We start from the raw sequence: 72,089 nt of genomic DNA, 5'->3' as shown, positions 1-72,089 counted from the left end.
TTTCCCCGGGACGAGGAGAGAGCCCCGGGGCGACGTCAGCCGTCTCGTCACCGCTGTCGCTGCTGTCCCTTCTTTTGTATTTTCCTCTCATTTTGAACAACTAAAGCGAAGCTGAAAAAGAAGCGGCGGCACGGACCGTGTCTCTCTCGCTAACTCTCGGCTCTGAGGAATGACAAGTCGGAGCAGCGCCTGCCTGAGTGACTGACAGCTCTGCGTGACAACCGGGAGGGACACGCCCCCTGCCTGGGGCCTGTGCTCCACGCCCAGTTCACAGGTGAGCGGTGGAAAACAGTGAGAAGCCAGGATCACGCTTCAGTTCACATGAAATCCACTGTGACTTATTACATTGGTGTCATGTTAACATTTAAAGTACACACACTGCAATCTACATATAGTGATTTTAAGCGTCAAAATGAAAGTAATTTCTATTCAGTTCAATGATATTTGTGTAACACGAAAGTGTATTGCATTTACTGTACTTTGATTATTAAGAAAAGTTAATTCAGAAAAGCAGAGCAGGTTTACTTTTCTTTTATGAAAGTACCTAGTTTATTCTTTAATGGAAAATAATCTCGTTAATTCAGAAAAAACTTTCTGAATCATCAAGATAATTAAGTCATTGATTAAGAAAAACAGAGCAGATCCAGCTTCAGCTCCGACAGGGTACGTAGTTGTTACAATGAAAACAATTCGAGTGATAATTATGGATGGATGTTATTAATGAGAGAGGTCAAAATTCATGTAATACAACTTCTACTTATAATAATAATAATAATCTAAACACCAATTCTTGCTTTGAAAAAACGGGGTAAAGCATCGGTGCATCACATGGACGGGGGCTGTCCCATGCCTGCTCCAAACATCTATGTGTTTTCAGAAGAGACAAGTCTTCAAGAGGTTTTCGGAGCTAGAGGGGGACACTCCTAGCCTGGATGCCAGACGAATTTAGCCCCGCCCACAACATTTTTGGTCGGGCAGTTCGGTCTGGAGTCGCTCCGTTGAGGAAAAATCATGCCCGACCGGGCCAATCAGATTGTCAGGGCGGGCTTTATACGATGATTGACAGATGATCAACGGTAACGTAATCAACCACGTCATCACAGTGCCCCTGGGTTGAATTCGTTTTCAACAAACATGCCTGCCGCTGGCGAGCTGAGATGTGTAGATGCTGCCATTGAGTCTGTTTTAGAAGACATCGACAGCGCATTCAGTTTGAAAGAGGAACACAGAACGTGGAGGCGACGCCAAAGCACCGCGCTAATCCCTATCGCCCCGGCGCTTGGCTGTTCACAACGGACACTGAAGCGACTCTGAACCGCCGGGCAGCGCTAATAATATCACCCGTTGATCCAGTAGATCGCTGCACGGCTTTGTGCCAGTCACACCGGAGGCTGAAGCACCGCGCTGCGTCAAGGCTGCCTCGCGGTGCTTCAGCCTCCGGTGTGACCGGCACAAAGTTTTAACATGGGAGTGGATGGGAGCCAGCTGTTATTTAAGGCTTGGCGCTGCGCTGAAGCGTCCGGTGCGTTGCTTAGCATACGTCACATACTACGTTGCTCTGATTGGTTGTAGGTCTATCCAATTGAGCGAAGAGGAATTTTACTTCCTGGTCAGTTGAAACACGCCCCATAATCACAGCCCAATGGAGCGGTCTCAGACTCACATTCTGACTAGAATTGTGAGTCTGACAACGTCAGGCTAGGACACTCCTGCTCTGTCAATATTTGACAGCTCCTTCCAGCTGTGTAGGGATGGCAGTGTCAGACATGTTTCAGCGAACCAAGTCATTGGATCGCTGCGCAGACTTGGTGTAAACGTCTCATCAAAGTTGTATAGAAATAGCTATGGACATTTTTTCTCATATATATGCCATTAACTTTTTTCTAATTCAAGAAAATAACAATATTTACCGCCGACGGATACAGCCCCACTGACCAAGAGCACGAAAGCCCCCGCACCAGCGAAGCCGTGAGACACCGCGGACGAGGACCCCCCCCTAAAAAAAAACCATCGAGGCGTGCCGCACAACGAGCCTCCGGCGGCGTGGAGAGGAGGGCGACAGGGTGACTACTCCACCAGCCGCGGCACGTGCCTAGCGATTTAACCACAAACACCAAAATAGTAACGCAAAGTGACTTGGACAAGTAACTTTAATGTGATTACTGGTTTGGAAATAGAAACGCGTTAGATTATTCGTTACTGAAAAAAGTGGTCAGATTAGAGTAACGCGCTAATGGCATCACTGGCCAGGACTTACCAAATGGACACTACACTGTGGCAGCGAGTGGCAGAAGCTGCTTCCATTTATAATTGTTAGATAATTATAAGATCCTGGTGGGAAAGAAGCCTGGGAGCATTTCTCACTACTGACCAATGAGAAAACGGTGTTGCATGTGTAAATTGAAGGTTTCTGGTTCCGCCATAGTAAAACTGGGCTATAAAGTTATAAATATCTCATTGTGACCTGTAGCATTTCTTTTGGGTTTTCAATGTTAATAGTATAACATCACAAGGGCAACAAATAATTGAGATTAAGAGGAATTTATAGGAAACATATTCATTTAAAGCGAAAGAAAATCAATTTGGCTCAAAATGATGGGGCCAAAAAGAACAATTTCTGGTGGGACTGAGCCGGCAGTCCCGGCTATGGTCCTCCTTCCCATGGGAGATGACTCTGTAAAGTTATATCTAGGTCTCTTGTATGTTTGGTTGTCTCAAGTATTGTTGTAATGCCTTACAACAACATGATACTGTAGCTCGTTTCAAAATTTAAATAGTTTTTAGAGAATAGTGAGCTCAAAAGAGTTACAGGAAAGACCAAATTCAGAGATGAGTATTAATGTGTCATGAGCATCAAGCCATGGATAGGATTTTATAAACTTGAGCCTGTGATTTTAAGAAGATTTGCTTTTGGAAAGAAGAAGAGAAATCCAACCTGCCCACTGTGGCCTCAAACCGTGAGTGTGGTTAAACAGAGTGAGGTCTGACATTGAGCTAGGAAACATTGAGCTATGCTGTAACTACAGCACTACTGTTAAGCCTAACTACTCTTCAACCTTTGTGTAGATAAACTGAGAGAGGGGATATTATATATATATATCGACAAACATTCACTGTTTTGTGCGATAACGGTGGAATGGGTTACGGTTACATAATTTGAGGAGATAAAAGCATTCCTAACAATCCCTTATACCGCAGTCATCATTACGAATTTGTCTATTTTAACATAGAATCATTTGACTCTGGCTATTTTGGGTTTATGGCCCTCCCATAAACTGCACTCTATAACATTAGGATGAATTTAGAGCCGTTGCTTTACTTTTCCCTATATTTTCGTCTCCACCAACTCCTACGGAAAATATATGGCTCTCTGGCTGCTAAATGCTTCACAGTGTTCAGCTTTACTGTTTTGTGCCAGGCAGGTGGACTCAATGAGTTCATCAGAGCTAAGGGAGATTTGTTGGGCTGTGGAAGTTCAGTAGTGCAGGGAAACCCAAAGGGGCTATGGTTCATTCTCCAACGTCAAACAAGCAATTTAAGAATCCTCTGACTCTGTCTTATTGCCACCCCTGACTGCATGTCCCAAGGGGACAACTTTAATAAAGCACCAACTGAAAAAAGCAACCACATTCTAGTGAAGCCTGCAGGGCAAGAGATATTTGTCTTTTTAAGTAGTCAACAAACACGGTGCTGTCAAACCTCAAAATTATATGTTGCTCGCACAGGTGAGACACAAATTGGCTGAGAAAATCCTGTGAGTTCCAGAATTAAGACTGACAATGGGGTCCCAAAGAGGGAGGAATTTTGTGTGGAGGCTCCTAAAAATGGTTTAGTCTGTCTGACTGGTCCGTGTACTACTCTTAGGCTGCTGAGGTTCAGTTCATATCAAACTATTTTAGGCCTGATCTTCCTCTTGCGAACACCTGCCATGGAGAGCACCTGACAAATTAGTACCCTCTCTCTATTTGTGATGGGTTCGAAGACGCGTTTCAAGAGACTAGCTGATGCACCGCAGATGCCTGACATATATCTAGCCAGTTAACTATCTGGAGCTGTTGCGGTGTAAACATTTTTGGGGGCCCCTTAAGTGACTGGCAATGAGAGGGGAAGCAAGCTGCAGCTAACAGCTTCGGGGTAACCTGGACAACATGCATTTCCCACCCAAATGGGTGGTGTGGCCTAGGGGCAGAGTGGTCGTCCTCCAGCAAGAATGTTGGCGGTTCAATCCTCACTCTTCCCCATCCGCATGCTGAAGTGTCCTTGGGCAAGATACTGAACCCCTACCTGGCCTCTCATAGATGTCGAATGCACTACTTGTAAGTCGCTTTGGATAAAAGCGTCTGCCAAATGACATGTAAGGCAATGCAATGAAGGTGATCCTAAAGAGATTATAATCAGATTTAGAATATACCTCCCTTTCCTGATTTAACGCGGTTTAATTTAGAAATAAATGATAAAGGATATTTATCTTATCTTCCTCCCACAGTCCCCAGACATGCAGAGAATCAAAATTACCAGCATGAGTAAATGTGAATGCTTTCTTGTCTCTGTATGTCTGCCCTATATTCTATACACCCGCCACTCTCACAATGTCAACGCAGATTGGCTCCACCTCCCACCCACAGGTTAAGCTGTATAGATAATGGATGGATGGATGAAAAGATGAATAGAAGAATGATAAAATAAATCATGGTGGATGGAAAAAGGGGAAATTATGTACACATGGATTGTTAATATTGTTGCCATGACACGGTTCTTAGACATCATGAATGAGTTGACACATTTGAATATGTCTCCACTGTCCCTGATCAGTCTTTCAAGACAAACAGTTGCAATCTGATGACTTGGAAAGGGGCCAGATGCCAGTTAATTCTCCAGCTGAGTCATGTCTCTCTCCCAGAAAGCAACATCAGGGTACCAAAAAACTCAGGAAGAACTGCTTTCAAAAGGCTGGTGAGCTCAGTTAAAGACAGATGAGGAATGATTCATAAATAATATCTGCTGCTTTTAATGGATTTACAATTGACATTGCATAGCACCATCAGTGTCACAGATTAAACAGCATCAATGCTACAGTGCCATATAACATACAGTATCTCTCAACAACTAAAGCTAAACCTAACAATTTGAGAACCTTGGCCCTTGGTTTCACAAACTCTAGCAGGTCCCTCAGCGGTAGACGAGGACGTGCCACAAGGTCGAGCTTATGGAGTAGTGTTTAGTACAGGCAATGACAAGCAATCAATTTACTTTAAGGTGTCATGGACAGTTTAGTTTCAGAGTGATACTTAGGCTTTTTGGCCTGTTCAAACGAGACGATTTCATTTAGAGCGAGACCTACTCTGAGAACTATCAACATTTGTCAATCCCTGTAAGGTGGAGCATGTTTTGATATGATATGATCATTTGATGAAGTGACAACAACAGATGCATGAGTGCAGCCGTAAAATGTGCATAAGAGTTATGGCTCAAGATGCGAACGTAGGGCGTGAAGTGATTTATTGTGTAGAGCCAAGAGTTACTCCCGTTCTGCAGAGGCCCAAACCTATCATCTCATGTCAGCCTCCCAAGGCTAGGAATGTCACCTCAGGCTGTCACGCAGGTGTCTGTGAAACCCTGAGAGACATTACCAGCCTAACACACGTGAGCAAAAGGCAAGAAATGGATTTTTATGTGGTCTATGTACACAGTTAGATTGATTGAGATGAAATGCAGTCACTCTGTGCAAAAACACTGCAACAAAAGCTAATCTGACATATGGGCATGTCAGTACTATGTGTACAAATATGCATGAGACACAACATAACACCATCTGAGAAAAGTAAAAGCAAATTAAATACCTGAAGTCCCATCAGACATGGAAAACAATCAATCAATCAATCAATCAAATTTTATTTGTATAGCCCATATTCACAAATCACAATTAGTCTCATAGGGCTTTAGCATGGTGTGACATCCTCTGTCCTTAACCCTCAACAAGAGTAAGGAAAAACTATTAAAAAAAACTTTTAACAGGGTAAAAATACGTAGAAACCTCAGAGAGAGCCACATGTGAGGGATCCCTCTCCCAGGAGTGACAGAAGTACAATAGATGCCAATTGTAGAGGAAAACATCATCAAGATTAAAGTTTTTAGCAGCAATGATGAGGGTAAACATTTTGAAAGATAACTTCAATATTATATATCAAGCAGTCCTGCTGAAATCAGGACCATAGACAATCAAGTCTATGGTCAGCAGCCAGCAAGATCATGACCCACCATCAAGATCAGATCCACTATAGTCCACAGTCATTGTCCACCAGTTAGGATTTATCATCAGCTGCCACCTCGGTCGTGGCCCAACACCATTTGTCTGATGCCAATGCGAAACAGGATCCGCCATTCCCGCTACGATCAGCCGGCACGACATAGAATCCACCACACTGGATCCACCACCGCGTCCACCGACGAGGATCCATAAATCACAATCCATGATGATGTGGCCACAGCTGCGGCCCTGGATCTGTGGGCGATAAGACACAGGGACTCCGGGGAAGGGGTCAAGTCAGAAACATGTATTGATGTTTCTGCAGACATTTCACAGAAAGGCCTGTGTAGCATCTAAAGTTCGGATATAATGGACGGTAAGATTAAAAGTGAACTTCATATTCTCCTGGAATTGAGTGGAAGCGTCAAGTTTCTACTCTACAACCAGAGCCAAGGTACCACATCTCAGCTCAACACCTCCGGGATTGTACAAGAGGCCCAGCGAGGGTCTTCAATGCAAGACTTAGAAACGTGTTTAATAATTACGTACGGAGAGACAACTCCTTAAAGACCTGTTCCGTCGACAAAGGCAGAACACTTATCATGATTAACATAGCTCAGCATTGAGTCTGCCGTCTTTGATGGGCTGACAGAGACGATCATGTACATTATCCCTGCAATAGATCTGGTAACATAGCGTGACAGTGGAGACAGACCTGAATGGATTTGATGTCGTGAAAATGAAAGTCTTTCGGTACTCTTTGTTCCAGAATTAGAATAGCAATCGGCTGAGTGTTGACAAGTCCGCCCACCTCAAAGAAATCGAGAAATAAAAGTATAAAGGAAGTTGTTTTATTATTTGAACCAAATCGTACACGTTCAAAGATGTCTTCTTGTAAGTCGCTTTGGATAAAATGTCAGCTAAATGTAATGTAATGTTTTGTCACCACAAATATGTCAGATCTTTTCTAAACATCCATCAAAGGTTTCCTGACACATAGTAAACGAAATGGAAAGACATATATTTAAATGTAATGTGTCCTTTGCGCTTCTCTCTCTTGCTCATCCCACCACCGATCAGTTCACAGTAACTGTTCAAAGTTTCAATTTGGTCATTCCACCCAAAGCAGACCAACAAATCATTTTTCATGACCCTCATGACAAACCAGGAGTTAGAAATAAATAAAATAAGCAGCAAGTGCATCACCTGAAATTTGAATGTAGAAAAACATAGTTTAGAATATAAATCATTGAAAAAGAAACAAATATTTACATTATTAATTCATATTTACATTAAACTCGGTTACTTGAGTTAATGTATCGATTTGATTTTCGTCAGTGGAGGTGATCGTGTGTAAGCTTGCCTGCTGTGTAGGAGGAAGAAGGCTGTGCTACAGACTGTCCAGGAGTGTTACATGTGAGTCAAAGGGCATATACTGGTCAAGGAGCTTACAGTGGTGGAGGCCAAGGTAATACCATCCGTCAACTTAACAAGCAACTATCTTATCAGATAATGTCTTTGTGGTGTGTTGAGCTAAGTATAATACAGTTGGGTTAAATATAAAACAGTTTTGTCAAAATTTACAAAGAAGAAATGACAGCTCATCTAGGCCTTTATGTCTTTAAGACAGTATTCCTGAAATTTGACCACCTGATTAGTTTAATCTGGCCTCATAGATGGTTCATTCAATCCCAATAACATGTTTCAGTCTCTTCAAATGTAATCTTTGAATGGTGTTAAAAGCAGCACTAACTTTTGGGTGTATGACTTTAAAGACAAGACCGTAAATAAAGGGGAGTAAGGCTACTTTCGATTGAATTCAACATTTTGAGGGTTGATTATTAAGCTGGAGTGGCTCCAAATCGCAATTTACATAATTTCAAGGCACCTAACATAGTAAGGACCTTCCAACATCGAAAAAATAATAACAGGAAGAAACCTAATGAACTGAGCTAAATGTGGGCGGCCATCTGCTTCAATGGGTTTGGGAGAGGAGAGAGACAATAAGGTGTGTTGTCAGTCGTGCACAGACTGGTTCTCATGATGAAAATAATAACCGCGATACTTACAGCAGTAATTGTAATTGTGTCATTATAAGTAGACCGGATTTGAGCGTGGTTTTCTTTAGATTTAGTTATTCTTCTTGCTGCCAACAATAACAATCAACGTAATGAAAAGTTATTAAATCAATATGAAGTACTTTTTAATACTTTAATGCTCCTGTTTATCTCTTCTGGTAATAGTGTTATTTATTTAGTGTTAATGAACAGCATAGGTGCTTTAAACGTGACTCCTAGAGTCAACACGACAGCTGTCACTCAGTGCTACACCGTGCATCATGTTACAGTGACTACCTGTTTCAAAATCCATGAACTCAGGGTTAGGGTTATCATAACTGGGTGTTACGAATACTATAGTTAGCTAAATATTGGTGTGATTGACATTTTGTAAAATCTGAAATTAGAAAGACCAACCACTGCTCTAGTAGCCTACAGTCCATCGCCATTGACAACAATACTACAAAACGTAAAGTGTAAGCTTCACAAACAATTGAAGAAAGACACCAAATCAGCATAGAGACTTTATAAACTGTATTTAAAAAAGTAAAGCACAGCACCATTATTTGAGCAGGTTTTACATGTAAAACATCTTTTATTTATTTTACATCCTCACAATCTAACTCAGGGAGAAACAGGTGTCCGGCTTTTGCAACCTGTAACAATGGTGACTTTCACCGCCTGGCCTCAGGTCTGCCTGGGAATCCTCACATCTCTCCTCAAACCATTGTCTGTCGCAGACTCTCAGGTCCCTCTGCTGGTCTAAAGCTCTGAATGGCCTGTTGTGATGGATGTGTGCTAGTCCTTCTTAAATGTCTATGAGACACTCGGACCTCGCAGCTTGCCTGCTTGTAATATATATGATATCTGAATTAAGTATTTATGCTTTGGGATGATGGAACACCCTCATTGGACGGTTTTTCATTTCTTTCCACAGCAGCCCCCTTTTCCGCCTTTCACATGAACAATACATCCTTTGTGAAAGAGTCATTTCATGTATGTTTGGGGCTGTACGCCTGTTATCTTCACCCTTCTACCTTCTTTTAATTTTAATCTTCACGTAGAGCTCGGTAGATGTTACCCCGGGTTTGAGATACTGTATTTATAGAGCTTGCCTTGTGTTGCCTAAAGGCAGCTCTATCTTCTGCTCTTCTGCCCTTCTGCACTTCTACACTTCTACACTTCTACACAAAAAATGTTATATAACCTGAACAGCTTTTATTTGGGTTATTATTTGGGATTCAGTTTGGCTGATCAGGACCGTGAAACCACGTCTCCAATGGCTGCTACAACCAAATCTACAGCCTCTCTTGCATCATTTCCCCATCAGGCTGCAATCGAAGCGAGGAGTGGTGCTTTGAGGGCGAGTGGTGAACAGTTTTTGTCAAGCTCTCTGGCGCCATCGAGTGTTTCTGAATATTCCTACAAGGTCGTTATTTGCTCAGGCTGTAGTCATTAGGTTTTACCACCAGGGATCAGTAGTGTATATGATTTTGAAAAGTGTCTGTTCCTGTATTGTTTGGGCGACTCATGGAAGTTCTGTTGATCTTCTTTTATTTACTCTTTATTCTCAATCTGTCTGCTTTGCTAATATGACGTTTAACGTGTCAAGGCTGATGTCGATAGTCTTTCAACTGGTGTAGCAACAGTTTAAGTAGTGGGTTTGCCTCTAGACACACACACACACACACAATGAAACCCAGGTTCTGAATGATAATAGACAAACGAAACATTGTGTGCACCACTATGTCTTGATATAATATGAAACAGGTTTTACAGCGTGTGTGCAGAGTGTTAATTCATGCTTTACTTTGTCAGTAACTTGACAAGTCCTCACTTGTTTAGAGGTGCAGGCTGTGTTCATGAAATGAGTTTTTGTGTTGCTGAGGAATACTTTCACTGCAGCCCAGGGCAATGTTTTAGAGTCACGGGTGGTTGTAACGCACCTTTCTTCTCGGGTTACTGAAGACGATTCAACAACGCACTGCTTCCTCATATCTGACTTAACTATCCAACCCCTTTCACGTTCTCAATTAATAAATAACTAATGAGACTGTTTGACTGTTCTGAGCCACAAGGACATTTAAAGTTCAAAGCGTGTGTCCAGTACAAACCTAACCTTCTGTTACACTCACATAATAGCGATAAACCATCCACCATTCAAATATGAGTCACTCTTTCACGTGAACTTATTTTCACATGCATAATAACCGCAAACATTTTTGATGAACTACTTAGGCTTTTTAACTTCAAAGCTTCAAGCTGCCCCCTGAGCTAATCTGGCCTATGACTCATCTGCTGGTAGAATGCTGAAGCTTCATTAAAATCAGTTTTCGCCCTTCGGTGTTCCTCTGTAATAATAGGATAGTGGGACAAGTCCGTGCAGCATGTGAGCAACCTGTCTGCCTGCCCTGTGCATGTGGTAACCTGGCCTGGGCAGTTCTGTGGGAAGCTGATGTTTAACCAAGATAAATTGTGAAAACACCTGGCACAGTTACCCTTACCCTTATTCAGAAACCAAAAAGGGAAGTTCCATAACTTCCTGAATATGGCTGCCACCCTGGGGGATGTCTTAAAGGATTCAAGATATTACATTTTATTTTTGAACTATGAAACCTAAAGCTATTACTGTTTTGTGTCTTGTCATTTCAGGCCATGTGTTTCTATTTTATAAAAGTGCAGTGTTTTTGCTTGCACTGCAGGACTGCTGCATCCTCTGTTTCAAAGGAGGAGATGAGTTTAGCTTGAAGACACGTGTTGATCCTGCTGCTGCAGATTCTGCTTGAGGTGGTTTCGACACAGAGGACCTCAAACACTGATCAGAAACAAACCAAGACCGTAAGATGGGGGATATGCCATTTGTTCGATTCAGTAAAAAAATTCTGCAAAAATATCCTGAAAACCAAAAGGTTACTTAAGTAAAAGTATAAACTCTACATCATATTTTATCAAGATTGTCACTTAACTAGAATGTGAAGCAGTCTAATGAATTAAAGGAGTAAAAAGGACAAAACGTTTGCCTGTCAAATGTAATGAAGTTAAAGTATAAAATAGAAAAAAAATATAAATAATCTGTTAATGTGTTCTTCCTTTATTCTCCACCACGCCTCAGAGCAGAGGGTATGACTCACTTTGTTACTATTACTGTCATTATTAGGTTAGCTTGTAAAATCGTATTCAGCACACCAGTTTAATCTTAAGGGTCTGGTGTGTTGGTTTTAGGAGGATGCTAGAGAAAGGGTGATAGGATATTCATAACATTGTTGTCTGTAAACTGCATCCTGTAAGTCATGAAGCATCACCATGTTTATACAGTAGCCCAGAATGGACAAACTAAACACTGGCTCTAGAGGCTCTATAGATAGCCATTGCTGTTTTTACGTTATTTTAAGGCCACCATTGATACTCCTACACACTGGGATTGGGATGGTGAGGCGAGTGGGGTTACAGCTGTTCACAAGGTACAATTTCCCCACTAGATGCCACTAAATCCTACACACTGAAAGTATTGGTAGACTTTTGTGGCCATTTTCAAGTTGTAATTGTGTGTGTCCCCCCCCCCCCCCCCAAATTTCCCCACTGTGGGACTATTAAAGGATTCTATCTATCTATCTATTTCCAAACATGAAGGAATCTGAATATTTTAAGCAAAGCTCAATATATCCCAGCCCAATACAAAAACACCAATAACTATGACTTCACCCACAAAGGTAATGTTGAAATGGAGGGAAAGCTGAACACTGCATTCAATCTGAAGGTAGATGTCTTTAATTAAGTGGCTAGGGAGTGTGCTTGACCTTGGCCTGGTGAGCAGGGAGACAGATGAATTGATGCTCTTTCTCCTGAATTTTCAAGTTTTTAGTAGCAGGTGAACTATACACCGCCCCTGAATTGTAATCTTTCTTTGAATTGTCTTCATTTTCGTTCTGTTTCCATCACTATGTTCTGCTCCTTGTTGTGCTACATATAAAGCCAACACTGTTCATGAAAGATGGAAGGACCTTCAATCGAAGATGAGATTTTAATATCTCTCTGTGCACAGGTCATTTCATTGCTTGTGAGATAAATATTAACAGAGACAATTGTCTCCGGGGACTTGGTGTGTTTCAAATTTCTTTCAGCTGTTATGATTGTATCTTTACATTTTGTTAAGCAGTAAGTGAGGGCTAACTATTCATTTCACTGTCTCATTATTTGAATGAACTTATGAACTTCCAAGCTTAGCCTCTCAGTGTCACAAGTGAGCACTAACACTATAGCTGCTGGATTTTCTTTTGTCTTCCCTCTGTTTGACCAGTTATTTAACAGCAGCAGCTGTGCAAGCACTTGCTCTCCTCTGAGTGTTTCTGTGAGGCCAGCTGAGGTCAAGTCTGGATCCTCTGCACAGGTGGAGGGCCAACCAGCACTGTCAGCTCACGGTTCGACATGACAACATGCACATGATTGCTAAGCCTATACTGTGTATGCACTAAAGAGAGAGAGAGAGAGAGAGAGAGAGAGAGAGAGAGAGAGAGAGAGAGAGAGAAAATGAGGGAAAGTAAGGCACATGTTGAGTCAGTCGGTAAAAGATTAAAGTGAAGCCATAGCCCCCAGAGTAGATTGGTTTGCCCTGCAGGTTGAAGCGTGTTTGTAGGTCCTGTAAGGCCTGGCATGTACTCACAGGCCAACCATGAGGGCCTGGCATGCAAACACACACACACACACACACACACACACACACACACACAAACAAACACTGTAAGTTTGAGCAACACTTATCTGGGTACTTAATGCATTCCATAGACCCTTACCTCAACCATCACAATTAAATATCTGACCTTACTTTACCTAACCTGACCAAATCTGACCTAAACTGAACTTATCTGACCTGTGTAGAAGAAGCTATAAAGCCTTCAAGATTGTTGGAGTCTGTTCTCTATTGGCCATGTGTAGGAAATGAAACAAGCTCCATGTATAGCAACAACGACATTTAATAACCATTTTATCAAAATGTCCTATATACACATTCAGCAGACATGGCATTAAAGTGGAGTCTGATTTCCTTATCCTCCCCTGTCTTACATTTGTTTAAATCATCTTCCCTCCACTGTGTTCTTCATGGCCGTTGACTGTGTGTGTCTGCTGCTTGGGGCTGAGCAGGAAAAACTGGTGCCCACCGAAAGGGAGTTTTTAAAACATTAAAGCTTCCCTCTCTTAAGCCAAAACTGAGCGACACTACAAGCCCCTGAAGTGATTGGTGAAACTGCACAGTTGGTGCAGGTTTGTCACTATGAGACAACTGTCACATTGCACCTAATAATTTGACCTTTATGTAATATATATGATATATATACTCATAAATCCCCGGCTGAGCGCCGCGGTGTTGGAGTTTACCCCGGTAGACGAGAGGGTCGCCTCCCTGCGCCTAAGGGTTGTAGGGGGGAAAACTCTGACTGTTGTTTGTGCGTATGCACCAAACAGCAGCTCAGAGTACTCGGCCTTCTTGGAGACCCTGAATGGAGTCCTGCATGGGGCTCCAGTAGGGGACTCCGTAGTTCTGCTGGGTGACTTCAACGCCCACGTGGGCAACGATGGAGATACCTGGAGAGGCGTGGTGGGGAGGAACGGCCTCCCTGATCTGAACCCGAGTGGTCGTTTGTTATTGGACTTCTGTGCTAGTCATGGATTATCCATAACAAACACCATGTTCGAACATAAGGGTGCTCATAAGTGTACCTGGTACCAGAGTACCCTAGGCCGAAGATCAATGATCGATTTTGTGATCGTGTCATCTGATCTGAGGCCGCATGTTTTGGACACTCGGGTAAAGAGAGGGGCGGAACTGTCAACCGACCACCATCTGGTTGTGAGTTGGATCAGGGAATGGGGGAAATTTCCGGATAGACCTGGTAAGCCCAAACGAGTAGTGCGGGTGAACTGGGAACGTCTGGAGGAGGCCCCCATCCTAGGTATCTTCAACTCACACCTCCGGCGGAGTTTTTCTGGCATTCCTGTGGAGGTTGGGGGCATTGAGCCGGAGTGGGCGGTGTTCAAAGCCTCCATTGCTGAAGCTGCGGCGGCTAGCTGTGGCCTCAGGGTCTTAGGTTCCTCAAGGGGCGGTAACCCTCGGACACCGTGGTGGTCAGGGAAGCCATCCGATTGAAGAAGGAGGCCTTCCGGGATATGATATCCTGGAGGACTCCTGACTCGGTTGCAGGGTACCGACAGGCCCGAAGGGCTGCAGCTGCTGCCGTGTTGGAGGCTAAGCAGCGGGTGTGGGAGAAGTTCGGAGAGGTCATGGAGAAGGACTTTCGGTCGGCACCAAAGTGTTTCTGGAAGACTATCCGGCACCTCAGGAGGGGGAAACGGGGAACCATCCAAGCTGTGTACAGTAAGGATGGGACTCTGTTGACCTCAACTGAGGAGGTCGTCGGACGTTGGAAGGAACACTTTGAGGAACTCCTGAATCCGAATAACACGCCCTCTATGTTGGAGGCAGAGCTCGAGGTTGATGGTGTTTCGTCGTCAATTTCCCTGGTGGAGGTCACTGAGGTAGTCAAACATCTCCGCAGTGGCAAAGCCCCAGGGATTGATGAGATCCAGCCAGAAATGCTAAAGGCTCTGGGTGTTGAGGGGCTGTCATGGTTGACACGCCTATTCAACATCGCGTGGGAGTCGGGTACAGTGCCAAAGGAGTGGCAAACCGGGGTGGTGGTTCCCCTGTTCAAAAAGGGGGACCAGAGAGTGTGTACCAATTATCGGGGTATCACACTTCTCAGCCTCCCTGGTAAAGTCTACTCCAAGGTGCTGGAAAGGAGGGTTCGGCCGATCGTCGAACCTCAGATTGAAGAGGAACAATGCGGTTTTCTCCCCGGACGTGGAACTACGGACCAGCTCTTCACTCTCGCAAGGATCCTGGAGGGGGCCTGGGAGTATGCCCATCCGGTCCACTTGTGTTTTGTGGATCTGGAGAAGGCGTATGACCGGGTCCCCCGGGAGAAACTGTGGGAGGTGCTGCGGGAGTATGGGGTAAGGGGGTCTCTCCTCAGGGCCATCCAATCCCTGTACTCCCAAAGCGAGAGCTGTGTTCGGGTCCTCGGCAGCCAGTCAGTTTCGTTCTCAGTGGGTGCTGGTCTCCGCCAGGGCTGCGCCTTGTCACCAATCCTGTTTGTGATATACATGGACAGGATATCGAGGCGTAGTCGTGGTGGGGAGGGGTTGCAGTTCGGTGGTCTGAGGATCTCGTCACTGCTTTTTGCAGATGACGTGGTCCTCATTGGATCATCGGCTTGTGACCTTCAGCACTCACTGGACCAGCTGGCGGCCGAGTGTGAAGCGGCTGGGATGAGGATCAGCACCGCTAAATCTGAGGCCATGACTCTTTGCAGGAAACCGATGGATTGCTTACTCCGGGTAGGAAATGAGTCCTTAGCCCAAGTGAAGGAGTTCAAGTACCTCAGGGTCTTGTTCGCGAGTGAGGGTACTATGGAGCGTGAGATTGGCCGGAGAATCGGAGCAGCGGGGGCGGTATTGCGTTCGCTTTACCGCACCGTTGTAACGAAAAGAGAGCTGAGCCGCAAGGCAAAGCTCTCGATCTACCGGTCGATCTTCGTTCCTATCCTCACCTATGGTCATGAGGGCTGGGTGATGACCGAAAGGACGAGATCGCGGGTACAAGCGGCCGAGATGAGTTTTCTCAGAAGGGTGGCTGGCGTCTCCCTTAGGGATAGGGTGAGAAGCTCAGTCATCTGTGAGGAACTCGGATTAGAGCCGCTGCTCCTTTACTTAGAAAGGAGTCAGCTGAGGTGGTTCGGGCATCTGGTAAGGATGCCCACTGGGCGCCTCCCTTGGGAGGTGTTTCAGGCACGTCCAGTGGGGAGGAGACCTCGGGGAAGACCCAGGACCAGGTGGAGAGATTATATCTTAACACTGGCCTGGGAACGCCTCGGGATCCCCCCGTCAGAGCTGGTCAATGTGGCCCGGGAAAGGGAAGTCTGGGGCCCCCTGCTTGAACTGCTCCCCCCGCGACCCGACCCCGGATAAGCGGATGACAATGAGATGAGATGAGATATAAAACTGAGAAAAATCTACTTTAAAAATCTCCACCAAGAATAAATCTCACCTTACATCCTTCCATTTTTCAGATAGAATGTTCTCATTTCAAACTTTTTACCATGTATTCTTACATAGCCATTATGACAATTCCACCTCAGATTTTAACTGTCTGTTTTCAATAGGAGACACTTGCTTTTAAAATTATTACAAGTGACCACTGGACTCACCAGCCTTCACTTAGTCTGCTGGGTTTCCCTCTGCCTCATTCACCAATTAAAATGTTATAAGAACACCTCCAGATTCAACATGATGATATTCAGCCCAGAATCTAAAGTGAATCTGAATGGACACATAAACTGCTGCACTTCTATATACACACTACTCCTTTTTAAAAACTCACCACATGTCAGCAGGACAGCTCTTGTAGGACCTCTAGAGGAATGTGTGTGCACTGTTGTGTCCTCTGCTAAAAAGGCCTCAGGCAGCTTCTCCTTTATGTGTCGCAAGGTGTTATCTGACCTGATCTGACCTATGTTTACCCTCGACAGTGCTAAGCTGTCTTTTGTCTTTGCCATAGTAATTCATTTTCCATACGAGTCAGTGCCGTCAGAGAGCTTGAACACGGGGTCACACGTCTGAAGGAGTCACCTCACATGTCTTTTTTAAATATCAGGTAGTCAGTCTTGGAGTTATTCATGAGCCACAGTGCTGTTGCAGGCGCTTGCGGTTGGCATGAGGCCGAGATAGGGATCATGTGTCTGTGGGTCAGTTGATAACGATAGGGACCCAGGTTCTCAAAGACTACTGAAGAGAGCGGAGATACGATCAGTGCTGAGACCCAGCCCACAGGCCAAACTGACAAATGGGCCTCACACTGACAGACAACTGTTGCTCACTTTTCATGTTTCAGTCGTTCTCTTTCTACGCCCTCCACTCTCTCTTTCACACACTCCTCCAGGCCGGTTATCTATACTCTGACAGACGCACACTGCCGAAGCAAAACTACACAACTGTTACATGAACAAAGTTATGAACTATCACCAAGCAGCGCTCTCATATCTTTTAGAAAACCTATTTGCCTCTGCTGTCTACACACACAGCCACACTCATTGCATCAGTCCCAAAAAGTTCGAGTGACATTGTGGAGTGCTGGACGTGCTGCCATTAAGCTCTAAATTGCAATTCATATTCTTTTCTCTCTGTCTTTTGAAGATCTGAAAGGGATGGAGGCAGAGTTATGGATGTGGCAGAGTAATTTTAGCCCCCGTGCATTATCAGAAATAAGCTCACACTAAACTGCGTTTACTTTACATCTTAAAACTGATGAAATGCATTGCTTTCTCATCATTAATGACTGTAATGATCAGTCAAAGATGTAACCCACATTCATCTGTGTGTCAAAGACGAAATAAGTGTCATTTGCTATGTTTTTAAAACCCACAATTCAAAATATGATCCAAACTCGGCAAATCAGTTCGAGCTGATCCTTCAGTTTGGCAGTGAAAACAAACAGACGTATCGAGGGCCAACTCTCATCAAAGTGTCTGCATGTGTTTTCGGAGCGTTGCTGGTCAGTGAACCTTGAAGAACATGCAGGTGTTTCCCTCCTGCACCGCTACTGAACGTAAACCAACCCACGCAGGCCAGTTTCAGAACGCAGCATTAGCCCAAGACTGAATTTAGTCACCAGACTTCTGCAGCTGTCCTCTGTGTCGATGGTGACAGTAGATTTTAGAAAAAGAGAAAAAAAAGGCGCACAGGTTATGATGATGATGCCCTCCAGAAATGTTCAACATCGGGGAAAGTTTGAATAATTACTTACAAACCCTTAAAATTACACAGCAGAGCTTTCATCTATGCATTTTGAAAGATTTTTCATTTCTAATGTTAAAATGCCAGTGTGTAAGTCCTATTGAGTCACCACTGCCTTCCAAACGACTTGCGACCTCACGCTTGTGTGTTCACATTTAAACTCAGATTTACGCTGAGCAAGAACAAAACAATTCATGACCAGTGAAGATAAAACTGCAGAGGACTGAGTAGAAATTTGAAAAACACATTTCCGAGTGGAGGAGGAGGGGAGTGTAAATAGATCCTGCTTAGCTTCTTTGTGTCATCAGGTGACATGTAGTAGTTCTCAACCTGTCGACATGAAACACTTTTCCCCCCTCCAGATAAAGAGGTTACTGTTTGAACTGAGGAAAACACTGTGACTGCAGTGGACACTAATGACAGTCTATCGCTAATGGAGTTTGTGTACGACTTTTGGAAAGATTATAATCTAATATGCCTGTTTTTTCAGATGAAGGCCCTTACACAAAAAATTACTAATTATTTTGACCTCCATAATTATCTTTTTTTGAGTGGTAAACGTTAAATATAAATCTGGAACTTTCAATATTCAATTCACAATATCATTTTTTGTTTGGCAGAGGAATCTCTGATCTTGAGCTAACTGTTTTCCAAGCCTCAGAAAGAGGAAGTTGACCACAATTTAATGACTGTAAACACAACTGCCTGTTGCCATCTAAAAAACACAGGCTGTATAAAGTAATTATTTCCGGGAGGGAAAGGGGGATAATTTTGTATTGACACATCATTTATTAATGTTATTTGTGAACCATGGTCTATAGGAGACATTACAACGCATATAAACATATATAGATTTACCTACAGGCACTAACTTGAGCTTGAACTGCTTGAACCAAACACTTTAAAATTAAAAGGAAGTTTAGTTTTTACTTTTGACAGCAATTCTTTTTATACCTCAACTCCATATGGATTCTAATAATATAGAATGGTTTAAACTGCAAACAAATTATGCTATTATTGTTCTCTCATTCCATACAATTTTTTGCCTTCACAAACTTTTTTTTTTCATCATCTTTTTCCGTTCAGATTTCTCCACATCACAGTGACCATCAGTTCTTCTTAGTCCAGTTTGGTCCTAATAGGTGAGCTGCAATGTCCCCAGTCATCTCTCTCTTGCAGTGGCTACATTGATGGTTGTTGAATGGCCTGGATTCTCTGTCATCAGAATCATCAGAGCCAGTGTTGAGAATGTGTTTCATCTTGCTGCAACCCGTTCCTCCCTGTAGCTCTAAACAGTCCATGTTTATGATCCTTACCCGAACCGCAAGCATATTTTATGCACGCAACCTAAACATATAGCCGCCATAAAACCCCTTTTTATAGGCGGTTAGAGGTCAAAGTGTGTGTGAGTGTGTCTGTTTGAGACCTGGGGAGAGGTTTCAGTTTAATGTGGTGCCTGATGGTCACCCTTTGTTGGATTATACTGGCTTCTTCATGGTATAATTTTTGAACAGGTTGTGAACCTCAATGAGCACATTGACATTGACTCACTATTTTCAGGCAGAGATATTTTGCTCAACTAAAGTTTATTGTCTCTTATCAAGATCTACTGATTGTGTAGCACGCAGACAAAAGCTGGACTCATTCTCCATTCACATTCCTAAACAGGTCAGTGTGGGCACACTCTCCTGCAGCCAGGTAGATTAGCTGCAGGGCTCATAGCTCTCCCACGTTTAATCCTCTCCAGTCGTGAACTCATAAATTCAGGAGTAGATTTAGAAAACGTGTCAATTTATAGTAGTGCTTCCTGAACAAGCCCCAATTTATAGTAGCAAGTTCAGCTTTTTGCCTTTCAAGCAGGAGTGTCTTGAGTTTTCATGTGGCAACCTTAGATCAATATTTCAAATGGTCGGGTAATTCTTTTTCTTTATGCTCTTTATGTTTCCCCTGAAGGCTTGTTTGTGATATGCATGAACGGCGTTCAGCGTGTGAAGGATATCTTGCACATTCAGTCACAGTGCTGTAAGGGTGGGCGAGGGCATTGTGAGCTCAGAGAAAAGACTGGAAGCAGGCGCAAACAGCAGTGAGAGATTTGCTGACGAACACATAGAAAGCTAACGACTCATCATGTTGTATAATGTGGGTTGAATGAACCTGTGCATGAAATGACGTAAAAAAAATCAATGGTTTTAGAGAGTTACTTTTTGACTAACATCAGTTCTTCCCTCAGCTATTCTGTGCAGTATAGGGTTAGGGTTATCAGTTTTTCCCCCCAGATTTTGATACACATAGGCTTAATATTAACATTGCATTAGACTAAGGTAATGAATAATGCATTTATATGCAGGGGTAGACCCAGTGGGGCACTGGCCCCTGCCCACCTACTAAGCTAGTTGGCCCCTGGAGTGCCCCTGACCTGTCAGTAGTCATCAAAAAAACACAAAATAGTCACATACAAACAATACCTGCAATAAATTCACATTTGTTTATGGCTTTTTAAATTAAATATTGTAATCGATTTTTTTTTTTTTATCTGTTATGTATTTGAATGCATTCACACCATTTCCCATAATTCTCCATCATCCTCAGCTCTGTTTCATTTTGTCATCCCTTATTTTTTTTTTTAAATGTTTTATCTCTCGTACTTATGATTCAACTTAAATAGCACCAGCAGTGAAACTAGATACATGAGGGAGATTTGTGGTGGAGGAAACTGTGACATCCCAAGGGGACTGTTCGCCAGTTGTTATAAAGAACGTCAGTCAACCCGCCACTTTGATTTTCTTCAGTTTGACGATACCGTATTAGCACGACAAGCAGAATGCACTGGGACAAACGTAAGTTCATCAAATCATTTGTTGTTTACATGAGATAAACAAACCCTAGTGTTGATTGTCATTGATATAACATGTACTGATGTAAAGTGTAGGATTTGTGTGTCTAAACTAACTTTGACTAATGTGAAGGTGGTCAAAAAGTTTCAAAAATCTTGTTAAGCAAATATCTTTCACTTAAACCTTTGTACGGTGTAAAATTCAGTTTTCACTTGAGGTGTACATGAACTTATGATTCCTGCTGATATGGTTTTGTATACTCATGGTTGAATGCAGTTATAGGAAGTCGCTTTGGATAAAAGCTTCAGCTAAATGATATGTAATTTAATTTTGAGAAGCTTACATTTAATTTAAATCCATTTCTGACATTGTTTGTAATCATTTGTAAATAATGATCTGGTTGATTACTACAGGTGATGAGTTGTTACTCGGACGAAAACATTTGATTTTGCTGAACTTAATTTATTTCCATAGTTATAACTTAATCAGGTGAAACTGATTCGTGTAACACAAGTTCTTGCTCAATAGACAAACGTGGTTTGTAAAGCCATAACCTCAACACAACCAGTGGCTCTCCCACCATAGTCTACCTATCCAAATGATCTGGGGATTTCTGGAACAGTAACGATAATCCTTACTGTGTTGAACTGTGTCAGGAGGATCACTTTTGAAGCTAGTGTGTCAGACTCTTTTGGAAAGAGGAAGATGGTATTTTGAAAGTTGGCTCCATTCTGCTATTGGCTTGTAATCTTGATATGCAAAATGTTGACAGACCTCTGCCACAGCAAGCGACGGCACAGCTGTGGCGCTTCCTCTTTTGCGTTTTTGTCTGTGTGTGCTCATGTGTAAGTTTGACTTAAAATGGAGGGGTATGAAAGACAACAACAGCTTCTGTTAAAATGTAGATTCCTAGATCATATAGAGTACCATCAACCTAACTTTACTTTTGTACCATTTATCTATGGGGAAGGGGTTGCACTGTTTTTCATATAAATCACTTGTCATGATAAGAACCACACCCCTGTTTGCAGCACACTCCTTCAGTCCTTTGCCAAAAATCTTTACAAATCTGTTGTTAACATTGGCTGTGTGACAGCCTTATTTCCTGACCTCACTAGAGTTGGTGATGAACCTCCATTGTGAGCAATCTTAAAATCCCACACCAGCTTCCCTCTCTACCACTCCTAATTTGGTGAAGACTGTTCTCCTGTGAAAAGCAACACCACAGGGGATTTGTGCAGCCGCTTATTACAAACATCTTATTGTTAGGTAACCTCTAGGGGTCATAATTATGTCCGGGGGGAAGTCTGGTGACCTTTTATATTACACTCACAAAGACTGCATTAGGAGGAGGCTGGTTTGGACGAATGGGTCTACAAATCACATGTTTTCACCATGTCAACAAATGTCTAATGATTAAGGAATCATCGACTGACCTTCTCCCCCGGCCTTAGTCTCATACAAAATGTCATGTGCATTATGAAGGATTCAAGTGCTTGTTCAAGGCATTTTAACCTTATATTGAAAATGGGTGGACATATCAGTATAAATAAACCAATAAAAATGTACACAAGTAAAAGTATCATATGCATTTTCTACTTTCCACTTGATAAAGTTAGTTCTTGCTTTTAAATATACTTAAAGTATTAACAGTTAAAGTACTTTCTGAGTGTAGCCTATCCCCTGATACAATGGTTTACTACATCCGTATTGCTGAGTCTCTTTTGACACCATTTAAAGTGTTTCTTCTTCAGTGAAGTACATTATAAAAATGTAGTGGAGTACAAAGTACAACCAGCGTGGTTCTACAGGGATATTGGAAAAGTAATGACTCAACTGATCTCAACCCTGTTTGCACCTATTGAAGACTTGGACGGACATGTAGACATCATCAAAAAAATGCTGTCCATCTAGAGACAAGTAGAATTAGAGGACTGGAAGGTATTACTCTGGCTTACTCTGACTTATTTGGTTTGACCTATGCACTGAACCTCTATATCCTAGGCAACTGAAATATACCTTCAAAGTATTCCACAAACTTGTGTTCACAGCTGTCAAACACTTCAGTCCCTCCAGATCAAACCTGAGCCTGCATTCTATATTGTTTCTCATGTTTTGTTCTTTAATTTGATGCCAATCTCATCGATCTCTTTCATTTTATATTTCATTCAAGCTGTTTTAAATTGTAATTAAGGTTACTCATTGACACCTACCCACATACTTGTCATTTTTTATTTACAGTCGTTTTGGCTGTCAATTAATTTTAAGATCATGTTGGCAACATTTAAAATAAAGTTTTTAATTAATTCTCAAGTTTATCGTTCATAAGAAAGGAGAATATTTGGAAATAATTGACGTCATTAAAAACTTCTAAATTCATGCTTGATCAATTTCATTGTAGATCATCACAGGTCTCCTGCTCTGTCACAGGGAGAGATGGAAACAACAGTAACAGGATGAAGGTCAGAGGAGCAGGCAGGGAAATGCCTTTCGGTGAAAGTTAACAAAACACTCAAATCATTCTGAGCTAATGATTGTCAGCCATATCAGTGCAATCACTGAAACAGAGTGAAAAAAAAAAAGGTTGAATAACATTTGACCAATTCAGTGACAAAAAACATCAGATATGACAAAACAGTTAATTCCACAAACGTCTGTCTGTCTCGCTGTTAGCTGTTATCCTTTCTGTTTGTCTAGCTATATATGGAAAGCATTTTATCAGCTTCATATTTGCAAATCAAAAACAAACATGTGAACAGTAATAAAGCAAATTCTGTTTCATTTTATGAAGTTCTAGAGCAGGTTTAGAACAGGAGAACAAAAGAAAACAAATCAGTCCAAACAGGCAGGTTTAGAACAGATAATGCAATAGTACAATTGTAAATATGCCAAGGGGAAGTGCCTGGTTACTTATTACGGCTGAGTAGCTGATTATTTGTACTGTTGTATGTAGTAGTACAATAGCTATTTGTATTCTTGCCATTTGCCATTTTCGGGATCAATGCATTGTAACAAAAATACCACATTAATCTTTTCAAATTGTGATAATGCCTGACTTTACAGTTTGTTCAATCTGACAGCTTCCATGGTCCTGAATTCTCTCAAATATTTAGCATTTTCTTCATCAGTTTCGATCTACTGTACTGAAATACATCTGAAAATAACTTTATACACAATTTCAAATATTTTTCTCAGGAACTCTGAGGTTTCAGGGACACAGAGCAGGTTTACTGCTGAATGGAGAATAAGTCAGTCACGGCCTACAGTGCATTGTGTTTTTCATTTGGGCTCTTGATTAGTTTTCTCGTGCAACCAAACACCTGCTTGTTGAGCTGCAGCTCCGCTCGTCAGTTACCAAATCAACAACAACCCTACTGAGTGATCTCATGCCAGTAGTCCGAGTCAATGCTTGAATGGGCCTGAAGTTGTACGACAGAACAGCAGCCACATGGGCAGATCAGACTTCTGTCGGGGTTTTGGTTTAATCGGACCAAGAGGCAGACACAGGAGTGGAAAAGCTAATGGCTCTTTAATGATTTTTGTAAGGGGGATGGTAACTTATGAGTCAGGGGGAAGACAGACGAGCAGAGAGAGGAATGGAGAGTCCTGGAGGCAGATTGTAGTGGGGGGTGGGGGGGGGGGGGGGGGGAGCAGGCATGGCAGGTGGTGGAACGTGTCACTGGCCAAAAGAAAGAGTATTATGAACATTAGAAGTTTGCAAGAGTAACTATAGTATAGCAGTTTGTACAAAGCAGCTAGTACCACCTGAGCTGGTATAGTCTGGCAAGGAATGGCAGGAGACCAGGGTATTTGCATTGCAGGGTTGATGAGCAGATGGAAGGTGTGCAGACTGACCAGGTGCAGCAGAAGGCCGTGCCTACAAGTCACAAACACACACAAACACACACACACACACACACACACACACACACACACACACACACACACACACACACACACACACACACACACACACACAGGGAACACACAGGTGAGGAGGGGACACCGGGAGAACACAGGAAAAACCAACTTCGTTCTAAACTGCTTGTAATTGGTACATCTTGGCCGGTGTCTCACTATATTCTATAATCAAACCTAAACGTTCAGGGGAGGATGACAGCTATTTAAAAAAAATCATAAAACAACCATATTCCTGTGCGTACACGCCACAACATTGGTGATTGCTTATGTGTTCATATTTACATATTTAGAATTAAATAAAATGTTTATGTAATTTCTACAGGATGTTTTCATGATCTTTCATTTTTTGCTGGGAGTGAGTTCACAGTAAATCTACACAAGGCAGTAGGCTGTGATATGGAAAGTTCAGTCTTTTCAAATAATTTTTTGCAGCTTAGCTTCAGAGAAACCGAGCCACAGGGCCATTAGTTAACCTGTAGATGGTTTGATAGCCGAGCATTTGCATATGACTGCTTATGAATTATGTTTCTTCTGGGTTCAACTTAAATTTAGCTGAGATACTCTCTCTCTCTTTTTCTCTCTCTCTCTCTCTCTTCACAATATTGGACCAGAGAAAAAAAAGACAGGGTCAGGAAGATTGGAGCAATCCAATGATGTCCTGTAGACTGTTATTTGCTGGTCATGTGGCTGTTTAGGCTAACATCCATCCCCCTCCATCTACTGCGCGTGTGGGGAGGAAGATGTAATTTCTCTGTTTGATTTATATCCCTGGGCCGTACTGACCAGTGAAATTGTCTGCAGGTTCACAGCTTCAGTGCTGTCGGATCTGATTTTCCCTCATGCTTATACTTGCAGGAACTAACAGGTTGTAGGCTTTGAGTGTTCTGGTGCAGGGAGACCATTTAGCCTCAGGTCTCCGTCAGTGTGGCTCCACCGGCAACTTGTGGTATTTCCTGGAAAATAAACTGTCAGCTCTAACGCCTGCAGGGTTCACAAATAAACAAAAACCACAACCGAGTCCTCCACAGACTCTAGAATACAGCCAACACAATATTATCTAAATATTTAGTTGAGTCGGATGAAAGTGACTCTGAGTAATGTTTTTGTCTTTTCTGTCACCAAGTGCTCGTTGTGGGAACTGTAAGGTTTCCCTCTTTATTATTTTAATATTTATTAATCTATCTATTGTAAGAGCCTATTGTACTTGGAACACTTTTGCAATACATATATATATATATATATATACGTATATCTGTATTTTGACATAGCCCGACAATGATGTCTATAAGAAGCTGATGAATGTATGGTTTTATCTTCAATAGTCAAAAGAGTTATGATGAAATTGTGCTTGTTAAGGTTTTCAGGTTGGCTCAAGACAGCAGAAGATAATTGGAGCCATGAACCGACATTGCAATTCCACAGTGTCTCTTTCTGCTCTTTCTCCAGCACCAACACCAGCACTGACCAGGTCAAGACCCTATCAAGGTGTAAGAGTAAGGGACCCGGTCAAAGAGCTGCTGAGGAGGAAGAGGAGTCTGGAGTCGCACGGCACCAAGACAGCCCTCTCTGCTGCGGTGAGGGCATGACACATGACATTACACAGAGTTCCTTAAAAAGTCTACACGGTCATCAAAATGTTAAGCCTCAATTCGATTTTGAAAAGGTAATGTTGCTTGTATGAAGTGATATTGACGTTAGCCTCACTTTTAGATCAGAAATACTGTATTGAGCACACAGTAACAAAACAGGAACCACTGACTGGGAAACCCGGTCTGAAATGGAGCAAACCCAGGAAGTGTTTCGATGTGAGACCTAATGTGAGGACTCATCTCACAAAAAAAGAAGTAAATATAGGAGTAAATTCATTATTTCTATTTCATCTATTCTAAATTAGTTCAAGTTCAACACAATCTGTGTTGCCACAGCCTTGGAGGTAAATCTGTGAGTGTTTATTTCCTCCATATCCTTTTTCCGATTTCCAGTATTTCAATATTCAATTTTTTGGGCCTGTCTGGACTTGAGATAGGCCTACATTTGATTTATAATTGTTTTTAATTTACCTCATAGAACCCTGTAGAGAACCTGTTATTATCACACAATTCACATTTAAAGTGAAGTTCAAGTCAAAATGAATGATTTATGTATTGTTCCTCATTCATTTACCTACTGACACTTTTATGCAACAGCACCTCCACCTTTTCCAAAGAACCTGGAGCACGTTGTCCCCTGCAATTTGATGAGTCATTAAACAAATTTGCAGTGGGTGGTTTATTGTAACCATTTGAATATAGAGCAATGGTAACTTAGGGTCATGCACTGATGGACTAATCTGACACTGCAAATCAATGCCGTGTGAGATTTGCTGTGTTTGGAAAGGGCTACAGAAAATACACTAAGAACAAGCGTTAATGAAATCAACAAGAAGAGTTATGCTACCAAGTAAAGCAGAGGTGCAGGATTGACTTTGTCAGGCTTCTGGAGGGGGGGGGGGGGGGGGGGGGGGGGGGGATTGTTGAAACAGTCTCCGTGGCAATCAACATCTGTGCCAATTTTCTGTCCAACGTGCCCACTGGGTATTGTCTGACAATGTTTCACTTCTAATAAAATTGCCTTGATTACATTGTGATGCTTTAGCAGCCTCATTCTCCAGGCTGACATTCTTCACCATGACGGAACTAAAAATGAACCCGATGATCTTCACGCTCTCTCTCTCTCGCTCTCTGTCTCGCAGATATCTAAAGATCTGCACCAGATGCAGGCTGTTGGTTGTCGAGGTGAACTCTGTTGAGATGATGTTGCAGAGTTGTTGTGTGGGGAGTTATTTTACCAAATGGAACAACAGGGCATTCTGAATAACTGGGAAATCGGTTTGCGTCGGGAGAGGAGCAGTCGGACCCCATGATTGTCCCAGAGCAGAAGGGGGATTTTAACCTTATATAATCCAGGTGTTTTTCCATGGCAGTTACAACCATTCCTTCTATGACTCCAGGGCTGGGCACACAGCCCTATGCAAAATAACTTGCAGCCTTGCCAGAGAGCCCTCCCACATGCTATGTATTACTCCTCCACACCAGTAGAGGACCGACACGTTCACACAAACATGCACATGCACAAACTGCCCTCATACACACCCTGTGATGAGAGAGAGAGCGAAAACGTCACGAAACGAAGCGTGACTTGATGCTACGCCTGTAGTATGATATGTTCGAATAGGCTCCAAAATGTAATTGGTAGCTCTAAAATGTCACTGTGAGTGCATTTCTGTGGAGCATGAAAATACTTTGACATCAGTCAAAAGGCTCCTTAACTTCAGTATGTGAGGAGAGAAGTGTTATCATGTCTCTGCCATTTTTTTCCCATCTTGTGAAGAGGTATATGAGAAGCTGAAAACCACCCTGCAAAAAAGCTATTGTTTTATGTCTGATTGTACATGTCACTGTGAGGCAAGGAACTCCCGGAATTCACTGAGCCCCTCCAAGAAAAACAATAGCTGCAAGTTGTTGTTTTTAACACCTACGCTCAAACAAATAATGTATGAAATATAACAACTTGATTGAGGAGCTTTAAGGTGCCTGCATGCATTTTCTTTTCCTGAGCCTTAACACGTTGTTTTTGTGCTTAAACCTTCATCATAGGATTGTCCCGTGACAAAAGGCTCAGTTATTTACTTTTCATCTCTGAAGTTTAACAGTTCTATGGCTTGGGCCATCTGTGGTAGTATCTGTTGTGCCAGAGCGGAGGACAAACAGCCCTCTTATAACAAGTGCATATGTCTGCCAAGGCTGGTCGTCCACTTGATTTCTTGAGACGGGGGTCCAATCCCAGCTGACATTGGGTGAGACACAAGTAATACTCACCATGATAAAGAAAAGAAAGTCCTGGAGCCACCCTTTTATCCAGATCTGCTCCAAAAGGTAATGGCTTCTTCCCTGGCTCGTGCTCCACGCTTCCACAGAATTTTATGGAAATAGTTGCTGCAGGTAGTTCTAATCCCGCTGACAGACAGATAAAGGGCAATGAAAAAAAACACGCTTGGGGCAGGTTAAAAGAAAACAGCTTATAAAAACAAACAATTCATGGTGTTTAAGTTGATTCAAATCAGCACAATTAGCTATGGCAATTAAAGGGAGAATATATAAATACCTCTATAAAAACCTTTCTGCCATACAGACAGGTTTGGTTTCATCTCTCCAGGTTCTACATGTGACCCCATATTGCTCTGGATAATTCACAAGCCTGTCATCAGTTTTCATGAGTTTTCAACTCTTCTACTAAAGAAACATATCAACAGTAGAGTCTGCAGAATACCCACAGTGATGGGGACACTCGCTTTGAAAATAAAAAGGTGTTGATTGTTTCTTTTTTTAGGGTAATGTTGTTTTAATGCAATTTCTTAATGCTGTGAGGAATGCAAGCAGAACTAGGAGCATGCTCAGGGGTAACGCATGCCCCTGCCAAGACAAACGTCTTATTTTTCCATGTTAAAGACAGAGAGACAATTCCCTGGAACTCCTTTATCTAGATCTACCATGACCATACCCTTCAACCAAATTTTCGGGAGATGCATACATTTGTTTTGCGTAATCCTGCAACATAACAAACTGAGTTCTAATGCCGATGAAAACCTAACCTCCTTTGCAGAGGACACTAGTGTCAATGAATGTGAAAAAGCGTCCCCCTCTTAAATCCGAGTGGGTTCTCATTTTTGCAAATTGTCTGATGTGAAGGGGCGGGGGGCTGACATAATGTAAACCACTGTGCAGCCACAAAGCTTTGGTTTGAAATCCTAGTGTTTGCAAATCGGCGTTGTTGAAATGCCAACACACGAGTCAACACGTAAGTTACCACAGTGGGTGTCAGGTTTCACGAGCGTCACCAGATGTATTGATTTTATTTACCAGGGCCAAATCTAACCAAAAGTACTTTTCGTGGATGCCAGTAATCCGCCTGGGGGGTAATGACGGAGTTTCCGCCTGCTGTCAAAGCTGTCACACTAACCAGCTCCCCTGTACCTCTGCAGTCCTGCAGGCACCTGACAGCACATGCCCCTGCTGGATGACTGCAGGCGGCTTGATGCAGTCTTTCACTGCAGCTCATGTAAAGCACCGCCTGAACACTGACACAAGCTGTCAGTACTGTCACTGATGCCACTGCCTCCCGCAATACCTCCTACAGTTTTCTCACTACAGATTCTGTATTTCACTGAACCGCCACCTGTCATTCACTCACCATTATACATACACGTGTCTTTCAGAAAGAGATTATCTGCACGTGGTTCTGCATCATGAATCACCTGGTGGGCGACAGTGAGGAAACACAGACTCATTGAGCTTGAGGTTAAACTGTGGCTTCTCCGGGATCAAAGTGTTAAAGCTGCCAAAATGTCAGACATCAGTCACAGAAGCATTAATACAAAATGAAAATAGCATGTTGGCTGATTCTGGTTATTAATGATTTATCATTTCTATGTGGTATGTCAACCAACCAACCAACCAACCAAATTATATTTGTATAGCCTATCTTCAAAAATCACAATTGGCCTGCTATGGCTTAGTAAGGTGTGTTATCCTCTGATCTTATACCTCAACAAGAGTGAGGTAAAAATTTCCATTAAAAAACAACGAGAGACTTTGGGGGCCCCAGGCAAAACGGACCAACAGGGGCCTGGCATTTAACCAAATCCGTCAGCTTTGTCGTTGCACCCCTGTTCTAGTGAAAAGAGTTTGCCCAGTTGTCATGGAATGGTTGTTGTTGAACACCCTTAGTATCTGGGATCACTTGTCCAACCATTTCCGTAGACAATTGTGTGATAAGAGCAAAAACAAATCCTTTATTAGTTCCTATATGGAATATGACTGTATACACAACAACAGCTACTATTACAACATTTTTCACAGTGATATTTCATGAGCTTTAGAAGCTTTAGAAGAGAGACAGAACTCTGCCTAGCTTTCTCCTCAACAGACCATAATGCAACTCATCAAAAACGAGTTTGCCGAATGCAAGATTTTGTTTCGATTAAATATATCTTTCAGGGTGGTTGCAGTCAACATGAATTTTTGATTTATGAGCTTTTCTTCCCACCTGCAGGTCGACAAAGACACTTAAAACATAAATCATCATAAATCATCCAATAAAATACCCACCTCTGCAGTATACAATTATGTCCCCACTCAGCCCACTTACACACACAGACACCAGTTGTAATCTATTCTGCTGCTCACACCTGGACTCGATCGGTATAAGTGTAAATAGTGCATATTTACATATCAACATGCACTCTGCAGCAGCAACATGTGATAATTGTTACCCTGCAGTTATTGACATGCTCAACACCCTTTTTTTAGAATTGATGTCATATTTTTCTTTTTTAGGATGTGGTCGCACGCAACAACCCGACATCATACACACCAGGTACTTGATCACATATGTACCTGAACTGATTCCTGTAAGTGAAGCATGTGCATGTTTCTCAAAGACTCACACTCAGCCTCTGTTTGTAATCCAGTCACCTTTGGCTCTGACAGCACCAGTGGCCCCACAGTTGAGCCGTCAGTTGCAGCTGGAGATGGTCGGCCGCAGTGCACAGGAGGGAAACCTTCCTTCCTGGCCAGTGGCGCTGGCCTGCAGCCTGCCATAGCACCGTGGTCCTCAACTGAATACAGCCAGCAGGAACTCCCAGCTCAGACCCTGGCCTACCCAGCCACCACACTGACGGCTGACCTGTACATGCAGACTCTGTGCCCCAGCTACACCATGCTGACCTACACACACACACCGCTGCTCACTAACTTTGGGGTGAGTAGATTCAATTTTTAAAGTGAGGAGCAGCCCTGTCTCTTACTATAGTGGTTTTGAAATGGGAATCTGCACCTCTATGGCACTCAGCCAGGGAGACTGTGAATAGTTTATGAGTATTCTGTGTTAACATGGTGAAAATTTGAATAGGAAAAACATGAATCATACGTGCCGTTCTCACAGAAAAAAAGTGCTGCACATATGAATGTGTATGTGAATGAGTGAATGGAAAAAAGTACTGTAAAGCACTTTGAATAGTCATCAAGACAAGAGAGGTGCAATATAAGTACAGAGCATTAACCATTTGATATAAATCAATGAATTTTTCTCTGCATTAGTAGGAAATATAATAGCTCAGAGTTTGAATACATAAATGGTCAAGTTTTCTAAGGTTGGGGTGGATGGTAGTAAAGACTTCATAGGAGGGATTAAAGCTCACGCCTAGACTCTGTGATTAGGTTCAGGCAACAAACGAGCTGTGGTTAAACCAAGATGTGCTCCGAATCAACAAATCGGGGACTTGGAAAACATGTGTATGCACGTTATAACATATCTTCATTATGTTTTGAGAATAACATCAACCAGGTGAATCATGTTTCCTGCAAAATGCATTTGCTGTTGTAGTTGAGTTGTATAGAAATGTAATTTCAAGGAGACAAGGTTGAAAGTCAACAGCTACGGACACTTTGTATGTTCAGTTTCCTTTGGAACCTTAGTGCCACCTTTCACGTAAATGATACCTTGGCACATACTGACTTACTCCTGACCTAAATGTCATACTCAACTTTTTCAGCTTTTTGTGTCAGTGAGCTTGACTCAGTGAGTCAGTGACCCTGTTCTAAACCTGCCTGTTCTCTTAAAGCTCCAGAGCTACTTCAGAATTATTAGCTTGTCATTAGTGACTCCTCCTCAAACAGCTCTACAATATAATGTCACCTTGTGATGTTGTGTGCACAGCTTTTTATAAGAAGTCTATGGTGCAGAGTGAAATTAGAAAACTTAGTTTTCATCCTACCTGGTTTATCTGAAAAGTTTTTTTTTATCCCTAAAATTAAAGTATTTTTGCTTTATTATGGTTCACGTGTGGCTCATATGTAAGATGAATGATTTATTGACCTGCTGTTATTTTTTCATACATTCCATATCAGCTATTTCATAGGTCTACTTAACAATTGACTCAATCTTCAGACGTAAGTTCACAACTATTCAAAAAAATGCTTGGTAACAGAGCTAAGTATAAAGAATCACAGAAACAAAATGAACATTGAGATTTAAGACAACTTGCTAAAGAACAAGTGATTCTATAGATGTTGTTGCAACATTGATCAGCAGCAGCGATGTCCGTAGATGCCTGTGCCAGTATCAAAATGACGAGACAGTTTAGATATGGAGTGTGAGTGACACTTGTTCAAAGCCACTGGACAGCATCAACTTAACAATTATAAGACAGCACCTGAACTGGCTTTTCTCAGTGGATCAAATGCTTTTACTCTCCTCCTGACTGGCTTTGGCAGCCGAAACAGGGATAGACAGAGGGTTCATCCAATCACCGGCCAGGTCATTTTTAATGTACCTGCCTTTTTCGAAACAATTTCCAACAAAGCCTTTCCTGAGGGCTCTGGTGTGTCATGTAGGGAGTCTTTCGGAATTAATCAGCCCGGAGCGTTTGGTTTTCCCAGTTTAACCTGCAGGAGTTTTCTGAGTGCTGGAGTAATGTGTAACATGTCACATGCTGCCGCAGAGGAAATCAATTCATGACGAAGTGGCACTGCAGAAAAGAAGCAGAGAGAAAAAATGGTCAAACAGCCAATAATGATGTCCGTCAAAGTTGATGAGTTCAGAAAGAGTGAAGTCTGACAAATATAAACTGTCAGAGAAAATAATTGTGTGAGAGGAACAGTATTGAGAGAGAAATCTACTCCCTACAGCAATTCAGTGAGCTGACCAGTGGCCAAACAGAAATGTCAGTAAACTATTTTCACATTGTCAGGTGGTTATGAGAGGATGAGGTATTTTCAGTTTACATCTTTCCCCCCTTTGTCTTATTTGACCACTGTTGTTTTCAGACACTGTAAATAAAGCTGGAGGATGTGACCGCTCCCTGAAAGTGAAGCCAAAATGTCTAAATTATCCCCTAGTGGCTGGTTGCAGTATAGGTCATAATCCCCGCCTCCTTTATGTTAGTTGTTGGGACATTGACCAAACTAAAAAGTCAAAGTTACTCAACTAATACATTTTTCTCATAAATGGTTTCTGGGATTTTAGGTATTTCTTATCACACTGGTGATGCTTCAGGTTCTCATTTTTCCTGCAAGTTTGGTTTTAATTAATTAATTCATGCTACAAAAACAGAACGAAACATCATGATTGACCGCTGAGACTAACTCATGATTGGTCAAGTGCTTTTTATCGCTGGGACCATAGCTTCCTCCTTCCATCGCTGCTGCACAGACTCTAGCTCCAAATGTGCAAGATACAGTGTTTGGATCTGTGATATTTTGGCTTCATTTCTGGAAAGTTTGAGGAAGTGGAGACAAATCGTTCCTGTTTGTAAACAACCTATGGTTATCTTGTTGGGTGCACAGTAGTCACACAACAATGTATATATACATTGTTGTATATATACACTTGTTGTATACACTTTATATATGTATAAATAAAGTTTAAAGCATGTTTGCATCTTTGCAAGTTCAACAGTAACATTTTTTGTTGCATTTGCTGATCTGTCTACAGACCATACCAGTGGCCCAAGCACCAGGCTCCTTCCCTCAGATGGAACTCCCAGATTCAGGGTTGACCTACCTCCCCTGGACCCAGCCTATCACAACCATTTCTACTATGCCCAACCCAGGGGTCCAGTTCGCTCCATGCTCAGCAGCCCTGTCCGGCCCACCTCTGGTGCACATGCCCTTGTCCATGTCTGTGACCACCATGATCCCTCAGCTGGAGGCGCATGGTGCAGACCCTCAGCTCCAGATCCTTGACCTCCCTCAGCGTTCAGAGCTGAACCCTGAACATCAAGGTCAGTCTCTGGATGACGATCCGGGGATGGAGCCGGGATCACCAAACCTACTGGATAAACTTCTAGAGGATCCCAAGGAGGATGGTGAAGTGGAAGACAAAGACTCATACAGCAATTCACTCTTCATACCCAATGTCTAAAAAACGTTGTGTACATTTTGTGTACATTTTGTGTGTGGAGAGCTGTATTTCTGCTCTCTGTGTTTCTTTATTAATTCCTTACACAAACTTTCTTTTATTCGCGGGATTTCTGATCTTAATAATGGATGCAATTTCTTTCAGCGTTCCAGTGCTAGTGTCATTCTCCTTTTAGTTTACTTCAACTTTGATCTTGATGTTGTAGCTGTGGCCAAAGTAATTTACAAAATCAATACTGAAATACCAAATGGACAAGTGGGGCAAAACTCCCATAGCCCCCGGCTGCGTATGTGATACTTCCTTTGTAGTAATTTGGTTTATTACAGATTAATTCGATTTTAGATGCCATCACAGTACAATAAAAAAAGTTAACCTTGAGGTCCTGTCTTTTAAAGGAGACCAATCTTATAATCTCAACTTAATCTATTGAATTTTCTTGAAATTGTGATTTTTTTTCTCTGGTGTGTAATGTTTGATGTCACAAACACACTGAAAACTGGGAGCTCTCTCAGCTGGCTGTTTTGCCAAATGAATGTGTTCATCCGTTTCGAACAGAGTGCAGAAGAGAGCCAGATGTTCGTGAGCGTTTGTGGGTTTTTTGACTGGTGGAAAAGGGGCTTAATTGACCTGGGATAGGTTCATTTGGGGGCAGTAATACTGGTTGGTTCCTGGTTGGGGAAGATGCATGTATGAGCGAAGTCCACAGTTCAGCTTTTCCCAAGCAGCTTAGTTTGGCCCTGGCAACCAATTTGGGAACACGGCAACATTGCTACAATAGGTGTTTCCAGAGGTGGTGACACATTCATAACATTTATTTCCATTCTGTATGTTTTTGCGTAAATTACGTCAACAACTTGGAATGTCGTGTCGCAAATCTTCAGCCAACTTTCCGAGTTGTTGCGACTTGTGAGGGTAGAATTTCGTACCAGAAACCAAACACAAGATGAATGCACTAAAAATGTACACATCTCCTTTCCAACAAATGTATAAGCAAGAAACCCAGGTCATACAACAGCCACTTGAATTTGTTTACATCCGAGGTGTCTGAAGACCCATGCCAACCCTGCCTCTGATTGGCTTACTCTGATATTTTTATCGGAACCTTTATTAATAATCACTCTTCATGTCTAAACCTCATCAAACATTAGGGGCAGGTCCTCAAACCACTTGGATAGAAATAAAACTGTAGAATTATATATATTGGCTGTGTGAAAGCAAACAGGAAGAAGCCCTTGGAGATATGTCGTGGTGATCCTCAGTGGACAATACCTCCTAGGAAACCTGTGTAAAAACAACCAGACAATTTGCTCCTAACCCAACCCCTAAAAATAGATAAATACAATTTGAACTAAACACAGAAATAAAAGGGTGATAAGCATTTCACAGGGAAACTGTACTGAATAAACAAAGTATGCTGGCAGTTTATAAGGGGCAGTTTGGGTAATGATTAATAAATTAACCTAATTTTCTGGTTGACCAGTTTTTTTTTCCTTTTTAAACCCTGGTTACTAAATATCAGCATTTATAGGCAGTCATCTGTTTCATGTCTGACAAGATCATTTATGGGCAGTCATCTGTTTCATGTCTGACAAGATCATGAGACAAAACATGTCTCATGATCTAGTTTAATCATTCATCACAATGAATGATCAAACTATTTTTATTTAACTTGTCGCTTTGTCAATCCATCTGTCCCATTGTTGTGTGTACAAAATATCTCCAGAATACCTTGAGAGACTTAAAAGTTAGTAAAAATTGTCACTTAGAATTCAGGATTTACTGATTAGATTTAGGTGGTTGAAGGTCAATGTCAGGAACCTTTTGTTCTTGTGAAGGTGATTATCAGTAACACCCATAGTGACTTGCATTACATCTAGTACAGACATTCACTTAGACTCATGGGATTATTGATTATATTTGGGTGGTCTAAGATCAAAGGTCAAGTTAGGCTTCACAAAACATGTTTTGGTGTCTTGAACATGATATCTCAGGTCAGCCTTCAAGAAGTTCACAAAGATTAACTGATTAGAGTGACCTTTGGAGTCTGGAAAACATGTGTAGACTAAAACTGGCTCTAGTTCTATTTAGCTTCTCCTTTCTTAAGCTTAATTCAATTTATTCACTTGAAGAAGATGAAGTTGCTTTGTTCTTGATAAATAGAAATGATGTCAAAGACTGGGTACCTGATAATATTAGAGCTGCCTTCATAGCGGTGTGGCCTAGGGGTAGAGTGGTCGCCCTCCAACAAGAAGGTTGGCGTTTTAATCCTCACTCTTCCCCATGCATGCCGAAGTGTCCTTTGGCAAGATACTGAACCCCTAAAAAAAAAAGGCCCCTCATAGAAGTTGAATGCACTAATTGTAAGTCGCTTTGGATAAAAGCGTCTGCCAAATGACAAGTAATGTAATGTAATGTAATGTAATAGCCTTGAGGTGTTTGCTTAAGCTAATACATCTGTCATCATTACAGTCAGTTCACAAGACTGAGCTGATGATATGAATCAAATCAACTGAGCTTAATGGTCCAGTGTGTAAGATTTAGGTGAAAGGGATCTATTGGCAGAAATTTGTTTCATCTAAATTGTACAAATTGTTGTTTTCTTTACCCTAGAATGGACCCTTTATATTTAAATACTTTACATTTATATTGGATTTGGGGATGCTATGTTAGTCCGGTGAAAATGTTTTACAAGAAAGGTCATGGGCTGAAAGTGAAAACTGTATACAACAACTCATATTCAGAAAATTAAATTCATACTAAATTCATTAAATATTGGAAGATAATCATTAAATAAGATATAAATAAATAACAAACTACAATTCCATAAGAAAAGATTCAGCAGCACTGTCACTGGTGGAGACAGGTTCAGTGAAGCAAAGATAAGTTACCCCTGAGAAATAATAAGTTATAGAGAAAAATAATTCTAAAAAGATCAACAAACACGCTCATATTCTTCGTGTTTGTTCTGTGTAAAACACTGTGCTGCATGTTTTCATGGCACTGAACATCATATTGCTCAGCTGCAGCTACATCTCTCTGCTGTATCAAGCTGCTCAACTCTAACCTGCTTGGTGCAGCTTTAAACTTTGGGAAATGTTTCTGCTTAAATTAACCTAGTTGTTTCAAGGGAACCTCATTATGGACATTTTTGTAACACAAAGTGAAGCCCAGTGAACCTGAGGTGAGGATCTTCTATCAGGTGCACGTGCTTGCTCGTGGCAGTTAAGGCCTCTGGAGTTTTCTTCCCACCAAGGGGAAGCTGACATGTTGATTGGGGCTGCAAACCATCCGTCAAATTCCACTCCTGGAAATACCTGAGATTGTATCACAGGAGAGAAAGTATTCTACTCTATGACAAGAAGTTGGGTTTTGTTCTGTTTTTCCATGCAGAGCTACAAATTATGAAAACAACAAAACAAATGCTTATAGTAGCTTTATGCTGAAATAATCCTGGGATGGACAGCATGGATTCTAGGAGTGCAACCTTCTGAGTTCATGGACAGAATGAAAGTGTGTGAAAGTGAACTGGAACTGAAAGATGTCTGACATAACCAAGTGTGCTGAACAACAGAGTCACTTTAAAACTTTCTATTTCTGGCCAGGAGGCATTGTGGAAACATGCCTGTGCAGCCCCTTCGATAACATGCAGAGGCAGGACACTTGCTGCCTTTGAACCAGGATGCCACAAATCTTGTAACCAGGAGGGTTAAAAATGCACTGTGCAACGAGTCTTTGCCTGTGGGGTCTCCCAAACACAACCAGAGAAGAACCCTTTCACTTACCAACATATATTATTAACCATAAATTCAAAACTATCAACGTAAGTTTAATTAAACTAAACATACATTTCCAGATTGAAGGCTCCGATCAGCCCTCCTTTTCTCCCTCTGTGGCAGCTTTCTCTGCTGCCCTTTAAAGCTCTCTTACTCCACTGCCACATGCACATTTCTGAATTTTCCCCTTTTACTCTGCTGTCACCTCCTGGCAGCACCTCTTGATCAAAACTATAAAAATTATAAATGGAGTGTCGCTTGCGAGCTAGTTCATGGAGTCAATTCGAGCTGCGTTGCTCCAATCATGTGACATACCTCACTCCACGGGTGGGGGCTCCTGCCAAATTTTTCAGGCGGGGCAATTGTTGCAATGATGTCTAAGGTTACCTGTTTTATGGGTAAATATACTCAAGTCAGCAGACATTGTCTCCTTGCATTACATACATTTGCATAAATTTTGTTTTTCCTGGTCGCCTCACATAGCACTACCCAGTGTTGTGCCAGTTAACACTTAAAAGGAACTAGTTCAAAGTTCAGTCCATGCAGATGAAGACGAACTCGTTCGCGTTCATAGATCTTTTTGACAATTTTTGACATTATTTTGATGACAAACTTATGAACATGTGTTTAGTTTTTAATCAATGGTGTCGGATCATGAATTCCTGTCGCTCTGATCACTCTAACACTGAGTCCTGCTGTGTCTCAGGGTCCCCATGGGTTCGAGGCTCCTGTCTCCTGTAGCAGCAATTCCTGAGTCCCATAAGAATCAATTCTAGCAGGTAATAGGTTTTGTTATTCTGGAAACCTTCAAATATATGAATATAATATATATATATATATGTATACTTATGTATGTAAGCATGTATGCATATATCCAAATGAAGGATTTGACCATTTGAACAACAGAGAGTTTTGGAGGCATTTGCCCAGAGAGATGTGTGTTAGTCTGGAGGTGGTGGAGCTCTTTTTTATATCCTTCTGAGGACTTCAAATGGATACCCACTAACTCGTATTAACTCAACTTTCTTTTTCCCTATAGTGACATAAGCCCCAGGTAGCTGTGATGGTTTAATGTATTTTACACGGCTAGGGAATGGATTATGTCATTAAGTGTCCCTCAGGAGGACAGCGTGTGTGTATGTGTGTGTGTGTGTGTGTGTGTGTGTGTGTGTGTGTGTGTGTGTGTGTATGTGTTTGTATGTGTGTCAGGTCTGGGATATAAAGAAATACACATTTCAAGTTGTTTTTTCACGTTAAGGTAGGGTTTATGGTAAAATATAATGTTAGTCTCCAGGAACTTTTGGAAAATAAAAGCTCACAGCGATTCTACATTGAGTGAAATTTGCAACATCTGCCATCGTGGCTGCTCACAGATCAGATTTATCTTGGTTGTGATCTTTGAAGAAACCTGGCTCTTAGGAGGAGGCACAACATCAACAGGAGTGGTACTGGAACCAGCACAGTCATGCCAAGGCCCGTTTATCCTGCTCAGCTTTCAGACACGCTTAGTGGGAAGGTTGTGCTTCAGCAGCGCAAGATCAAGATAGCGAGTCACAAATAAGCATGCATGTTATGTTTTCTGACATTTTGTCGTTTACTCACCTGTTCTTGTGTACAGATATCTCTACAGTTATCTAATGGTAAAGGGCAACGCCGGCAGCACCTCAAAGCAAGGAATGTTGTGGATAAATAAAGGAAGGCTTAACAATGATCTGCCTCTACTGTTTTTTAATTAGACCTCTGTTCATTTTGAAACATCTGGCAGGTATAACTTTGCCCCCAGACCTTCCCCAGAATTTTACTGGGAATTTTCATATAAACGTGTCCAGCTGGTCCGCCTACCTCTGTCTGTGCCAGCAGCTATCACGTGATAAACATCACTTACTTTAGAAAGTGCTACTAGACACCAAACAGAAAACACAAAGGAGTTTTGTTTAACAGAGCACAGGTCGATTCAAGCTCTTTAGTATTATTAATAAAGTATTTGATTAAGATGGAATCTATGACTTTACCAGTGTTGACTATTGTACTTCCCAAACAGAAAACAGCCCCGTCTCAGGTGTGTTCACCCTCCACTTCCCGTCTGTTTGATGTGTAAATAGAACTTTCTTGTCACTTTGTCAGTGCAGCTGTACAGTGTGTTTCCTGTCGACACACACTTACTCTTATCAGGCCTAGGTGTGGTTCGCTGTTATATGCAGAATACTTGTACAGCCCTTGATTTACTCCATGAAGAAAAACCCTTCTGATATGAATACACACAAGTGAAGGGCTCATTTATCAGATGTTGCGAAATACATTGTGATGTTATTTACACTGTACACCATTGACTTTTTCCACATCTGATGAGACTCCATTCGAAACACTGTCAAAGTCTAATGACTGGACATTTTTTCTTATCTTTATGTTGTTTCCTGGCACCCATTGTTGAGATTCAGTGGGAAAGTTCCGATTCTGTTGCCTAAATATTAACACGGATGAAAGACGCGCTGTGTCTAGACACAAAGGGATTGCTGCAATTAATCTAATCATAAAACTTCAAAGGGTTAGTGTGAATGGTGAAACTGTACAGTAAAGCATTTTGAGAGGTCATCAAGAGTAGAATAGTTCTATACAAAATCGGACCACTTCCCATTTAGGTTTGCACAATAGAAGTGGTTCAGGTTAAGGACAGATTTAGACTCTTTAGTTAAACGTCTGAAGTTTGTGTTAACGTTTTCTGCATTAGAAACACTGACATCACTCCTATATTGTCCTGTACCAACAGTCGACAGTCTGTGAAAGTTTCCCTGTTGCATTCAGTGCAGTACACTCACCTGTGTCTCACTCCACACCCCCAATCTTTTTCATCAATGTTATGGTTTCATCCAGGACATATTTAAGCCTTGTAATCCTGTTTTCAAGAATCGTAGTGTGTTTTTGAGTCATTCACTTGTATTTTTATAACATTTTGACAAGGTATCACTGTGTCTTTATTGGCCCTATGCTAGACTATAAAAACACTATACACTCACACAGACACTTTGCAGATCAATAACTAAGTGAACAGTGCTCTGTTGTAATGTCGCCTATAAATGAATGAACCCTGTTTTTATAGAGATGAAAAACTGCCATGAAGAAAAAGATTGTTTTCTTTGTCGGCACGCTCAAACATTGAAATCAGCAAATAAAGGCTGATTGAAATGGGGGAGTTTCCTCCCAATGATCTGATCTGGGGATTTCCACAAGCGCTGGTTCAGCAGGAGCATTAGAGGAGCTCGCCAACAGGATCTGTGAACACACACACACACCAACACATACACACACACACACACTCACACACACACACACACACACACGAGTGAGAGTAAGTTTTGAAATGCTGCCGGGAAGGAAAACACAAAGCCCAGTTCAAGTTTCTGGTTTTCATTTTTGTGTGTTTTGATTAGACCTAGGTGACTTGGCAAGCGTCAAACACTCAGTCAGTCTTTACAGTGAACCGAGGTGCTCCAGAGGTCAAGGACCAATTGTTGCAGAAACTCTTCATGGTTCAGTTTATAATAACTGGATAAAACTTGCCATCTTAATGATATACAACACCAGCCGAAAACATATTTGACATATTTTTCCTGTTGCTTCATCAATGGGATGACAAGTCATGACACTGAGCGAAAGCATAACGGGCCAAGTTTCAGAGTGAAACATGCCCAGAAAGAAAAAAAGCCTTGATGGTAAAAGGTTTCTCTTAGTTCATTTTGATGTTTTAGGTATTGACTGGCTTAGGAAATGTTCATATCGTCCACTTTGACAGGAAATAGTAGTGGGTTACTAAACATATTCACTATATTGCGGTGTACCAAAATAGTACAGAACCTCTATTAAACATAGACAACCCCTGTGTTTACCTACCCAACTATTTCATGTCAAAATAGCGGCTGTATTCAAATGATGTGACCCTTAACTGTCATAAAAGTTATCTACATCTCCAAAACCCTATCAACAGTCCAATGTCAGAGTAAGGCGTTGGCACAAAAACATATTGGAGGGAGCTTCCTGTTGGTTAAAGTGAGATTTGTTCAGATACAGTGGTTTGAGGAAGTATTCAGGGTTGTAAATTTAATTTTAAATCTTTAATACCGTCTACATTCAATAACTCATCTACCTACTTATTCAACAAACATCTGCCTGTCTGTCTGTCAGTCTGTTTGTCTGTATTTGGGCGGTGCAATGCCGAGTTTGGTCTTATTTGGACATGCAATGTGCTCAATATTAGCATAAATATCGAACCCTCTCCCATTCAGTTAGATTGCCCTCTAACTTGTGAAAAGTTGTGTGAATCACAACCATTCCCCTAAAGTGAGAAACTAAGATTTTTACCTGGAATCCACTTTCCTGACAGAATTTAAAGAGCTCCAGGCAGGATTTTATCTAAAAAGAAATAACAACTGTGCACACAGATGTTACATCCCATGGGTTTATTGCTCCGATTGTTGTCAGCCTAACAAAACTTTTAATCTGAGATGGTTAAATACGCATCCTTTGAAATCTAAAATGAACCAAAAGGTTTCACAATGATTTACTTTAACAGAGCCTCAGAAATCCTCTATGGAGAATGAAAAACCTGCCATCAGGACGACCTTCCCAGCACCACATCAATCGAGACTTAATACCCTTATTACAAAACACCAATGACAGCCTGCTTAGAGTTTGTTAAATAGCATTTAAGGGATCCTTATTAGCTACAAATTGGAACCTATGTGTATCCTCTGGTCAATACCATCCCAATGGTGAAGCATGGAGATAGCAGCATCATGATAAAAAGGACTGTTTAGTGCTGTTGTGAGGATGAGTGCAGAGAGGACCAAAGCTGCTCTGACCTGGGACTGAAGTAATGCCAAAAACAATGACCTGAAGAAAAATGCCAAGACAAAGCTCCAGTGACTTCCGGACAAATGTCAGAGAGTCTGAGTGACTCAAAGCTCAGGTTGGAGCGGAGAAGGAAACAGTTCCAGCACAGTGACAGTCAGAAGAATGAGGCTATAATAATTGCACTGTTTATTAGCATGAGCACGACTGGACTACAACAATGATTTGACCTGTTGCAGATGTGCAGACATAATTTTCTCTAGCAAGAGAAGCTGCTCCAACTTTCACTTTCACTGCCAATGAAAGTGGTTCCCATAATTAGGTTAAAACTGTTATCTTGTCACGACATTTAAGGCAGGATTAACATTCATGCAAAGCAGGCAGCTTTCTCGGGGGCCCGGGTCCCTCAGGCGACCAAACGCTGCAGGGCCATCATGTTTCAATCAGTTTGTGGCCCTATAGGTATAGATGGTAGATGACTGGGAATAGTCAGGTGTATGCACTTTCTAATTGTATTTACTTGCTGTAATAAATCATACTATTTGTAAGTCCATTACTGGCCTTTCAGTGTATCTGATGAGGCAAAAAATCCTTCTTTTGTGAACCCCCCCCCCCCCCCCCTTCTGATCTGAAGTTATTTTGAGGCTTTGGCAAACTGAGTTATGTTAATCAAGGTATGTTTAAAAGCAACATCTGTTCAAGATTCCCTCTGAAATCAGTCACTTGCTTTTCCCTTCACAATGTGGTACACATGCATGTATTCTGTTCTGGTTTCTGGATCAGTGATCACCCTCCACTGAAATCACGGCCTATCTTTGCCCTACGGCCTTAAAAGCAAACTGATAAGGAGATCGTGTTTTGATACATTGACCTAAACTTCACAATAGGCTAGACGGTTTGAGCCACTAATTCCCTGCTTTCTCATAAGACTCTATCAGAGTCCTCTCAAACACCTGAGGGGAAGAAACATGTTAACAACAACACACACACACACACACACACACACACACACACACACACACACACACACGCACGCACAAACATACACAAGGCTAAGCAATTTTATTTATAAGGACATTTCATTTACAGAGGTAGATTGAAGGTGCTAGATTTGAAAACAACAAATGAAGTGGATATGACTGTGTAACATAATATCAAAAAAATTGCGTAAAAAACAATGATTGCTTGACCTTTTATGATATTTTAGTTGAAGGCACTAAAAATTACAATGGATGTATCATTCCGTAGACCACCAGGCAATTATTTCCAACACACAGAGCTCTGGTGCAGTCTTGTTGAACAGCTCTTCCAGTCTCGACAATGCTGCAGGAGTGAACGTGGTCCTCAGCAGAATGCAGGCTTGTTTACAGTCCGAGATCAAAGTGAGAAGCTGCAGACAGATCAGGTTTGGGTGGATCGTATCTTGATCTGTTTCAACTATCCTGGTGTCAGTTAGGAGCCCCACATTCCCCATGGCTTTTAACTCGAATGCCCGATAGGCCTGAACTCAGCCCTGTCTGCAGCGGCTCGCTGTGTGCCTCTCTCTCTCAGGGGATTACGGCTCTCACCCTCAGCTTTCGGCTAGGCTCAGGGGTGAAAAACTACAATTTTGCAGAAAGATGCTGTTGTCAGCACTTAACGAGGTTAAATGGCCACTTACAGCAGCACTCCATCAGGTTTAGACTGAAAACAATTATGTTGTCAACTCAACTCATGCTACCACTTTCTGGGACAAAACTTACCTTTATGAATTCAGTGTTGCATGGAATCTCCAACCAATGTGAGCGCACATTTGGGGTGAGAATTGAGAGCTAATACACTCACTGTATTCATCACTCTAATTACTCAGTATTTTACCTGAGTCACAACATGCAGATTAACGACTGGCGTATGATGTGCTCTTTTCATGCAAGATGGGCTTTGACCCCAGGGGAACGTCTGTCAGATTTGTGCCCCCTGGCAACAGCAGCCTCCACTGTAAGGGAGGGGGCTGCTGTCTCCATGCCCTCCGTCTGCCCCCCACCCTGATCACACCGCTGAGTCTGCAGCGTGGGGTCACCAGAGATCCACAAAGCCAAAACCTATTTTCAATATGCTGCCGTTATAACAATAAACAAGCTAACTAATAATGATAATCATCAACATCATTGTCTATGGTTTAATTATGGTAGTTAAAGGGGAGGGATGCACAAGCCTGTTGCATTGACATCTGATATTTGTTAATGGCTTAGAAAGAAGAAAGAGTGACTTTATTCATCAGTGTCTTTTTCAAACAAGGAGATTTTTCTAAAGTGAAAAGAAACATTTTGTAGGTAACTTCTGTAAATGTTTCATTAAAAACACATGTGTTTTTATTTCAATCACGACAGCAATGAAAGTCTGATGTTGATTTTCTAGTGTCTCTTTTTTTTTTTTTTGACTCTGCTTGAGAGAAAGCATTCCATGACCCTCGGAAGATATGTGAGGGATGGATGGATTACTGTTGCCCTGTATACTATACTACAAATAAAATTAAGCTGCAGATGAAAATCAAATCAAATAATGAATATACAAATGAGCAAACAGGCATAACTGACAAAATATTCAACAGTTTCTAAACATAATAGTTAGCATTATCTAACAAACCGATAAATATTGGTCAATTCCTTAATATTACATTACATTTCATTTAGCTGACGCTTTTATCCAAAGCCATGAGGGTACAAACCCAGAACAACAAGAATCAAGAAAGTACAATTTTCTGTTAACATGGGAATAAACTAGTGAAACATTTTCATGTAACAGTAATTGAATGCTGAAGTAACTTATCTATTTCTAATAGCAGCTAGGTGTGTAGGCATATGTGTTTGTTTGTTCTCACAAAAGATTGTTAAATTAGGGTTAAAATCTGCTGACAGTTCTAAAATATGATCCTTGTTTGCACGTGTTTCAGTTTGTCATTGATAGGAAAGGACACACTGCGACATGTCGCTCTCACTAGGACATGTACAGGATGATTGACACAAATCCCTGAATCCAGTGTAATGTCAGACAGCAGGATTAGGATCTCAGAGACATCGGGACCATGTTTTTGTCTTATCCTCTCATGAGGAAAGTAGCAGGTGCTTGAGAGTCTCTGATAAATTGATACAATAATTATTTAATATTAAACAGTCACAGCACAATCCTATCCAGTTTCGATGTGGCTGACAAGTCACCAACTAAACCTTCAAATATACATTTATTTATTGAACTGTTATATTTTCTTTATGTATCACTCTAAATGGTTTGTTCTCAGACTTTTTAAAGTTTTATTATGTTTAGTTAATTTTGCTGAAAAATAACACTTTTTATCGTGATTAAGAAAGTAAAGAAACGGCTCCAAATCTTTTCTATATGACACTGTTGACAGTTGTCATATGGATGCATTTGGAACTATTAAAGAAAACAGAGAGCTGCCTGTGGGAGCCAGGTTACTCATCACAGCTTGCATTTTGCTCGAAGAATCCCAGAAACCTTCAAGTCACATGATCACAACTCAGGTCGGTGATTAAATTGTATTTGCATAGTGCTAAATCATAACATTCAGAATCTCAAGGCACTTTACATAATAAGGTGTAGGCCTTTGAATATAGAGAGAAACCCAACGGCTCCTACAATTAAGGAAAAGGTCCCCTGTAGCTCATTCTGCTGAGACACCTGACCTGCTCGGGGATTCGGTTATGAAACCTCTTGTTCTTCGTGTGGACACTGTGCATGGAAACACACCATGTTTTTGAGCATTCTTCCAAAATGACATGTGATGCTGATACTGACTTGTTCCTGACCACATCATTTCCCCCCCACACACACACCCACACACACAGGTTTGATGTGACACCATTCCTTAGCTTCAGTGCAAAGTTTTACAGCTAAGCTCAGCCCCACCTCACCTTTATGGACTGCCATTCTACTCCCCTCCCACATTGTGGATTCTATGATTTAAAGGGGACAGTTTGCAGCATAGATGGTAACACAAGAGTAATAATAATAATAAGCATAACAAATAATAATAAATAACCTAATATAAGAGTTGTTGAGCAGGAACAGACACTTCTGAATGTAAAAAAATAACACTGACCCTGACACAGCATCACTCATCCCTACTCTTAATCTGCTTTTGACTTTATCATTTATTTCAAGTGTGAATGCTTAACAAGTGAACATGAGCACGTTGGTGTGTTCAACACGTTTTTTTTATTTAGAACAGCAACAATTTGTGTGTATAAAAATAAATCGAAGTGTAGTAAAAAATCATACAAAAATATCAGCCTTTCAATCTATTCAGCATTCATCATATTCACTCCATCACAGCACAAGCCCGTAGGAGCACACTGAAGAGAATCATATTTACAGCAGGAAGACAAAACAATACTGCAGACGCGCTCATCATAGGACATTGTAGCACATCTCAGGGATCTGCAAATCCCTCAATAAATAGTTCTCCTCCACAGTGCACGCGTATGGATAGTCTGTGGGGTTGTAGTAATGCGTGTAATCGGGGGCAGAGAAGCTCTCCTGCTGGCCTGGCCAACAGTGGGGCAGGCAGTAACAGTCCTGGAGGTTGCAGTGCGGGTAGTGCTCTGAGGAGAAGCCGTGATGGCTGGACTCCATCCTGGTGGGCGAGTCGTAGCAGGAGGAGGAGGAGGAGGAGGAGAACGAGTCCTGCGGCGAGTAGCTGTCGTGATCTACGGGGCTGCAGAGCTTCCGTGACTCTGGCGGGGAGCCGGGAGCCTGAAAGAGAAGAAGACGTGCAGGATGGTGAGGATTATATTTTGCACCAGATTGCAATGTCATGCATGTCATGTGATGGACAACCAAACTGACAGTAGAGGCCACAGGCTCAAGCAGGGACGCCTGAGAGTGGTGTTTTCTTTTAACAATTATTCCTTTATTAAAGATACTGAAATAATTATGATCCTCAGGTGAGATGTACATATCTAAAATGACTCCATTCAGGTTTCTGTAAGTATCTTGTTACATTTAATATGCATTTGATTAGTGACAGATCTGATTAGAAGCAAAACCAAAATAATAACTCTGTCAATAACAAAATTCTATTCCAGGCCTGTGTTACAGGGTCACACAATTTGAAATTTTTTGAGATGTATCATTTTGAGAGGTTAACCATTTCAATCAGTGTATTTCTGTGTTTTTAAAATGTGTTTGTCTTTCTTTTTTTGCAGTTTCAATTACAGAGCGACCTTAATTGTTGTCACCTACACATTGAGATTTAATTGCTACCATAAGTCATGATTGTTTGTTTGTTTAGCTCCTCAGACAAGACCCCAGAGATAAGTACTACAGGTAATAACTGATTAATAACTGATTAACTGAGTACTCCTCATAAACACTGTTTTTGTTGTTTATTCGTGGAGTTTTGTCAGTGTCTGTGGGAGAAACGTACCATCCCATGCCCGTAATAGTCGGCCTCTGGGGTGAGTCCATAATGCCACTGCAGCGAAAGGGAGTGAGAGGGAGGCAGGCAGGAGTTGTAGCCGCCGCCACCACCGATGTTGTTGCAGTTGCTGTAGCTGCTGTTGTTGTGCATGATGCTGCTGCTGCTGCTGTCACTGTAGCAGGTGCTGGGATACGCCATGTCCCCAACCTGCTTCTGGATCTGGTTAAATGCGTCGCCCTGGATGCTCTGGAGGCTGCACGAGCTGTCAGGAACTTGGAACTGGGCGTTGCGCAGCTGGAGAGCTCGCGCGCCACAGCTGCTCGGCTCAGCTGGAGGGATGGACGGAGGGGGGTCCACATAGCGAGCTGACGGATTTACGTCTGAAAGGAAAATTGTGCGTAAATATCCAACGGTTAAACAAAACGTCGAGGTGTATGGCCTATATGATGGACTGCGGGTTCAGTACAACGTCCATGGCATATATTCCAATCTACACATCTGGCAGACATACAGATGCGTTCCCAAGCGTTTGAGGAGGTGCATTTCAAAATAAAATGTTATATATTTTTTGGAGAATAAACGGCAACGAGTGCTTTCGAATAAGCTGCACGAGTCTCTGTGTGGAATCAGACCACGGGAAGACTTTTTAAATAGACCTTAAAGACCAGAGAGAACGCCATGGCTCCAGCAGCCAATGCATTCGAAGAGGTACATGGCTTCATGCAAATTTGGACTTTCCAATTTGTTGGCTACATTCTAAATATGGGCGCGTGTGCCTGCTGTAGGTCAGGGTGGAGCCACGTGCTGCTGCCGATCTGTAACTTAAATGGCCTTTTTTTTTTCGGCATTGCACTTTTAGTCTTGCTGCCACGAGGGAACTTACTTGCAAAAGTGGTCGCGCAAAGATCCTGGAGATCCAAGCAGCCCTGAGATATCTGTCCAATCTGTCCATCAGGAGGACGAGGAGGGAGACAACATGATTAGATATTTTCATCAGGACAATTGGTCTTGAATGACTTAGACTCAGTGTGGTTGTCAGAATGTGCGTGCTTGTATGTCAGTCATTTACAGGGACCGTTTATTGTCTTATCTCCTGCTTAGTAAAAAGAAAGAGAGGAGAGAGAGAGAGAAAGAGAGAGAGAGAGTCAGAGAGAGAGAGAGATGCGGTGAGGTGGGGGGAGAGGGGGGGAATTACCGGTCTCGGCTTTTTGCTGTTGGCCTCCCGGGCTCTGTGCCTCTGCAGCAGCTCTTTGACCGTGGTCTTCACGCGGACGCCCTGGTACACCCTAGGCTGATCTGGATGAAGAGAACAGCATGCCGCTCATGTTTACTAAGCAGCAGACGATAACAGACACGGGCTTCTCTCTGCCGCTGGTCGGCCCCTCCTCCATCAGCAGCACACACTCTGTGTTTCTCTCCCTCAAACTGAACACATGAAAATAAAAATGTCGTCTATAGTATCCCCCTACATGTCACCAACACGTTCACCTTTAACTTGTCTCCCTCCTCTACACTGGCACGACTATGTTGCTCTATTTTCCTACTAATAAACAGACTTTCTATGTGGGGAAATGTTGGTAACAGACACACAGCATGTTACAATAAACAATGTATTGTTAAAACCATATGTGGCGCTTCGATGTCTAAATTCGTGTCCGAATATTTGGAGGGTAAAAGCGCATTGTCAGTGCCCAGTGCGCGCGGTGGCTCCGGCTACTTTTTGACCGCTTGTCCCTGCCGGAGCCCCCCTACTGCTCCCGGCCACGGCTCGCTCTTTACGGCAGGGCTCGGCGTGTCCTATTACGCCGTCTGCCGAGTAGTCTGCTGCGTCCTGAGTGTGTTCACAGCCACCCGGTCCAGGCAAGGCACAAAATGCGAAACCGTAAGTGTACCTTCCTGAGCATTAACGCAGATCTGAGAGATTTGAATGTAGAGCTTGTGAAACCGGGATCGATCTCGGGGTGGAAATGTGTGTGGGCTCGTTTGTTAAAATTTGGACAAAGGCGCCGCCAAAGTAAGGACGCACAAAGACAGGGCGAGTCCGGAGTAAAGCGATCGGAGGCTTAAACGTTAAACTTGTCTCGGTTAACACATCGAAGCTGATTCTGGGGCAAAGTTGTGCGCAAGAGTCGATTCTGAAGTTAAGTTGGAAGCGTTGAAATGCTTCCAACCGGTGCCGCGGCGATCCATTCAAAAAGACAGTCCTGCTCTTTACGCAGAGCGCATGTAATCGCGTGTGGAGCATTTGGGTTAAAAACGATTACTTTGTGCTTTCCATCGGTCACGTTGTTGTGCTTTTGTGGCGGGGGGGAAATTGGGAGAACGATTTCAGCCTTATGTTGTTTATAAATCAGGAACTCCAACTCTTACCCTAATTCTCTGTAACTTATTCAAATCACCCCTGCCTCCCACTTTGGATATTTTACTAAAATACTGTGGTTCTTATACAGGCAATTTACCTTATTTATTCCTATAGGCGAATCTTGATTAAGGAGACAAAGAGAACGCCTCGCATAGGTGCGCGTAATTTAGACCCAAAGGCGTCATTTAAAGCGCCCAGGAGTGGCGAGCCGTTTGGAAAAAGGCGATTTGATAAGAGACGAAGCCTCGGCTGCGGAACCTCATCTGATAAATATTCATACATCTAAACGCTACTTCATGGTTTGTCTTTAATGTGGCAAATGGTGGGCCAAATTTACGGTGCAGACACATCCCACTTCAACGCGGTTACTTATAACGTCCTGTTACGCAGACGCGACTCAGGTATAAAACGGCTGAAATGTCAGGTCCACCGGTAACTAATGTTTAATTAAAAACGAACCCGCGGAAAAGATCATGCACATGCCCTGACGTGTGCTAATAGACGGCGATAGTGAGAATGAAAGATACAAGAATCTATACAAGTTGGTTTAGCAGTAGAGGAGTGTTTGAGTGAGAATAGCGGACGCTCCTGATCCGCCCAAAACAAGCAGGAGACATGCGGCATTAAACTGCAAACTTTAATCCACGGAAGTTTATTATCTGCTGCACGTTCTTTATAAATAACGTCAATTTGCTATTAAATCCACATCTGCAATTACAAAATAAACCCCACTCATCTTCCCCTGCGACTCTGCTTTGCTTTTAATTTTGCCACTAAACATTAAATTGTTCTCCTTTGTCTTTTCTGCCCCATACAGGAGAAAAGGCAACTAAAAAGTGATATCCAGATGAAAATCCAACTTGAAAACTCACCAGACATGATGTAAGAGATCAGGAGAAACTCTCTTGAGAAGACCTATGGGGCTCCACAACGTCCTTTTCTGCCTCAGCAAAATGGCCAAGAACGAAATTTGTGCAAAAGTATTAAAAAATCTCGACACAAATGTCTTAAAACAGACCCAGAGCATACAACAATATAGTAATATAGCTGTGGACATATTAGTTTGTGATTTTCTCCCTCCATGCCTACTATTTAAAACCCCTAGAACTCATTGATTTGACAATGATTTGATTGCGCGTTACTTTCAATTTGAATATTCAGAGGCAACGGAGTTTTATCGATTTTTCACTTAAAATCACTACGCATGGACATTGTATAAGCCCCACTTTAATGTAATATATCAGATGTACACACTTTGATCGAAAAGAAACCATACTTTTATTCATTTTATCCTCCTTTTGCCATAACAGTGCATCACACCCCCTCATTAAGCACTACAGCACTGGGTGCACTTGGGAAGCTTTAGGACCGCAAATGCACTTATATCCGCGACCATACGCTTATTTAGGCCACCTTACGAGGCGAAAATATTTTTAAACGTAATTTTAAACTTTATTTAAGAGAAAAACGCATTAAAGTGGAGGAAAAGTGGGCGTGGCAAAGGGCAGTAGCCATCTTTGGCAGTGCAGGCCCTCAGCTCCACTGCAGCAAGTGCTCTGTGCGCATTCACCTGTTGAGGGCAGCCGGGGGAGAAGTCTGCAGCTCGGTGCGTCTCCAGCCTCCGCTTCTTCCATCTGTTAATATCTATATACAATTATTTAGCACACACTTGTGCAGATTTCACCGACTTTGTGAGGAGCCCTGCTGATGAATAAAAACGGCTCCGTAATTCAGCACCAAATTCCGTTCCACCCAAGTGTCTAACAGTTAATCCAAAGTAAAACATATAAATGTTATAATAATTTAATGAATGCTATTTTAAGGAGTTTTTGCGTAATTTTGCGCATCAGCACGCAACAATTGATAATAATCACATCGGCATCAATATAATGCGGTAAAATGTAAATGTGATATTAGTAAAAGTAAAAAGATTTATTATATTATTTAGAAGTATCTTATTTTTTGTGTCGGTTGACTTAATGATTATAAACTATACCAATAGTTAGCAATTTAGTCTCTCAAGCTGGTTAAAGGTTATTAATCAAATCGCTATTTTATTTTAGTTAATACTTAAATTATTAATGTCCACATCTATATTATTATCATTATTATATTTAGTTGCAGTGGTGACAGTAGCGGTGGTGACGATTTCCCCACTCCAACAAAAAATCAAATAATTGTGACCGGGGTAAAATGTTAGTGTTCCGCAAGTTTTGCTCTTTGTTTACCTGAGGCACTTTTAACAGAGTTTGCCGCTCACTGCATCACACACATGTGCATCTTCTTCCCCCCTCTCCATTACAGCCACATTTCTGTCCCTCTGTCTGCAGCTCTGCAGCTCCTCTTCTCCTGCAGCCGCGGTGCTCAGGCGCCACCTAGTGCTCAAACACCACCACGTCCCATACCCCTTTGGACATGAAGCCAACCTGAACAGTCCGTCCAGCATTGAAGCCTAATGACATGTTTACTGCAACTGATGAGAATGATATAGATACACACACACACACACACACACGCACCAACACACACACACACACACACACACACACACACACACACACACACACACACACACACACACATACACATATACAAATATATACAGGGGCTGAGCAGAGATATATAGTTTAAGGATTGTTTGATTTTTACTGCGACTACAGTTGATTTCTGGGAAAAGGAAAAACATTGAGCTCACAGAAAAATAAACCATGACAAATGAGTCAAAAGTGAGTGTTAAGACAATAAACTTGAACATGTCCGATACACATTTGTGAGTTGCTTGATAAAAAAGTTCCAGGAAAGACAATGTCTTAACATGTAAAAATCGTATATTATAATTTTGTGTTTATGTCTATGTAGCATCTATAACAGATGTATAAAGATTTGACGAATGTTTGATATCATTTGATTTATCTAATCATGTCATCAGTAGTTTCACACATACATTCTAAGAACTGGCCTGTGAACAATCTGTATACGTGTACATAATAAATGATTGCTAACACATCTTAAATTGAGTGAATATGTGAATATAGTCAAATTTGAATTTTGTCTCCAAAAATATTTACCCTCTATCAGGATACTAAGAACATTTCCAAAAATGTCTTTAATGCTTTATTACACACATTAAAACTGTAGTTTTCTGCAGATTAAATGCTAATCTTATTATATGTTCATCAAAGTGATTTTGAATGATTCATTGACATTTGAACATACCAATAGCTCATGTACATGATACATTATCCCTCACTCTTTGAATGCTATATAGACAGGGTTAAAGTGTTGAAGGAATCTAAATAATGTCACTTTAGTTCCTCCATAACCAGGCATCTTGTATTAATAAAACCAACCATCAAACTCTCAGGCTTTTAATAGTTTTAGTTACAATTATATAGGCTAAACAAATGGAGTTCTGTATATCGACAAATCTCTTAAAAAAGGCCATTATCATCTTGAACACGGACCTGCAGGCTAAACCACTGATTCCCGAGTGCATGTTTTTTTCTGATACTGGTCATTTTAACCATTTATCCATCTGCTCACTTTACAGAAATTCCCACTAACAGTTAGTGCCGTGAAAATATTGACTCAGGGTGGTGTCTGTTGCTCAAGGTGCTGCAGCTGCAGTTTGGAGTATAAAGATGAGCCTCACACCAATCTGAAATCCAACTTGTATTTTCACCTAAACACAAATACATTACAGGTATACTGTACACTTACTAAATTGTTTATATACTTTTTCAAATTAGTTGAGCAACTCCACAACATTTCCCCATACCCACTAGAGAAGTTCCCCCTTTGGCATAGAAACCATGTACATCTTAAAAGAGTTTAAACATGTAACATGGCTTTTTAAAACAAACACAAACCCTAGTATGATACATCATAAAAGTGAAAATCCTATTTCATCCAGTTTACGCCGCTAAAGGTTTGTAATTTTTCATTTTATGGCATGTCACAAGTTTTTCCTCCACTCTGTATCATATGAATCAAACAATAAATAGGAACATTGCCCTGACATCAGGTTGTAATATGGACATATGGACACCTTGATGCTAAGGATGCAAAGAAATTGTCCTATTTACAAAACACGTCCCAGAATTGTCTCTGTACTGTCTGTTTAACTGTCTGTGAAACGTCCGTCTTCCTCTTTATTCTGATCCAGTAGCCTGTCATCCAGTCAGAAGGCCCTCCTGATCTCATAGGGTGACCAGGGGCTCACCCCATCCTCTTTTGCCCAGGAGGCTTGAGCCTCAACATTGTTTGGGAGGCTGACGTGGACGTTGGCCTCCTCCGTAACCATCTTGGACACCAGATCGCTGGCAGGGCTGCTCATATATGGAGTGCAGGCGAAGGAAGAGGAGGGTGTGGTGGTATAGGAGCTGCTGGTTAAAGAGTGGTAGTGGGCTTCCTCCAGAGAGTGCAGGGTGTAGGGCTGGCTGCCTGGGACGGAGCACATGGAGGAGCCTCGGCTGGTGGACCGGTACTGTGAGGGGCTACCCGGGGGCTCTGGACTGGGCATGGAGGGCGGGATGCTGACGGAGGCCAGGCTGTCAGGACATAGAGCCTCCACCTGGGATACTGGCTCTGGAACCGACTGCTCCCATGAGTCTCTCTGAAGTGGAAAGACAAGAGAGGAGAGGATGAATCATTGAACCATGAATTTCCTCTACTGACTAAAAAGGAAACGTCCACCATCAGATACTGTAACACTGTCGGGCTCATATGAGAACAGCGGATCTTTTGTATTAGTGTGATCACATATATATTTTCCCTGATTCACTGATGCCAATGAAATGGCCATTCATGCTGCATTCAAATATGCTTTAAACTTTGGATTTTAAAGTGACAGTTCAATTCATTTGTAAAAAACAACAAATAAAATCCTTTCTGACTCACTCATTGTGCTATCAGATGGGGTTTTATTTGTAGAATTCTGCTAGTGGTGCTTACAAACATATAAAGTAACTGTGAAAGGTATAAAGTTCCAGTTTAACTTAAATGTTAATCAAATACTGGACTTCTATAAAGCAATGTGAGACGGATTTAAATACGATTTTTTTATAATAGCAATAAATCAAATTAAATCGGTTGAAGATATAAAGGATGAAGGAATAAGAGACTGTTTGCCAACAAATGCTCAATCACCATCAACGATATGTTAACTTGTTTACACTGCCCCCAAGTGGTAAAAAATATATCAGTTCATACAGTTTTTATAAAAGAAAGGCCAGAAGAAAGTGGTGAATCCTACATTTCCCAAACCGAAACTCAACAGTCTTTCATTCAACCGTCTCATTTCCTACGTATATGCCCACATCTGTTTAACTGCAAACCTCCAGGTTGTAATGCAAAGTTCCCATTGAAAAAACCCCCAAATGCCTTGAGCTCAAACTGAGTTAACTCTGACAACATAAACAGAGATATTGTCTCATACGTGTTCCTCAAGAACGAAGACACAATTGGCAGTCGGAAGTAGTGCTCCTCATCATAAAGATGATACAGTTTCAGCTTTACACACTTTACTCTTTCTTTTCAAACCAACAGGGATATTTCCTTAATCTTTTTCCAAAATTGGGATAGTGGGCATAGACAGATTCAGATTGACAAACCAGCATTGATACCATCAGAACCACACATTCAGCACTAAAGTGTGGTGTCTACACCATAAAACATGTGTGGCCTACAGTACAGCTATCCTCAGGGACGTCCTGATAGACTATTGGCTAAGATGCATGTGTTTGATTCTGACAAGTGATCCTCGCTGCACGTCTACTCTGTCTAACAAATGCAAAATGACACATACAAGTGTATACGAATGTACACAAGGACCCAAATGGACCAAGACATGTGGCACAGCACATCACACATACTGGAGCTGTTTGTAACTTAACACTACGGAGATGAGCTGCAGTCAATGGCGGCCGATTTTCCTTTCAGAAGAATGAAACCTGAACTCTCTCTCAAAACGTGGAGTCAATTCTTTTCTCTAAATTTTCAAATCTAGGTTCCCATATGAACATCGAAACTTTTTTCTTGCTGAAGAGGCCCCTCCTCTTCACGTAGGCTCTCACTTGGCACAGACACTCCTCACTCGATGCACCAATGATGAGGCCAATACATGTATTTTCATATATTAACTAATGCTTTAAACTAAACCTGTTCATTCCATCTTCACTCAGTGGGAGCTGTTGGGTTTCTTTTTAAATCGTGAGGTCTCTGCCTTAATATGTTCTGATTTGGCGCTTCAAATTGAACTGAACTGAATACCTTTCATTTTACTTCATTTTTTGCAAGGGATTTTGTAAAGCACTTTGTAACCTTGTTTAGATAGGTGCTATACAAATAAAGTTATGATTATATAATTATTATCTAACTGCTTTATGACACAAGCATGCCCAAACCCTGATCCTGACCCCTACCAGAAAAAGATGCGAGGACTCTCCATTGAAGGGAGGCGGCAGGGAAGAGAGGGCCGACGATTGCAGGAAGGATCCTCCAGAGCTGGAGAAGGCGGCGGCGCTGCGGTAATCACCAAACGCCTCTGGGTAGTAGCTGTCAATAAGGGAGGAGTAGCCGGACATCGTGGACGGGTCGCAGCCCAGAGGTTTACCCCCGAGGCTGGAGGAGTAGACGTCAGGGGAGAACAGCTTGGTGGATGAACAGAAGTCAGAGTCGGAGATGAAGGGACGCCTCACGCCGTAGTAGCTGGGCAACATGTGAGACCCTGCAGAGAACAATACACATCTAATCTCCTTCACGGCAGCAGCACAGATCGAACACACATAGGTTGTGATTCTTAGGCTGGCAGACACCTGAGGCAGAATGTTAACTGGGGTCAGCCAAGTATTACTCAGAGTGATAATGACGGTGCAGATTGAGAACTGTGTTGGCAGATTTATTTTGCAGGCAGTGAAGAGTGAATGATGAAGATCTATGTTCTACTTGATCAGTAGAGTCTCACCTGGCATCTGGACAAATGAAGGCGGAGTGGTCGATCCCCCCTGTGCCAAAAGAAAGGAGAGTGGGAGTGAGCCAGACAACCTGGGTGGTAACTATAATGTCATCATAACCTGATGTGTGAAGGAGTAGATAAAGGGGAGTGACAGCAGCATTACGAGAGAGGAGAGAAAGGTTCAATCTTTCTCACGTGAGCTTTTAATGTGCTTAGTCATGTTTTATTTCACAATTTTGCCACTATACATTAAGACAGTTTTTTGTAACATCTCTTTTCATAATAATGTCGGCTAAACAACTGTTACCAAATTTGCTGCAACTGATGCTGTCACTGATCTTTCATAATCACCTCACGGGTCATGTGGGGACATAGAAAACCATTATTGATATACATATATTTTCAATTTTATTGGTTTGGTTTTATTTCTTATTTAGCAACTATTGTTCAAATCTCTTGTAACAATTTTTGATAAAATATCCTTTTAAATTTTTTCTATAGTATTACTCAATTTCTGGATGGCATCTCGCCAAACTGTTGTGTTGCTTTCTAAAGAATTATTTCACAAATTTCCTTTATTAATTTATATGTTTCATACACTTTCTTTATGTGGCTAATTATGTAATAATTTCTTATTCATTTATTTACCATAAGCAGATGGAGGCTCCATAAAATGTAACATGAACATGAATAAATTCAACACCTTTCACAAACATGTGTAAAGTATGTCCCCTCTTTGATTCCATATACTCAACTGCCGTAATTTTTAATACTGCATTAACATATAGCATATTTACATTTAAATTCCGATGCTTGGACAAAATAAAGACGAGTCTCACCCTGCTCATTTTTGAAATACGCCCAATTTTCTCAACTTAAATCCAGCATGACACAGAGATATGTATAATAGTAAATGGTCTGTATTTATTCTGCACTTCTCTAGTCCTGATGACAACTCAAAGCTCTTCACAGCACAGGTTTTGCCCTTCACCCGTTCACACACACATTCATACAGGGCATCTACGGAGTCTGCAGCACGTTCTCAATGAGAAGGGTTAATTTTGTGGTTAACAGAGGACAGTGCAGCAACTACATAGACATACAGTAAGTGTTCAGGTCCAGGAATCAGCATAATCCCAATAATACAGAATAAATAATATAGATGGATATTTCAATTGGTACTATATTAATTGTAATAATTGTTGTTAATAAGATCATCATTGTGATAAGGGGTAATTCAAACAGTGACACATGTTGTCCTCTCACCAGTAGTCCACAAACATGTGTGTGAACAGTAACAAGTGGAAAGTGAGATCACATTAAAAAGTACAAGACAGGGGTGAGGCTCCAGCCATCTGGTCTAAATCTGTGGATTTCATACAAATGCTTATTATACGTTTTAACCAGAATAAACATTTTCCATTCCGTTTAAACTGTTTCCTTTTATCTAATATGTATCTATATACTGTATTGATATATATATATGATAAATAAAGAATATTAAATTGTTGTTACTTGCCGTGTTAATTGTCATTGAAAGGGTTTTAAACAAATTAAGTCCTACAGTATCGAAGTAAAGTCATGTTCGTATTATTATTATTATTATTATTATTATTATTATTATTATTATTATTATAATGTATCTTTCCAGGTCTGACTTTTTTACGAATGAACAGTAGATGTAAGATTAATCATCGTCTCCTGCTCAGATGGTAAATGTCAATAATCATGTGATAATTTAAAGTTGCTCACATCCAATATTTTATATAACATTTTTAATCTCACTGTAGGCTCTCAAAAATAAATATTCAAATTCCCTGGTCAACTTGTCGATTCGTTGCCTTTTACCGAATTATTTCAGCAAAATTATGATCCTTAAACAGGCTTTCAATTCCGGGACAATATGAAATACAAAAACTGAAAAATTCATCCTTATTTCCACAGAATTTTGCTTCAGTATATTTCGAATTTTTGCTAACTTTGTAACTCTTGATAAAGTCATGAGTTTGAACAATTTTGTCAGTACATCAGCAAACACAACGGAGAGGTGAATCCTTGTGTTCCATCATGTTTGCTCATCATTCCCATACAATCTTGAATTAACAAATATGTCAGATACTTGGTTAACATTAATGAAATGTTCTAACATTTTCGTTCCTGCCGTTTCAGTCGGAGCACAGTGCAGAGACGTGCGCGCAGGGTCCCAAGGACAGGGTTGGCCAGCACAGGCTCGTTTGCATATTGCTAGCATGAAAGAGTTGATATTAAGCCTGCGTTGGCAGGGAGGCAAGCAAATTTTGAGGGCAGAATTTGAATGTGATTTGCCAATGCCAAGACTTCCTCATGGGGCCCAGGTACGGCTCAGTGCATCTCTGAAGGCTGCGTATGGAAATCAGCACACTCAAGCTCCGACAGTCAGACAATGTGTGTATGTTTGTGGGGGTGGGGCTGATGATGACGGCTCTACTTCACCTTATATCACAGAAGAACTCTTCCTATATAATAAGTAAATTTATAACGTATTTTATACTAGTAATAAAACAAGCATCTATCCAGAGAACATTCTTACTTGAAACATGCAGTTCCCCTAAGTTCTCAGTTTCTCACAACTTTATTTTAGAAAAATCATTTTGGTTGTTTTGGTTCTATTCCATTTTGTTGTATTTTATCAAGAATTAAGAATTAACATTGGTGTTTGCTTTGTACCACTGGAGGCAGCTCTTAGCGAGTAAAAGAATGAAGTTTGAAGTTGCAAAGTTGCTGCTAAACTGCAGTTTATTGGCAATGTAGTTGTAGCAAAAGCTTACATAGCCCCATGAGTTCAGAGCATTGACGTCAAGTTTTGCCATTTGGTGAACTTTCACCTAAAGAAACATCACAAATATAAGCCTTGAAGAGGCTTCTACATCACACACGAATGACTTTGTCACTGTCATGGATCATTTATGTAATATCAGCATGTTTGGGCAGTCCAGTTTAATAAAGACGTTCTGAGTAAAGAGAAATGATTTAAGATCTTTATATTATCACTGAGAATCTCCGTGTTCCGACATGAGGACTCTCTCTGTTGTCAGAGTTTGCTCTTCTTTCTCAAAGGCCTTTTATTCCCAGGGATGAAAGAGAAGCATTAACTGACAGAAAGATGTGGATGGGTTACTGTGTGCCTCTGTGCATCATTAGGTCTCCATGCATCATTCATAATCATACAAGTGAACTTTGCACCGAAAAGATGCTGAATTGCAGATCAGATAGAGACGGAACATTTCAGAGTTGGAACTACTTCTTTATCCGTCTTTTGCCTATTCATACGATATTATGCCAAATTTGACAACAATTGTGGACGCACCTACAAACAATTGACAAATTGACACTTGATGTATGATTGGTGATAAGTATGCTGCTCATATTGTGGAATTGCATGTTCTTTTTCCCCCAACCCCTTTGATAAACATCTGTCGACTTTGGGAGCCACATAATTGTGACAAACAGGAGCTACTGGCAGTGACACTGTTACACAAGGCAGAGTCACTAGGTCGGCTCCAGAGTGACATTATCTGTGTGTCTCCAAAAACATCCACGGACCACATAGGTTTAACTTAAAGCAACAACTATGTAATCGTTACGGAGCAACAGCGCCCTCTGCAGCCACACAGTGATTATTTCGGTTCAGATCTGTGTCCGAGCAATTAAGTGGTTTTCATATAGAGAAAATTTAAATCTATCCATGTCTTGAGTCGAGCTACGACTGCGTAGTCCAACTCCCTGAACAGAAACACAACTGAATGGTGGATATTACCCATGATCCCCAGCTTCCTGACCCAGAAGAGCTCCGGTTGTTACAAATCAACCAAACTCTGTTTAGAATTCCTCATATTTAAAAAATTTCCTGGCTGAACATTAGAGATAAACAATGGGTTTAATGGCACCTATGTATTTTTAATGGATCTACAGCTCTGCTTTATTTCGGAACTTTTTCTTCTTCCGGTTTATTGGCGGTTGGCAACCAACGTCAAGGTGCATTTTGTGAATCAGAGTTATTTAGGCCATAACAAATCATTTTTGTCCTATCCTGTCTCTTTCAGATAATGGAGCATACTCCCTATTCCAATGGTAAATGTAATTTCCAAGCTCAGATCTTCCACTCCATGCTTTGCAGTTTCCCTAATTAGCTAATTCCCTAATTCTCGTTGTCAAACATATATTGAACTTGCTGAACTTGCGAACTTGCTGGGCCTGACTCGTACCTGCTCACCAGAGTAACGTAAAGCAGGAGCAGACATTCAGGGTGAGGAGTGTGAATGAAAGCAGCACAAATCTCATCAATTTAACTTCAAACTAATATTAAAGAGGCTACTTTCAGGGGGAAAATGTGCATTGGAGATGACTTCAGTGTAAGCAGGCAGAGCTAATACATGAGCCACAAAGGATCATGAAAAGAGACTGTAATACCACCCGCAGCCATCAGTCTGCTCCGTTCCCACACTGGAGCTCCAAACACGTCAAACACAAAATAATCATTCAATAGCCTTAAATACACAGTAACGGTTTGAGCTGCTGTTTATTCCTGCATGTTAAAACCTTCATAAACTCCTGTAACCAGAGCGCTAGATCTAACAGCCTATTCTACTCTCTGAGCTAACAGACTTTCTTGGATAACAAATATTTTCCATTCATGAATATTTTCCTTCTGTTTCACGCACAGAAACAACTTGTTTGTCTCCCCATCAGCTCTCTCAGTTAATTCTGGGAATCTCTCTGTGTCCTGTCCATGTACTAATGACACCGTAAGCCTTTCCATTAACCCCAAGGAATGAGTGGTTCGATTGGTAGGAAAGTTCTTGCTGTGTTTTGTCTGAGAGACATGACAGCATATACATTGCTCCCTGACCAATCTCCATTTGCTGTCTCGGAAAAAAAGTGGCCACTATTTAGTACCAAGAATGTAAAAACAAACATGGCGTACTTAATGACGTGTATGATATTGGCTGTCTTTTGATTTGACGAGCTTTCCCTCTGTTTCACGGTGACAACATGCGACACCAACAACACTATTCCTCGATCGCTTCGCCATGTCTACATATGAGTGTGCCTGGCTTCATCTGTTCTGGCAGAGCGCTGTCAGCTCAGCTCCTATTGGTCTACGTCACATAGGTGATGAAACCCAGTGAAGCAGAGTTCTCCCATGAGGCTGGTGCCCATCCGACTCCCTACAGGTCCAGCAGCTATGGACCTGATGTCATGTGGTCTGACCCCGCGTTATACAGCTCTCTCCACCATCATCATCAAAACACCCAATGAGGGAATATCTATTGGAAGGAACATCTAGTGGGGTTCAGAGCACTGAAGCTGCTTACTTTGATATTAATGTTGATATTTCCTTTTCTTTGTCACCCATTTCTACCTGAATTACAATATGGTGAACAATGGCCTACATGTGTATTTAGTGTGTGACCGTTTGATTAGATTCCTTATGGATAATGTAAGATTACTTAATCATAAAAATACTTTACTCTGTAAAGTACACTGGCTGTAACAGTGAACATTAAAACATAGAGTAAAAGTAGAATAAGTAGTGAACAGTCATACATGGCTGTAAATATCAAAAGTTATCCACCATTAGCTACTCGTCATATCAGACTGCCACTGTGGAATCACAGCTCCAGAGGGTCTTGGAGTACCAAAGGGTGTGTTTTATTGCTTATTAACTCAATTTTAACTTGTCAAAAATTACAAAGAGTTCACTCTAATGCAGATTTGTTATCTAAAGATGCCACTTCATAGTTAAAATACCTGAAAATACCTGAAGTATTGGAATTTTATAATAATTTTAAGTATTTTGAGATCTGTTAAGCTGTCATTCCATTGGTTAGAGAATTGCCATTCCTCTTTTCGAGACTCATATGCAGAAGCTGTTGTCTCGTCTGTGGACTCATTGACCCCTGACAGAGACAATTCTTTCCTCTCCAACCCACTGCTGCCTCCACATGAATGAACATATTATTTCAAGATGGAGCTCATCATGTTCCAAACAAGACACAATAACGATACTCTGCTCCATTTATATCAGTGTAGAAACTAGCCTGAGCTTGTAAGTGGCAGATAAGGACAGCAATGCCTTTAATGAAGTCATCTGATTAACTTTGAATCATATGCAGTATTGTTATAAATAAATCTTTAGGAAAAATCAAGAAAACAAATTCTTAGGGTTTTGTACATTTTGACAAAGAACGGAGCTCTACATCATAGACGGGATCTGGATACTTAATATTAGGATAATCGAATTTTTATTTTTTTCTGTTCCTGGGTCTTTTAATTTGAAGACATTTACAAGTCAACAGTATATTGTCTCCCTGTGTTTCATGTCTACCTCTACAGAATCTGTGTTTAAATCCCCATCAGTCTCTCTTCTCACTCGGAACTCCACCACATCACAGTGCATCGACCTGGTGGATGATATCTTTCTTCTACATGCACTCAAGTTACAAACCTCTACATTGATATTATTATAACATACTCTGCATTAGAGAGGGGTCATTAGGGGACTTTCTCTTTGTTAAATCCAATTGTATTTCCTCTTGTGTCTTTCACACGGTCCCCTCATTACCCGGGTGGTTAGCGGGCTGCATATCTATAGAGTGGACATGCCGATGCTAAACAGAAACCAAACATTGAACACTGTTGTGTGAAAGCCTTTTGACAGGGAGTTTGTGGGAAATGAAAAGCCCCGTCTTGCTTGTGCATGCAGACGTATATTTCTCTGACTGCATATGTTTGTGTTCCTGAGGCAACAATAGGAGGTTTGTCTGCGGCCTGAACACGGCAGAGGACAATGTCAGCTGGCAGGTGTGCATGGATCAAACTTTGCATAGACAGCCTCCTACATTGCCCTCTTTCTGTTTCTCTATGGTCCTGGTCCACCTCAATCCTCCCACCACACCCCTGCCTCCACCTCGGGCCGGCTTCTGGGAGATCACGGCCGTCGCCGTTTGCGATCATTGTGTCAGTGTTCTTTTGTGAGGTCAGGATGGGCCCTGGCGCTTTGTGTCTCTCTCTACACACACCACGTTCTGCTATTTACAGATTGGCTTTGCGAGCACTTGAGGGGAGCGGGGACAGAGGGGGGAGGTACAGGCGGTCAATGGATCCACCATGGATCGTTGGTCCACAAAACAAGACGAAATGTAAACAAGGAGAAGAGATTCTTTAAAAAGCGACCTCTTAATTGTGTTGCCCAACAGAATGTCAACTGTGGCTGCGCTGTTTGGTTTGGGAGACAAATGAAGTGGGAAGAGACAAGACGGAACAAAAGCAGAGCAGTTTAGAGGAGATTGTGCTTACACTGTATCTGGGTCCATTTGTCTGTCGGGATCTCTTCTCTGCTAGCAGGTCTTTGACTGTATGCTTGACTCTGACGCCTTGGTACACTCGCTTCGAATAGTCTGGACAGAACAGAGAGAAAAACAAAGAGTGAACACACATTTGAACCAAATCCAGAAACAGTTTGACCTGCAAGACAACTTCACACACATTTTCATCCATCCCCACAAATGTGTGTTCATTTGAATGTTTCACAGTTTTATGCATATAGGTGAATGAGTCTTTGAGATTGGTGTGTAAATGTCATGGAAATTAACTTTGGTTTGGTCGATGCAAATGGACAAAAAAAGATGCAATTTACAACAAACACACGCTCACAAACCGAATGGAGCCCGGAGGGGTAATGATGGCTTTGCATCATAACAGCAGATCATTTGGTATTACATTGCTTGACACAAATCTGAAACGTGTGCTGGTGTGATTTGGGGACATTCCTAGGAAGCAGGAGCATTAATGAGAATGCAAAATGTAGATGGATATTGCATGCAGAAAAAAACCAAAATCCCAGATTACTCTCACCTTACATGGTCACTGAGAAAAATATATAAAAAAATGTGAAACTAAATGGCATCCTGTAAACAGTTATTGCATATTCAAATATAAGTTATGATTGATATTGATTAGTATACAAATGTTCAAATATCAAACATGGATACATGTAAGAATTTAAACAAAAATTACTTTTGTCCTTGTTCATACATTTATTGTTCTATTGAAACTAAACTGATCAACTTATTCTAAGATATTAGCATCATCAAAAGAGACTGTTCATTTGCACAGATGTCATCAAATAATTGTCAAAATACCCTTTAAACTGTTCCTATTACATTCTTTTCACATGCACTTAATTCATAAATATAAATATAAATACAGAAGCTATATATATATATTCAGCAACAACCATAGTGACAGCAGTATATATGAACAAGTGAGTCTCACCTGTGTCCATGATGCTGTAGAGCAGTCTGATACACACACCCACTCACACAAGTACACACATATATGCACACACACAAACACACAGGCAGGCCTCTCTGTTGTCCCTCTGCTCTATTTGCCTACTGTAGTTGCATCCCTGCGTGCAGCACCATACTGAGTGGTGTGGCGTGCCACGCTGGGAGCTTTAACCACGCTGTCAGGAGGGCAGGGACACATGGAACATGCCACCTCACACTGCAGTCATGAGGAGGCAGCTTTTCAAAATGACCTTTATCTATTTGTTTAAATGCAAATGTTTGGCATGGACGTTTTTTAGTCTATTTGCATCTGCAGTCAAGATTAGGGGATGGAAGCATCAGGAACGTGGAAAAGGGACTGGGAGGCAGCATTTCACTCCTGCCCGAGTCCACTGATCACCCAAAGTTGAGAGGACATAGGGTTTCCAAGATTTAATTGTAGCTGCACTTTTCTCACTGCTGGTTTACGGGATAGAGTCTGTTTTAGTTTGAGCTGTGGCATCTTTGGAATAAACATAACCTCAAAAAGAAAATAACAAAGCCAGAAGTCTTAATTTGACAATTGATAAAAAAAAAGGACATTATTGAGTAGTTTTCTTCTTAAATTGGTGGGCTGAAATTTGTGTTATACACTATAAGCCATCTAAAAACAAACTAGAATGGCACTCAGTAGAGCACATACCTCCAGTCAGGCTGGAAAAAATTCCATACACTCATCTGTCCCCTAAATATGGCAGATTTTTTTCAAAATGATCAAATGATTATTCCCTGAGAAAATGTCCATCAAATTCTATTTCACAATTTCAGGAAAGGAAAACAAAAATCCCGGATTCGCCCCCTAAACTGGATCTACACCTAATTCTCAAGAGTTCTTTCCTGACCCACACCACATCATTCCACCTAGTTTTTTGGTAATCTGTTCAGGTGTGTGTAATATTGTTAAAAAATGTAATAAAACAATGAAGAGAGTTGGAAACATAACCTTCTTGGTGGAGGTAATGAGCTGGAGCCTTTTCTAAACTGGCATTATAGCAAAGCTCCCATCTGTCCTGTTAAATGTATCCTGGCAGAACCTCACTGTGTTTTCTCCCTCAGACTGAGACTCCTCTTGTAAAACTAACAGCATTGATGAAAATTCACGTGAGTATTTACATTTTCACACAATTTCATACTGACACCATATACAAATTAGAATGGCACAATTAAAGCCTTTTTGGATTTGCATACAGTTTGAGTTTATACTTTTAAATAGTGATCCAAACACTGCTTCTAAATGTCACAGTGACCACACATCATTAACGCACGCTGAGTTAAACACCTGCTGTGTCTCCCATGCTGACTATATGAGCTGAATCAAAGTTTTATTTATAACAAATAAAAGCTGACTACGTTAAATACCACGCAAAAAAGGAACAACAAAAAAACATTAACAAACAAACAACGAATAGTGGCTCAGATTCATACATAAAGTGACGTAATTTGCAATGATTACGTGGAAGACCCAGATAAACAGGGCAAGAAAAAAGAAAAGAACATAAATAAGTATATAAAAAAAAGAATAATATTCATAAAGAAAAACCCTGAAACATGATTCCAGAAACCCGAGGATCTAACAGTTGGCACCTTTTCAATTATCCATCATCGTAAAATGTTCTTCCTTGTAGTGTGGGCAAGGATGCAATGCAATCTCTTGTTGCTTTTTGATATAACCAATCTACCTGGCAGGTCCAGAATGAGGGAGCTGGGTCATTTCTTTTGTACGATTACAAACTGGAATTTATTTGGTACATCTTCAAATATCTCTCACTGTCAATCGGGACTGAAAGTTCCTTCTCCAAGGTGCAGATCAGCAAGGGATGCAGTAGTCAAAGCCTTATCAAATAAACTGACAGAAATCCTACCTCCTATTTCCAATGTCATTTTCTCAATAGGGCATACTTTAGGGTTGTCAGTTATTGTTTTGTCATGTAATATATAGAGGCGTATCTGCAGATAGCAATTAGGGATACCCAATTTAACAATCATATGTTCAAATATCATATCATCAGCGATTTAGTCCTTCAGTCTAACAATGCCATTTTTTTACCCACCGTGTGACAGGGTTTTCACAATTTGCTTTTATTGTTTTAAATTCATAAAAAATCGCAAGTCCCGTAGTGGATATTTCGAGAGAAAGGACTCAATACCCAAGCAGACAGAATCATGCTTAGCTTGGAACCAATCATAAAGCTGAGTCCACGTCATTCATCAGTACAGAAATGCTGCCACTGGTAAACTGACACCAATGACTGTTGTGGTGAATAGTGACCGACTGCAGCCACAGACTAGAAGAGCACAACAGCTCCACCTAGCTCAGGAGCTGACACACACACACTGGACTGAAGATTGTCCACATGACTCAATGTTGAGTACATTCAGCTCCCTGTGTGACAGTGTTATGAGATGAGGGTGCAGCAGTACACAGGAACAGTAAGTAGACTGTGCGGCTCTGTACTCGCTGCACCTCCTCTGCAGGCTACAGTCTATTACATTGCAAAACACTGGGAGCCAAAATAATTTAACATTTAAACAAAAAACACAATTTTGTGTCTGCATTTTCAAAGGTTAATGATTCATATTTTTTAATGAAACTTAAATCCAACCAGTTTATTGTTGTGCAATATTTGTTTTATTTTCTCTTCCTCCACAGGGTGTATAGAGAGTGCAGTCACATGTTTTAATGCAGTACAGTTTTGCAGGTGGCAGCTGCTCCCCCAACATTTAAGCAAGACTTGGGTTCTGAATCACTGTTCAGCAGCGTCTCTTCAGGACTCTATATGGCACACTGAGCTTTCTGTCGAATCCAACCTCATATAGAGATAATCTTTGATGCCAGGGATTGCAGCACGCCCATGCTCCTGATTCAGCCTGTCAGCTTACATTGCACTCCAACCTGTATGTTCCTACTGGGAAACATAGACTAAGGCTCGGTCACTAGACACTCACCGGTTAGGTCCCCTCCCAGGTTCGGCTCCAGGACCGTGCTGTGGCGAGGTGACACAGGTCCAAAGGCTATGAGTCGCTCTTAGTCTGGCCTCTTCCCTGGAACCACTTCTCCAGGGGCTAATGCTCCCGACAACTCAGCTTCCAGGATCACAGAGGCACACAAACCCCCCCTACCATTTTGAGGGGAAGCTTGCACCTGCATGTCATAAGGACCCAGAAGACGCTGGACAGATTATCATCTGGCCCTGGAACGTCCCAGGATCCCCCAGGACGAACTGGAAAAGAGTATATTATAAGAGAGCATGATAACCGAACTAGAAGAGAGCTCCCTATTTAATTTGCATTGTTTTACCAAGTGTAATGGAATGGTTCAACTGGGAGTCTATACGGAGAAGCTACATGACTTGGCTAATCAATTAGAAAAGGAAAAGCAGTGGGAGGCCATACAAGTCACCATGGCTCAAGTACTACTCTAATGTTGATAACTACAGTCTGCATTGTGCAAAATGCAGCTCGATTGTGTTGGAAGAAATACACAATGTAGTAAAATAATGTGGACAGTATGATGACATTCATGTGTTATTATCCAAATACAAATGAAAAAAGTAAACACAAGGCTGGAGGGAATTGCTGCAGATATTGTTTGTTATTTACAGTAGCCAATTGAATTAAGCTACCAACTCAACATGGTCACAATGAGGAGCCACCAGAAAGCTTTAGAACTGGACGCGGAATGAATGAATCAACCCGATTGAGTCATCAAATAGTTTTAAATGTTTTACAAGAGGAGCAAAGACAGATTTATGTTTATTTGCAGCGTTATATTCATCAAGTTTGATTAATTTTGGAAAGTGAAGGGAATTTCCACAAGAAAAGTCACAATAAACACTTTCCATTCACCACAGTGTTTCCAGATCAACGTCGGCTTTCCAGTGAATTACGAGAGCTGACTTCCTTGACGATAGCATCTTTGTGGCTCCCGGCATTTTTGTAATGGAATAACGTTATGTGTGCAGACAACAGTGTGGAGTTCGTTTGAATCAGTTAATGACTTGGAGATAAGAGGAATGCACCCCACCCTACCTTTTGGAGCAAAGGGCAGGATAGAAGAGGAAGGAAAAGATCCAACTGTGCAGCACGGTGTGACAGTGACATGTTGAGGCTGAACAATTTGACCCTCTAGACGGGCTCTTGTGTCTGTAGTTTCAAACTCCGCTCCATGTCTGGTGAATATATTACACCCCCATGAAAGCTTTCCCATATGATCATGTAAATAAGCTTCAAAATCTCTGCTTGCTGTTTCATCTGGTGAAGAGACAGACAGAACCTCTGACTGCACTGTACGCAGCATGTAAAAAAAATATGGTGAGGGCTTTAGGGGGCTGGGCAATATTCATAATTATTGCAATATAATTTTCATCAAAATAAAATAAAAAAGCCAATATATTTCAATATACTGCTCGTGTGGGGAGAAGGTATAAACACATAATTGATCTACTGTAAAATAACATGTTTGTCATTCTCTGCCAATGAAGAGTTTAATACCACAACCTTCACTCAGGAGAAAAAAATCTGTCTTTTAACTTTAAAAAAAGTTATTGTGACCATTGACGTGATAATTCTAATAATAGTTATAATTAATTTGACCGTTTTAGCCATATCATCCAGATCTATAGCTGTAATGGCAACAGAATAAAAAATTGCTGATTGAAACATCCACTAGCCAACCATGGTTTACTTTATGAAATACACAATATATTTGTATTGATCCAACCCACAATGCTGAATCTGGACAATTTGAATCCTTCATTACCATTTAGATTAATTCATTAGACAAGTCTACGAAATGAAACATTCCCATGTTAAAATATATAAAAAATGGTAAATCTGTGATACAGAAGAGTGTTTCCTCAAAGTAACGTCTGTATCATTTGGTCACATGCTCCACTGGGCATGCGCCATTACCGCAGTTATCTGCCTTAAGTGGTGAAAACTTAATTTATATCAAGATTAAGCTTTTAAGAAATGTATATGTTTTGGGGGTTTTTAAAAGAAAATTTAAATAAATTTAACCAGATAAATTATTTGAGTCATCGTCTGAATCCTCTGTTGTCAGAGAAGCAAGCTCAGCAAAACTCAGAAACACTGATTTTGAAGGTAAGCCTGCTTTATTTGGTGTTGTACTGGGTTAAATAACATGATGCATTTATTCTAATAAGCAAGTAGCTTTAAGATATCTTTAAGTTATCAGAGAAACAATTAGATAACGTTGTCTCGCAGGGGGTGATACGTCTTGTTTTCTCCAAACCGCTTCTAAACTGAAACTGCTCTATTCTGTATTTTATTACAAGTTTTGTTCTTGGGGTCTGTTTCTGGTAGTGAGGATGAACACTGTTCGGTGAATTTCTATTTCAAGTGAAAGAATGATAAACACTCAAAAAATACTAACCAGGAGAAGCTGACTGCAACGACCACAGTGACGGTGAAGACTACAACTCCAACAATTCCACGCTACTTCCCGCTCAGCCAAAGAGAGAGAGAGAGAGAGAGAGAGA

General features: G+C 41.4%; 4 protein-coding genes and 2 long non-coding RNA genes across 7 annotated transcripts in view; 3 read left to right on the top strand and 3 right to left on the bottom strand.

The window, feature by feature from the left end:
- Positions 1-91, bottom strand: part of zgc:113279 (uncharacterized protein LOC553749 homolog) — a 13,204-nt gene extending 13,113 nt beyond the window's left edge. The window contains exon 1 of the mRNA XM_053422126.1: positions 1-91. This exon is cut by the window's left edge and continues 75 nt beyond it. Coding sequence (XP_053278101.1) covers positions 1-91 — 91 coding nt within the window.
- A 20,738-nt stretch (positions 92-20,829) lies between these two features.
- Positions 20,830-35,240, top strand: LOC128439966 (POU domain class 2-associating factor 1). 2 transcript variants are annotated; one of them, XM_053422508.1, is made up of 5 exons: positions 20,830-20,987; positions 26,352-26,479; positions 31,280-31,319; positions 31,414-31,703; positions 34,437-35,240. In XM_053422508.1, exons 1-5 carry the CDS (start codon positions 20,972-20,974, stop codon positions 34,863-34,865), a joined length of 903 nt encoding a protein of 300 aa, XP_053278483.1. In that variant the 5' UTR covers positions 20,830-20,971; the 3' UTR covers positions 34,866-35,240. The 2 variants fall into 2 exon arrangements, with proteins under 2 accessions (XP_053278483.1, XP_053278482.1); XM_053422507.1 differs by having other exon boundaries at positions 20,897-20,987; positions 26,262-26,479.
- A 1,230-nt stretch (positions 35,241-36,470) lies between these two features.
- On the top strand, positions 36,471-40,346 carry LOC128439970 (uncharacterized). The gene is made up of 2 exons (XR_008338465.1): positions 36,471-39,414; positions 40,254-40,346. It is a non-coding gene; the product is annotated as an uncharacterized LOC128439970 (long non-coding RNA).
- Positions 40,347-47,676: 7,330 nt separating this feature from the next.
- Positions 47,677-52,357, bottom strand: linc.pou2af1 (lnc RNA pou2af1). The gene is made up of 5 exons (XM_053422510.1): positions 52,134-52,357; positions 50,095-50,195; positions 49,783-49,843; positions 48,906-49,279; positions 47,677-48,232 (listed from the first exon to the last, which is right to left on the bottom strand). Exons 1-5 carry the CDS (start codon positions 52,138-52,140, stop codon positions 47,888-47,890), a joined length of 888 nt encoding a protein of 295 aa, XP_053278485.1. The 5' UTR covers positions 52,141-52,357; the 3' UTR covers positions 47,677-47,887.
- Positions 47,899-54,274, top strand: LOC128439969 (uncharacterized). The gene is made up of 3 exons (XR_008338464.1): positions 47,899-48,259; positions 52,079-52,143; positions 53,592-54,274. It is a non-coding gene; the product is annotated as an uncharacterized LOC128439969 (long non-coding RNA).
- A 406-nt stretch (positions 54,275-54,680) lies between these two features.
- Positions 54,681-66,755, bottom strand: LOC128439967 (POU class 2 homeobox associating-factor 2). The gene is made up of 5 exons (XM_053422509.1): positions 66,533-66,755; positions 65,555-65,655; positions 58,226-58,265; positions 57,684-57,988; positions 54,681-55,876 (listed from the first exon to the last, which is right to left on the bottom strand). Exons 1-5 carry the CDS (start codon positions 66,540-66,542, stop codon positions 55,442-55,444), a joined length of 891 nt encoding a protein of 296 aa, XP_053278484.1. The 5' UTR covers positions 66,543-66,755; the 3' UTR covers positions 54,681-55,441.
- Between the last annotated feature and the right edge of the window lie 5,334 nt (positions 66,756-72,089).

The sequence above is a fragment of the Pleuronectes platessa genome, chromosome 5 (genome assembly GCF_947347685.1).
Source record: "Pleuronectes platessa chromosome 5, fPlePla1.1, whole genome shotgun sequence".
In the NCBI taxonomy this organism is placed as follows: domain Eukaryota; kingdom Metazoa; phylum Chordata; class Actinopteri; order Pleuronectiformes; family Pleuronectidae; genus Pleuronectes; species Pleuronectes platessa.
Note: the sequence above shows the minus strand (reverse complement) of the source record. Positions and strands in the feature narration are given on the sequence as shown.

Excerpts from the sequence above, each read along its gene's own strand:
- LOC128439966 (XM_053422507.1), top strand. Across the intron at positions 26,480-31,279 it reads AGACAGCCCTCTCTGCTGCG|GATGTGGTCGCACGCAACAA; the intron begins GTGAGGGCATGA and ends TTTCTTTTTTAG. Across the intron at positions 31,320-31,413 it reads CCCGACATCATACACACCAG|TCACCTTTGGCTCTGACAGC; the intron begins GTACTTGATCAC and ends TTTGTAATCCAG.
- linc.pou2af1 (XM_053422510.1), bottom strand. Across the intron at positions 49,280-49,782 it reads TTGCGCGACCACTTTTGCAA|ACGTAAATCCGTCAGCTCGC; the intron begins GTAAGTTCCCTC and ends TTTTCCTTTCAG. Across the intron at positions 48,233-48,905 it reads ACTATTACGGGCATGGGATG|GCTCCCGGCTCCCCGCCAGA; the intron begins GTACGTTTCTCC and ends CTTCTCTTTCAG.
- LOC128439967 (XM_053422509.1), bottom strand. Across the intron at positions 58,266-65,554 it reads CAAATGGACCCAGATACAGT|GGGGGATCGACCACTCCGCC; the intron begins GTAAGCACAATC and ends CTTTTGGCACAG. Across the intron at positions 57,989-58,225 it reads TTCATTTGTCCAGATGCCAG|GGTCTCACATGTTGCCCAGC; the intron begins GTGAGACTCTAC and ends TGTTCTCTGCAG.